The 71,278-nt window shown below is 38.1% G+C and overlaps 6 protein-coding genes and 1 long non-coding RNA gene across 11 annotated transcripts in view; 3 read left to right on the top strand and 4 right to left on the bottom strand.

Moving 5' to 3' along the window:
• LOC113531149 (keratin, type I cytoskeletal 13) overlaps positions 1-969 on the top strand; it is a 9,660-nt gene extending 8,691 nt beyond the window's left edge. For both annotated transcript variants that reach the window (XM_026921692.3, XM_026921686.3), the window contains exon 8: positions 1-969. This exon is cut by the window's left edge and continues 712 nt beyond it. The gene's annotated coding sequence lies outside the window, so the exon portion shown is untranslated.
• A 1,182-nt stretch (positions 970-2,151) lies between these two features.
• LOC113531141 (keratin, type I cytoskeletal 50 kDa) lies at positions 2,152-4,629 on the bottom strand. Its single transcript, XM_026921674.3, has 7 exons — positions 4,043-4,629; positions 3,783-3,865; positions 3,532-3,688; positions 3,239-3,400; positions 2,948-3,073; positions 2,592-2,812; positions 2,152-2,374 (listed from the first exon to the last, which is right to left on the bottom strand). The coding sequence occupies exons 1-7, from the start codon at positions 4,568-4,570 to the stop codon at positions 2,284-2,286; spliced, it is 1,368 nt and encodes a 455-aa protein (XP_026777475.3). The 5' UTR covers positions 4,571-4,629; the 3' UTR covers positions 2,152-2,283.
• A 12,495-nt stretch (positions 4,630-17,124) lies between these two features.
• Positions 17,125-24,595, bottom strand: krt99 (keratin 99). Its single transcript, XM_026936635.3, has 9 exons — positions 24,283-24,595; positions 24,011-24,139; positions 23,714-23,796; positions 23,380-23,536; positions 23,075-23,236; positions 19,906-20,031; positions 19,523-19,737; positions 19,239-19,351; positions 17,125-17,609 (listed from the first exon to the last, which is right to left on the bottom strand). Exons 1-9 carry the CDS (start codon positions 24,529-24,531, stop codon positions 17,503-17,505), a joined length of 1,341 nt encoding a protein of 446 aa, XP_026792436.3. The 5' UTR covers positions 24,532-24,595; the 3' UTR covers positions 17,125-17,502.
• Positions 24,596-27,823: 3,228 nt separating this feature from the next.
• LOC117598433 (uncharacterized) lies at positions 27,824-29,897 on the top strand. 3 transcript variants are annotated; one of them, XM_034308901.2, is made up of 3 exons: positions 27,824-28,113; positions 28,294-28,554; positions 28,641-29,897. In XM_034308901.2, exons 2-3 carry the CDS (start codon positions 28,314-28,316, stop codon positions 28,712-28,714), a joined length of 315 nt encoding a protein of 104 aa, XP_034164792.1. In that variant the 5' UTR covers positions 27,824-28,113; positions 28,294-28,313; the 3' UTR covers positions 28,715-29,897. The 3 variants fall into 3 exon arrangements, with proteins under 3 accessions (XP_034164792.1, XP_034164791.1, XP_034164790.1); XM_034308900.2 differs by having other exon boundaries at positions 27,827-28,113; positions 28,312-28,554; XM_034308899.2 differs by lacking the exon at positions 27,824-28,113 and having other exon boundaries at positions 28,134-28,554.
• Positions 29,898-29,975: 78 nt separating this feature from the next.
• hap1 (huntingtin associated protein 1) lies at positions 29,976-46,108 on the bottom strand. 2 transcript variants are annotated; one of them, XM_053238245.1, is made up of 15 exons: positions 42,428-46,108; positions 39,413-39,489; positions 38,798-38,914; positions 38,402-38,499; positions 38,176-38,284; positions 36,525-36,603; positions 36,272-36,402; positions 35,776-35,850; positions 35,399-35,610; positions 35,086-35,301; positions 34,468-34,778; positions 34,179-34,373; positions 33,353-33,455; positions 32,974-33,032; positions 32,421-32,560 (listed from the first exon to the last, which is right to left on the bottom strand). In XM_053238245.1, exons 1-14 carry the CDS (start codon positions 42,549-42,551, stop codon positions 32,993-32,995), a joined length of 1,887 nt encoding a protein of 628 aa, XP_053094220.1. In that variant the 5' UTR covers positions 42,552-46,108; the 3' UTR covers positions 32,421-32,560; positions 32,974-32,992. The 2 variants fall into 2 exon arrangements, with proteins under 2 accessions (XP_026773127.3, XP_053094220.1); XM_026917326.3 differs by lacking the exon at positions 32,974-33,032 and having other exon boundaries at positions 29,976-32,560; positions 42,428-46,107.
• A 718-nt stretch (positions 46,109-46,826) lies between these two features.
• Positions 46,827-57,026, bottom strand: LOC113528706 (uncharacterized). The gene is made up of 3 exons (XR_003402980.3): positions 56,906-57,026; positions 52,907-53,109; positions 46,827-47,058 (listed from the first exon to the last, which is right to left on the bottom strand). It is a non-coding gene; the product is annotated as an uncharacterized LOC113528706 (long non-coding RNA).
• A 6,964-nt stretch (positions 57,027-63,990) lies between these two features.
• jupa (junction plakoglobin a) overlaps positions 63,991-71,278 on the top strand; it is a 23,718-nt gene continuing 16,430 nt past the window's right edge. Inside the window, exon 1 of the mRNA XM_026915896.3 lies at positions 63,991-64,146. The gene's annotated coding sequence lies outside the window, so the exon portion shown is untranslated. The remainder of the gene's footprint in view (positions 64,147-71,278) is intronic.

Below are 71,278 nucleotides of genomic sequence, written 5' to 3'. Positions count from 1 at the left end.
ACAACAATGTTGGTATTTTGCCCCTGTGTTCCAAATATATTGTTTTTATGCCTACATTGGGTGAACTATGTATACATAGTCCACAATTTTGAAACCCTTCAGAATTCAAAGCACTTATTCTCAAAGCACTCTTCATTATATTATACTTTAAATCAACTCCATTTCTCTCCATTTCAATTCCTTTTCTGTCACTATGGTACAAGTTAGTATTTGACTCATTTCTCTATAAGTATTTATCCCAGAAATGTGCTTTTTTTTTTTTTTTTTTTTTTAGCAAATTGTAATCTGACCTTTCTATTTCTGAGGCTTGTCAGGGGTTTGTATATTGGTGGTAAGACCTATGTAGTTACATTGTTATAAAATTCTCTTCATGTGACTCTTCAGCACTTTTACAAGTACGTCCTGGAGTTTTCATCTTCATTGTTCTTACTTCTTAACCATCATATTCATTTAAAAACCGGGACACACTCGTCCCTCTTTAACAGCTCAAAGAACACACCTAACACTTTCTTCATATATATATGTGTGTGTGTATATAATTTGTTTACACTTATTTGTTCCTCATTTTAACCAAAAGAGATGCAAATGTACATCTGCATATATTCAGCTATCCCTCATGTTTTCTGTACGAACATTGTGATACACATAAGACTAATCCTATGTTCATTATGTTATTTTTATGAATGCCATTTTAAAACTGCAACCCGTTTATCCACAGATGTATATTATCAATATACTCAATAGTTGAAATTATTATTAACAAGAAATTAATTAAATATAAATCCTAAAGAGCAATAAAACTATTGCACCAAATTAACTTCCTCCACTGGCACTATTTCTTTGCCAAACTAGCAGTTCAAACTGTTATGGCCGTTGGTGAGTAATTAAGCAATTACTGAATGGATATTGAGAAATAATGAGATTGATAATGAGAAACAACTAACAATAAAGCATGGTCATCAACAACCATTACTATGCCACATGTTGTCTGTTTTCCTGCAGCCTCTGGAGACTCACCCTGCTGACTGTTCTCTGGTATTGCACAATATTGCACTGAAAACAACACAAACCAGCAACACTCCTAAACTCTTGTGGTCCATACAGCCAAATACAAACTTACTAAAATTTGAGAGTATTGGAGAATATTGTAACTTGAAAATTAGCTTTTTTAAAAATGCTGCAGGTTAACAATTTTAGGCCATCGCCACATCACCACATGCTGGCCTAAAAAAATACTAAAATCCTGAGTCATAAAAGAAAAGAAAGATGTAGTTTGGTGATAGATCATGTAAGAAAATATTAAAATAATATAATATTCGTTCATTCATTCATTATCCTGGTCAGGGTGGCTGTGGAACCAGAGCCCATCCGGGAAACACTGGGCACAAGGCTAGAGAATTCACCCTGGATGGGATCCATCACAGTGCCCCATGCACACACACACACACATTCACAGCTATGGGCACTTTTGCATAGCTAGTCCAGCTACCTGCATGTTTTTGGACAGTGGGAAGAAACTGGAGAACCTGACAGAAACCCACACGAACATGTGAAACTCCTTACAGAGAGCTGAGCTCAGGACCCTGGAGCTGTGGGGAGACACCACTACCTACTTTGCACCATGCCATACTATAATATAACATAATATAATATAATATAATATAATATAATATAATATAATATAATATAATATAATATAATATAATATGGTGATGTGCAAAATGATCCTGATTTATTGCATTATTGCATCTTCTTATGACTTGAAATTGGTAAAGAGCCTTCCACAATGCACAAAGAGGATTAATCAGACCAAAGGTAAATCTACATGGTTTTAAATCATGCAACAAAATCATGTTTTCATGGGATTAATACTTCTTATAAGGTAGTGCAACAGTAGGGTAGTTTACCTCAATCACATAGTGAAAATGCATGTGTCATAATCCGCAATTTTTACAGAAAATTTTTCAAAATATATATGGCATCTTTTTTTGTAGTAATTTTTTGTCATTGTACCTTATAACACCTGTAGTAGTTCTGCAATAGGACATTACCAAATGGGACAAATTTAATTTGTGATTAGTATTCCTAAACAATGTGATTCTTATTCCGCTTGGAAATGTGGCATAATGAAAAGCAGGAGTCATTGTGTCGTTGTGTCCATGAGTCATTTTATTTTCTCATTTCACATGAATCATGCATCTCTTGCTGTGAATGTTGAAATTAACATTGTATTTTGGTTGAAATTAAGGTTGTATCATGGTGTTGAATGTAGGCACAGTGGATTTAACTAGTTGTGGAGGACACCACTTTCCCATCTACCATCTCTTCCACAATGGTCTTCACCATCAAATTTTTACTGATGTTTGTTTTGAGACTGCAATGATGAAAAACACAATTATATTAATGAAACAGGGTGTTTTAACTTGCTTTAGGTCTCTGCAGGAGGTACAGAAAAATATTTTTCACAAATATGAACAGGTTTTTCATGGATGAAAACAGCAATGATTTACAATACTTCATTTGATTAAAACATTTTGTAAAAATCAAAATAATTTAAAAAGCCATGTTTTGTGTTTTCATGCTGCTCTCACCTGTCAGCCTCTCCATCCAGCAGCCTCCTGTACTCAGCAATCTCCATCTCCAGCCGGGTCTTGATGTCCAGCAGAAGCTTGTAGTCCTGAGCTTGCCTCTCTATATCAGCTCTGAGCTCCATCAGCTGCTGCTCCAATCCTGTTACCTGAGCTTGCAGTCCAGTTAGTTTCATGGAGTAGCGCCCCTCTGTATCTGCTAGAGCGCCCTCCAGAGATGCTTTCTGTGGGAGGATTGGGTTTAAAGGAGAGGAGGGAATGGCATTGGAAAAATGATGGATATAGAGAAAGGTTAAGTTAAAAATTAAAAATTAAAACTGACATACTCTAGTCTGCCAATAGAATATACTATGACTTACCATGCTGAGTTGGGATTGTAGCTCAATCTCCAGGCCTTGTAAAGTGCGTCTGACTTCAGTGACCTCTGACTTGGACGTTTCAAGATTCGCTGAGCTGGCGGTCACCTCCTTGTTCAGATTATCGATCTGCAAACAAGCAGTAGTTGAAGATTAGCAGTTTTTTATAGTCATAGTTTTTTCTTTAGCTTAAAATAAATAAGATCATGCTGAAAAAAAATAGTAATTAGTGAGAAACAGGAGTACCATGAACACTTGGTACCAAACATTACATAATTGTAATAATTTCTTCACCTTGGCCTGGAACCAGCCCTCTAGTTCACGCCGGTTCTTGGCAGCCACAGCTTCATACTGCTCACGAATCTCATCCAGGACACGGTTCAGGTCTTCCCCAGGTGCTGCCTCCACTTCCACGTTCACACTACCTGACATTGTATTACGCATTGCTTCCAGTTCCTAGTTAGAAAGTATGTATGCAGGTGTGAGAAATGGTCTCTGGAAAAATGATGTATTTAAATAAGAAATACATGTACTTGCTTCTGACAGCTCAAAACATCTGTGAGTTATTGTCCCGTCATAGGGCTCACCTCCTCGTGGTTTTTCTTGAGGAAGATCAACTCATCCTTAAGGCCTTCAATCTGCATCTCCAGGTCTGACCTTGTCAGTGTCAGCTCATCCAGGAGTCTCCTAAGCCCAGCAATGTCTGCCTCCACTGACTGACGCATGGCCAACTCATTCTCATACCTGAGCAGGAACAGAGAGTCTCTCAGAAACCAATTAGTGGTACACCTGACCTATGTATTTGAGTGGGAAGAGCATGTAAAACCCTAATACCTACTTGGTTCTGAAGTCATCTGCTGCCAGTTTAGCATTATCAATGCTCAGGTAGATGCTTCCATTATCTCTGGCAGCATCCTGTATCTGTGGAAGCATTTAAAAAATGTTATTGCACAAAATCTAAAATCTAGTCAAAAACTCATCGCCTCCATTTTTTGCTGTAGGTCAATCTCTCTGCAATAACATTTATAATACTTTCATAGAATTATATTTGTTCCATAGCCAAATCTATGTACCAAGCTAAATTATGATAAATGGTACCTTATCCTGCAGGTCCTTTATGGTGGCCTCATAAGCAGAGTAGTCTCTGGCAGCAGGGGAGGCCTTGTTTTCCATAAACTGTCTGATCTTCAGTTCCAAGTCAGCATTGGCCTTCTCCAGGGTGCGTACCTTGTCCAGGTAGGATGCCAGACGGTCATTCAGGTTCTGCATGGTGGCCTTCTCATTGGCTGTCACAATGCCCAGATCTTCACCACCAAAACCCCCACCCAAGCCAAACCCGGCTCCTCCACCAGCTCCTCCACCAGCTCCAAAGCCAAAGCCTGCTCCACTACCAAAACCTAGGCCTGCAGCACCTCCACCACCACGTATGGAGCTGGAGACAGTGGAGATGCGCACACCAGATCCTCCAGAACCACCATACATACTGGGGGCACGTCCAACCATCAAGCGGTGGCTACCACCACTGCTTATCGTGGAAAGCCGAGATGATCCACCTATACCGGGACCCCGAAAGGAGCCCCCGCTGAAGGAACCACCTGAGGAGGTAAAACTGCTGAAGCTGGTCATGGTTGTGCTGTAGAGCAAGGAGTGGCTCTTTCCTGAGAGAGGGAGAGAGACTGCAGGACTAAGACAGAGGTTGGAACTTTATATGTTGCCCTGCTGAGGGGAGGGTGAGTGGGCTTCTAGAAAAAAGCACCTTTTTACACTCCACCCAGAATATGGCCAGGGGCAGAAGACCTGGCAGCTGAAGGTGTACTTGCAGGAGGATGCACTCAAATTTGTGCAATTAACATTCAGATGACAATCATATTTCATTATAATATTGTGGTGCATGAAAAGACTAGCACTAACAGGAGACATGCACGGATATGAACATAGGCCAACATTCCTGTCATCGCAAATATATCCACCCCTAAGGCACGTTTCTAGATGTGAATTGATATATATCATGATACAAATCATGATGTGCATGCAAGTATATGACAACATATAATTTATTGACCTACTCTTCCTATATGTAGTACTGTGCAAAAGTCTTAGGCACATGCAAAGAAATGCTATAGAGCAAACATGCCTTCAAAAATAATGAAATTAAATATTTCTACTGTAAAAAATTTACTATAAAGAGCAGTAAACAGTAATAAATGAAACAAAGTCAATATTTGATGTGACAACCCTTTGCTTTAAAAATAAAATTAGTAGTCTCAGGTACAATGTGTGCAGTTTTATAAGGAAATTAGCTGTAAGTTCTACTGAACATTTCACAGAACCAGCCACAGTTCTTCTGGAGACTTGTGTTCAGCAAAACCCAGCAGACTTTATTATGTTTTTTGTCTGAGAAGTGGTCTCTTACATAATATGCTGCTTTCTTTACTGACATACAAACATTTTTCTGTAACATTAAAGTTTGTGCTGGAAAACTGATGTTTGGAAATCTAAAATGTTTTTGCACCAACTCGATAATGTAGAAGACATAAAATAAAAATCTATAACAAAGTTTGTACTAAAAAAGGGTGCCTAGGGTGCATTGTCCTGTATTATGGCATAGTATGTCTATAAAATGCCTTATAGACTATTGCTTAGCAGTTATATTCCCAAGACAGCTAAGAGCTGGAGCAGATCAACACTCATAAGCTGTAAAGTAAAACCTCTTTACAAAGTTGGCTGTTTTGCCTGGAACCAAGTCAGCATCCTCAGAACAGACGTCTTTTTGTCTTTATGCTTTGTTCACCACTTTCCACAGTGACATTCTGGCCCACAGCATTGCTTCAGATATATATATATATATATATATATATATATATATATATATATATATATATATATATATATATATATATATATATGGGTTTCATTTATTAGCTGGGTTACAGAGCATTTCATCTATAATCCCTTTTTCTACAAGCTAAAGAAATTACCCATTTTTTACCATTTAGTGGCAATAAAACACTGTCATGTTTAAGATCCAGATATATTTACTATACACTAACAAAATGTAAATGTGTTTTTTTTTTATTACAAAGCTCCTTTTTACTACTAACATTCAGTTAATATTGCCATATTAGTACATTCTTGCTACTTATGTAAATGTGATAATCATACTGTGCGTGTACTATCATGTTTGCACAGTGTAGAACTTGGGCAGAGAATATATGAGTCAGATTGCGTGAGGCTGCAAAAGCCTTGTCAGAACAGCATGGGCATCCTGCCCTGGTGAATTTCCACACATAAATTGTGTAGTGATGTGATCACCACATGTGCTGTCTCTATGAACATGCCATAGCCTGTTGCTTCTTTTTCTATTTCTTCTTTTACTTCTCCCTGCACACAAAGAATGATTTTTCGTGCATTTTTATAAAGAAATAAGGAGAAACTTTGAGATAGCAGATAATAATCACTTAACAAAGGTAATGCTTCTGTGACAGAGGTATTGTAAAATTATGATAAGTTACATATATCGTCTCCTCCATAAGTATTGGAACGGCAAGGCCAATTCTTTTGTTTTTGCCATACACTGAAGACATTTGGGTTTGAGATCAAAAGATGAATATGAGACGATAGATCAGAATTTCAGCTTTCATTTCCTGATATTTACATCTAGATGTGTTAAAAAAAAAAGCTTAGAACATGGCACCTTTTTTTGAACCCACACATTTTTTAAGTGATTAAATATTTTGGAACATGTGACTGACAGGTGTTTCTTGTCGCCCAGGTGTGCCCTGTTAGATTGATTTGCTCTGAATGTCTACTCTTGGTTTGAACCCTGGGTTTCACCTGTAAAGACTGCATTTGTTGTTAAAAAGGTTTACCCAGACACCAGAAAGCTTATGGGAGAAAAGCAAACAACTGTGAAGCTGAGAAAAGAGGGAAAATCAATTGGAGCCATTGCACAAGCACTGGGTATAGCCAATAGAAAAAGAAAAAAAACCACTGGTGTACTAGCAACCAGACATGAAGCAGGTTGGCCAAGGAAAACAACAGCAGCTGATGACAGAAACATTGTGAAAGCTGTGAAGAAAAAAACAAAAAAACAGTCAGTGACATCACCAACAACCTCCACAGGGCAAGAGTGAAGGTATCATCTACCGTTCAAAGAAGACTTTGAGAGCAGAAATATAGAGGCCATACCACACGATGCAAACCACCAGGTTGGAATTCACAACGAATTACAGAGATGAGAAATACAGAGATGAGCCACAAAAGTTCTGGAACCAACATTAACCTCTACTGAAGTGATGGAAAAGCCAAAGTGCGGAGAAAGAAAGGATCTGTTTATGATCCAAAACATATGAGTTAACAAACATCAGTCAAGCATGGTGGAGGTAGTGTCATGGCTTGGGCTTACATGGCTGCTTCTGGAACAGGCTCACTAATCTTTACTGATGATGTAACTCATGATGGTAGCAGCAGAATGAACTCAGAAGTCTACAGAAACATTCTGTCTACCAATTTCCAGAGAAATGCATATAATCTAATTCATCATGAAGCAGCACAATGACCCAAAACACACTGCCAGCACAATAAAGGACTTCATCAGGGGAAAAAGTGGAAGGTCTTGGACTAGCCAAGTGAATCACCAGACTGTAACCCAATTGAGCATGTATTTCACCTCCTGAAGAGGAGACTGAAGGGAGAAACCCCCAAAACAAACAACAGCTGAAACAAGCTACAGTACAAGCCTGGAAAATCATCACAAAAGAACAATGCAAGAGTTTGGTGATGTCAGTGGGTCACCAGCTTGATGCAGTTATTGCAAACAAGGGATATGCAACCAAATATTAAGTGTTATTTACTTTAATTTACTTTAAGTCTATCTGTTGCAATACTTTTGCTCACCTAAAATTGTGTGGTCTGCCACCAAAAGTGCCATGTTTTATGTTGTTTGACACATCTAGCTGTACATACCAGGAAATGAAAGCTGAAATTCTGAACTATTGTCTCATGTTCATCTTTTGATCTCAAACCCAAATGTCTTCAGTGTATAGCAAAAACAAATAACTGGCCTTGTTGTTCCAGTACCTTCGCAGGGGACTGTATATTTGTAATATTCAGACAAACAGAAGCATAGCTGTATCTTCCTGACACCCATAGCTTATGTAATTAACACTCCGAGTGAATGTTAAGGTGAGTTATGCATGTGCCACTTTCTGGTTTTACAGTTTACCCTAGCTGCTAATGCAGAAATGTCAGCACTATACACACCAGCATTACAAAATACAACTGACACAACCTGCACTACAAAACACAATTGACACTGCCTGTGCTGCAAAATACAACGATTCTTAAACACACACCAGAAAAAAATAGCACAATGGCTGAAAAACTAGGCACAGCTCTCAAAAACCAACTGTAACATCTGAGTGCCACACATTTGTACCCTCACAAAGCACTTGTAAAACACTGGTCAAAAAGGGAAAGCAAATCATCTGAACTGAACTACACCAGGTACACAGTGGATACAAAAAGTCTACACACCCCTGTTAAAATGACAGGTTTTTGTGATGTATAAAAATGAAACCAAGATAACTCATGTCAGAACTTTTTCCACCCTCAATGTGAAATTACAACATATAAAAATTAAATGAAAAACAATCAGAAACATTTTAGGGAAAAATAGGAAAAATAAAAAACTTACAATAACCTGGTTGCATAAGTATGCACACCCCTAAACTACTACTTTATTGAAGCACCTTTTAATTTTATTACACCACTCAGTCTTTTTGGCTAAGAGTCTATCAGCGTGCCACATCTTGACTTATTTTATAAGACTTATTCGATATTTCTCACTCTTTCTTGCAAAAACATTCTAGATCCGTCAAATTGTAAGGGCGTCTCCTGTGCACAGCCCGCTTCAGGTCACCCCACAGATTTTTAGCTGGATTCAGGTCTAGGCTCTGGCTCGGCCATTCAAAAACATTGATCTTTTGGTTAAGTCGTTCCTTTGTTGATTTGGATGTATGCTTTGGGTCATTGTTGTGCTAAAAGGGGAAATTCCTTCATCTTCAGCTACAAGCAGACACTTGAAGGTTTTGCACTAAAATCGATTGGTATTTGTAGCTATTCATGATTCCCTCCACCTTGATAAAAGCCCCAGTTCTGGCTGAAGAAAAGCAGCCCTAAAGCATGATGCTGCCACCACCATGCTTCACCTTGGGTATGGTGTTCTTTTGGTGATGTGCTTTTTTTGGACCAAATACACCTTTTGGAATTATGGAATTATTATATCTTTTGGAATTGGTCTTATCGGACCATAACACATTTTGCCACATGGTTTGGGGTGATTTAGTTGAGTTTGATCTTGGATGAAATGGAAAAAAGCTTCCATCTAGCCACCCTACCCCATAGCCCAGACATGTGAAGAATAAGAGAGATTGTTGTCAGTACTTGTCAGATATTCCTGCAGCTCCTTTAATATTGCTGCAGGTCTCTTGGCAGCCTCCCTGTTAAGTTTTTGTCTTGTTCTTTTATAAATTTTGGAAGGACATCCTGTTCTTGGTGATTTTCTCCACTTGCTGATGATGGCCTTCATGGTGTTCTATGGCACATCTAATGTTTTGAAAATTTTTTGTACCTCTCTCCTGATCGATACCTTTCAACAGTGAAATCCTGTACAGGCTTTGTCAGCTCTTTGTGGACCATGGCTTCAGCAGTCAGATGAAACCAAGAAGATGAAGAAAATCCTACAGAAACAGCTGGTCTTTATTTGGGGTTAATCAGAATAATTTCATTGATGAAAGCTGTATGATAATTACTTTTGAACATGAGATTATGTGAGAACATGTGACTATGATTGGTTCATTGTGAACACAGCTACATCCTCACTTATAAAAGGGTGTGCACGCTTATGTAATCAGGTTGTTGTAAGTTTTTTATTTTTCCTATTTTTTCCCTAAATGTTTCTGATTGTTTTTCCAAATAATTTTTATATGTTGTAATTTCACATTGAGGGTGGAAAAGGTTCTGACATGATTTATCTTGGTTTCATTTTTTTTACTTCACAAAAATCTGCCATTTTAACAGGGGTGCGTAGACTTTTTATATCCACTGTAGTACTACAGTGCAGTGTAACACTGATGTCTACAGCTGGAGAGGGCTGGCTGAAAACTAGATCCAAAACATATCCAGGGGTTTCACCTGTTTCACCATACTCCAATCAAGAAATGCCAGCATATGTGTAAAGTTATAAGGTCCAAGCATTGCATGCCTATGAACAACCAATTGCTGGTTGACATTTCTACCCCTTTGGCCCAAAACATCTAGCACTTTCTATTCCTGGTGTTGCTAGTGTAGCACTTGCATCAAGCTCCAGGGGTCTCATTTATCAAAGTGTGCATACAGCAAGTTCTACTTCTGTACATAAGACGCAAAAGTACACACTAGAAAATTGCCATTTAGCATATGTGCATACACATAACTGTATACAAGTAAACATTAATAAATGCTACATTTTCTAAACAGCTCTGTTTGTGCACAGCCACACATATTCACATAAAGAAATGCCCCCATATCAAAATATACGATAAACAACTTCCCTTTAAAGGGAAGTGCGAATTTTATGGCTATTAACCCACTGTGAGCAATATGAATGCATGTAAAACAGTGCCATTATTCAGATAGTTGGTTGGGAAATGCCAGATCTGACTCTCATTTCTTGTTGAAATGTGCCTGTAAATGCCTGTAAACTTGAGTAAATGTACTTGATTACTATACTTTTGTATTTTGGGGTATTTGTAGATTACTTGAGCATTAGTGAAACTGAATAATTGTACTTTTACTTAATTGTATTTTCATGAAAAAAATTCCTTTTTACTACTTACATTTTTTTAACACAAAGTACCTGTTACACATCTTAAAGGTCTCTTCTTCTCTCATCCAGCAAGTGACTTCTACACTATTTATATAAAATGGGCTTGCATTTAAGTTTAAAGCACACAATCAAGTTCATCAGTGTATAAAAAATATATACAATCATTGAACACTTTATTAGGAACACCTGTACACCTATTCGTTCATGCAACTATCTAATCAGCCAATCGTGTGGCAGAAGTCCAGTGCATAAAATCAAGCAGATACGGGCCAGCAGCTTCAGGTAATGTTCACATCAACCATCAAAATGGGGGAAAATGTGATCTCAGTGATTTTTGGCTGTGGGCTTGTTAATACCAATCAATCATCACTTGAATACCACAGCCTAGTTGAGTATTCTTGCTGATCATGTGCTTCCCTTCATGGCCATAATTTCCCCATCTTCTAGATTCAAGATTCAAGATCTTTATTGTCATATGTACTTTGGTACAATGAAATTCTTATTTTGTTTTTTCCTCATGAGAAAGATGGGGTAGAAGGGCAACAAACAATAGATTACAAAGACAATAAAAATAAAAATATATATACAATAAGGAACAATGCAGGAAGAATAATAGAAATAAACAACACACAATAGCAAAAGTCAATTTACAGTCTGAATAAGAGAACCTATATGCAATAAGAACAGTTAACAATAAAATGGAAAAACTTTTTGAACACTTCTAACGGCTACTTCCAGCATGATAATGCACCATGTCACAAAGCAAAAGTCATCTCACACTGGTTTCATGAACATGACAATGAGTTCAGTGTTCTTCAGTGGCCGGTCACCGGATCTGAATCCAGTAGCACACCTTTGGGATGTGGTAGAGCAGGAGATTCGCAGCAGGAAAGTGCATCTGAAAAATCTGCAGAAACTGCGTGATGCAATCATGTCAACATGGACCAGAATCTCAAAAGAATGTTTCTAACATCTTGTGGAATCCATGCCGTGGAGATTTGAGGCTGTTTTGCAAGCAAAGGGAGGCCCTAACCACTATTAGTGTAGTGTTCCTAATAAAGTGTTCTGTGACTGTATATATCAAGAATCGTGTCAGTTCGTCAGCTGCAGTGACCTGCTTGTGCTACACAATGTAATTAACCCTATCTGTGTGCACATCTGTGTGCATCTGAAGATGGATAAGCCACTGGACTGCAATGTCGACTTTGGGGATGAGCGTCCCTGGCCCTACCTCATATGTTTCAACATACTAGAGTAAAAAGACTCATATAAAATGAGGTACCTCCATTGCATCTGTAGAAGGCATGAACTCCATCTAATTTGAAAAAGCATGTTTAGATAAGTTGATACGTTCTGCTAATTTGCTAACATTTGCTAGCATTAGTCATGCATATACATTAGTAAACTACGTATCATTAGTCATATACATTCATTATTAAACCACATAGAGTTAGCCATGCATATTCATTATTAAGCAACATAGCATTAGTCATGCATATACATTAGTAAACTATGTCACGTTAGTCATGCATATTAATTAGATGTTTTAAGGGAAAAGGTTATAGTTTATAGTTTTAAAATGAAAATCTTCTAACAGTTTTAGATAAGTGATTAAAGTTACTGTTCACATGAAAATATAACATTAATTTAATTTCATCAGATATAAAAATATAAATATAAAAAGATTTAAAAAAAAGTAAATACTTGAGAACATTTAAAAGTTTTGACTTTCACTTGAGTACATTTTTGGCTGGATATTTTTATTTTTATCTAAGTAAGTACTTTTTCCTTGAAGTAAAAAGGACCTGAATGTACATGGGGATGCTATTGCTGAATTTTGCTGCAATCTTTAGATGTACGTTTTATATGATTTTACTTTACATTTTATCTGTCACATATCTGCACCTTGTTGTGAAAATGGTCAGCAAAAAGTCAGCAGTTTATCTTGTCAATTTTGCTAACATGATTGACAAGTAAAGGGGATGGGGGCTCCTCATCAGTTTAACTAAGATTACCCTTTTCTACCACTAGGAGGTTCTGTAAATGCATGGTCAGGATTACTACTAAGTACTGTAAAGTACATAGACACATCTTCACACACAAGACTAACTAGCTAAATCACATTCTAAGCGTAGAAACATGCATGCATACAGATCACGCACAAAACTATATGTATGCATGGTTGGTGAATGATATCCCCAGATCACTGTGTGTGTGCATAAATAAACTGTACAACACAATCCGAAAGCATTATAATGAAATAATAACACTAAACATACGTAGGTATAATTACTCCAGATCACTCTCAGGTGGTAGAGTTGGTCATACAGGTTTGAAAAATAAACACACTGATACATACAGATAAGTGATACATGCAGTATGTGACTTTTCGTGTCTGTGCCTCTAAAGAGACGTTAACTGGCGTGTCATGATAAACCTTTGATAATATACAGTCTCACAGTTTTAAGATATGTGTGCATGCAGATTAGTGTAGGAGTACAACAGCTGAACTCATTTAGCTTCATAGTATGATGATTAAAACTAATTAATATGAGTACATGTTTAGTCTTGAGAAATATTTACAGCTTATAATTTAGATCATTGTTCCTTGTAAAACATTCCTTCCAGATATCTTTTTTTTTTTTTTGCTGTCAGGACAATTCAATTTATGACAATCGCATTCAAACCACTCCATGGTGCCACACCATCGTCTGTTTCCTACCTATATAACAAATTCAGCAATTATCTCTCGTTTAAGTTTTTTTATGAACAGATTGTAGGTAAATTATAAACGTACTTAAGTGCATCTCGAGGCATTCTTAATTCCAGTAAGTTATTTGCAAGTAAAGTTGAAAACAAAAGAGGTATAAATCTAAACTGTATGAAAACTGTTAGTATAGTATCAGTATATTTTAGTTAAAGTGCAGATTCTGGATATACAACCAACAAGAACTTTCTGTTTTTGATTTTCAGTACAGTGCAACTGAAAAATTTAACCTAGGCAGGCTTGAAAATGCCAAGTCATTAAATCATAAATATAACACAAAAACAAGAAAACAAAAGAAACCAAAATGAAATGGTGGAAACTGTTTTTTGTGAGATAGCAAGCAGGAATTCTGCAAGGATGAAATGGTGTATGTTTCATCTGGGCACGCCCTGGCCTCCTTGAAGCTGGCACTGTATCACATGAATCACGCTGGGAACAGAATGACACGGTTTGATGAATAAAGCTGCATTGAGTTTTTAAAACCACTGAGGTCTTGTATTATCAGCCCTGTTCAGACCTGCAATATTATTAGCTTTATGACTCATGGTTAGCTATTCTCTTTTCCTCTTTGTTCTTTTAGGCAGCTTCTTGCTGATTCTTGTAAAAAACAGAATATGAGGGTTGCAAGTAGCTTGTGTGTTACTCATGCAAAGTTTATATGCTTTATCTGAAGTTCAGGAGTATAAATGGTGTTTTTATGAAACTGCAAGTTTTTCTTTCAGTGAAGTTTCAGCTTGTTTAGTTTGTTTTAAAAGGTGTGATTTGACTATGAATAATGAATCACCTTAGAAGGTGTCACTGGATTTGCATTTATTCAAAATAAATATAATAGCCTAAAAAACCACTAGCTGATGAAACTGAGCATTACAATCTATGAGTTGTAAAGCTACTGAAATATTTTAGTTAAATGCACATCTATTGAATTAACCTGATGTTCTGTGTGAGTAGGATAAAAAAAATGGCACCCTCCTCTGTTGCAGAGCTACTCAGAATCATACACATATACACACTCAGTCATTCAGTTAATATTTTATATTCATACTACTAATCATACTAATCCTAAACATAACTTAAGCTTATCTTGACCTCATGCCTTACTGACCTCAATGCAATCTGCAAGTAAATAAATAGTGAGACATTTTTCGTTGTTTTTGGTATTACCTCCAGCACATTGGATGTTTTGTCACTAAAAGTTGAAAGAAAGTCATATGTAATTTAGAGTTATTTACATATTTATCAAGTCAACCAGAGGAATCATAAATGTATTAGATATGGCCTTTCTTATGACCTCTTAGTACATAAATAAGTGAACTAAAAGTAGTTGAGGACTTTAGGTTGATCCGAATGATTAATCTTCTGTGCACTTCAGAGTTTATCTTGTTGTCCTGTCAGTAATCACATGATTGAAAAAGAAAAGCAAGTTGGTCCACTAGCAGTTAACATTTCCACCATGAATAAAATGGTATGTGTTAGATTATCATACTTTGTCCCAGGCACAGTTTGTATCGTGAGTTTTAGGGATTAGGTCCTTTTTAGCAAACTATGACATGACGTTTCTGTTTTTGACATTTACCAGTACTTTCTATCTTGTGGTAAACCCTCTGAGGTTCCATTTGACACACCTATGCCCAGACCTATATACCAGATAGTACACTTGATTTATGAAATTCTTTTTACATAAAATATATTATACAAAATATAAAGTATGTTCTATAGTTATCAACTTTATGTCTTCTATTTGCTATTGCTGAGTGTTGCCAGTGTCGTTATTTAGTAAATATATGGCATAAGTGGAAAAATTTTGGAATTATGGGACCACACTGCAATTAAGAATAGGACAATAGTATAATCAATTTGTAAATACCAAAACAAAGCAAAAATCTCAGCCCAGAGAGCATTATGCTGTAAATAAATGCTACGGCCCTATCTCATGATTTGTGGCATGGTTATGCTTAGCCCTTTTTGTGTCTGTGTGTTGTGTTCAGGTGTCCTGTGCCACGCTCACTTCCAGGATAGTGACATGTCCTCTCCTGCCATGTGCAAGTGCTCTTAAGTCATCATCGTGACGGCATGTAAGACACTGCTGGGGGGGAACGTCGGCAGCCTTGTTCACACTTTGTTGTTCATTCTGTGATTTTCTATTCATTATTTTGTGCTATTCATGATTGACTCCTTGGTATACGACCCTAAGTTTGCTTGCGTATCTTTGAGTTTTTGATTGCCTGATTTATATACACTATATGGCCAAAAGTATGTGGACACCTGACCATCACACCCAAATGTGGTTCTTCCCCAAACTGTTGCCACAAAGTTGGAAGCACACAATTGTATAAAATGTCTTTGTATGCTGTAGCACTACAATTTTCCTTCACTGGAACTAAGGACCCATGAAGACATGGATTGAACACCTTTGGAATGAACAGGAACACTGACTGCACCCCAGGCCTCCTCGCCTGACATCAGTGCCTGACCTCACAGCACACATCCCCACATCCATGCTCCAAAATCCAGTGGAAAGCCAGAAGAGTGGAGGTTATTATAACAGCAAAGGGGGACTAAATCTGGAATGGCATGTTCAAAAATCATATATGAGTGTGATGGATGTCCACAAACCTTTGGCCATATAGTGCTTATCTCTTTTTGTGACATTTGTGGCAAATGTTTTGTGTATATCATAGTCACCAGGTGTAGGGCTTCACTGCAATTATTGTTGGGTATGGGTGTTGGTCTGTGTTTTGGTTATTTAGGTAGAGAAGGAAGCAGATTGTCATTTGTTTATTTTCTTTATTTGGGCATAGGTAAATTATCTTCTCTTTGTGCAGTTAGTTTGGGTGTTTGTTTATTATTTTGGACTTGGCTGGCCTGATACAGTTTACCAGTGGCTCTGTACATTTACATTGTTTTTACAATATAGCTCATGCCTGAGAAATTCTTGCTAATGTCCTTTTTCAGCTACATTTTCCATTACACTTTTTTCTCTTATCATCCCAACCCTGGACTGGGGTGTAACAGGCATGCAGTTAAACAAGAAACAACTAAGCAGACAACTGCCCTTTACTACATAGACCCACACAGGGGCGTGACGTCAAGCCAAAACAACAAAAAATATGTTAGCGTTCCATTGTCTGCGGTCTACATTGTATTTAAGGCTATTTTAAGGATTTTACTACCTCAAAAGAAGGTAGTTTGTGAAGACTCATTCTTAAACATTTCACCTTCTGCACACATGCAGAGAGAGGTGGAATGATTGTAATGATTATAATGCATTAGCCCCAGAATGCAATACAAAAACGTGAATAAAAAGGTTTTATGTTCAGGTACTGTCACCATGTCAATATGTCAGAAAGCTGAAAGCTCCTGTAAGTGTTAACAATTGGCAGAGGAATGTGGCTGATAATTTTTCATTCTTAAGGGTGCATAACATCTATATTTACTCATCATGGGTGTATCCGGCAGTTTAAATCTCTGTATTGTTCTGAGTGCCTGCTCTCTCAACAAGTAAGTCCTCATTTGCAAACAAAAAAATAACAGCCCCATCTTAGCTTATTTGCACAATTCATTTTATTGTAACAGAATCATTTGAAAGCAAAGCAAATGTCTGTGAATATTATATTTTTCATTATAGTAGGCAGCACGCTCCACTTGATATGAATCGCTAACACAGATGAGTTTGATAAACATGACACCTAGTGGCTAAACAATGCGTATATCAATGCATATCATGAAAATATGTTACCTCATACCCCAAAGCCATTCACTCAACACCATTTATAATAAGCACCACCACACAAATGTTCAGCTGTCAATGAATCTCTGCTGTATTCCAAATGCCCCAAATGTTTGCATTAGTAGTTTGCTCAGTGACTGTAGATACATATTGTTATAATTAAATGCATGGCAACATTAGACTGTTGAATTTTCTGTTCAGTTGGACAAATCCTGCACTTCTTCATCTGTGGTACTGGACACAACTACTCCATTCACAAGCTCCTCCGTGATAACCTTCACCCGTCTCTGGTGGAGATGATGTTCTACACGTATTTAACACAAAGGAAAAACACACACAGTTACCAATTGAATTTAACTATTTTAGGTAGTTCTTGGGGTGTTTGACTGAGAGACAGGCAGGCAGAAGGGCAAATAGTGAAAAAAGTGAAATGACAGATTTTCAGCCATATATGTCTATTAGGAATGTAACAAAAATACTTATACTTATTTGGAATAAACAAATATATATTAAATACAGATATGAATGGGATTTTTTAGAAAGCATGCCAGAAAGGTTGGGCATCTGGTTAAGATTAGAGGTGTACATCAGGACTAGGATCCCATGGAAAACAACAAAAAAATTCCCAAGCTGGAGGTTTTTACTTTTATGCCACCATGAGCCAGCAGTCAGCTATGAAGCACATCTGTCAGATATAAATGCACATCTGTAATATTAAAAACCTTGTGTGAGTAGGCCAAAAATAATAGAAATTGCACCCTCCTCTGTTGGAAGCTACTCAGTGTCACACACGTTAAGTTATTACGCACATTTCTGACACCATGCCTTACTAACCTTAATTTAGCTGTAACAACAATTGCTTCCTAAGCCAATACAAAATCATATATATGAAGTTAAATCTGTAAGTAAATAAATAGTGAAACATTATTTTTGTTGTTGTTTTTGGCACTACCGCCAGCAAAATGGATTTTTTTGGTTACTAAAAGGTAAAAGCTGTAATTTATAGGTATTTGCTTCTGTATCGAGTCAACCATAGCAGTCATAAATGTTTTACATAAGGCCTCTGTTGTGACCTTTTAGTACATAAGTAAGTAGACCAAAAGTTGTTGAGGAATTTGGGTGGATCTGAATAATTAAGGCTTTCTGTGCACTTCGTAATTTATCTTGCTGTCCTGCTGGTCCACTGGCATGTAAAATAATTAAGCCCTGACACTATCTCCACCATGAATAAATAAAGCCTTTTTTTTCCCAGATAGATTTTATCATGAGTGAGCAGTCAGATATGAAGCTTGCTGGACACACGTAGTGCTGTGCAATGCATTTACAGGGTTCATTCATTCATCCTTAGTAACTGCCTGGTCAGGTTTGTGATGGTTTAAATTAGGCTAGTAGTTTGTTTAAGTTAGTTGTTTAAGTAGTTTGAAAAAGGCAGATACAAACAAAAATAAGAACTGCGTGAGCAGAATTTAAAAAATAAAATATAAAATATGAACTCGGGTGAAGTAGCTGCTGACAGTGCCAGCATTTGTGTTTTCCAGGGTTTCTGGGGTTATTGTGGTAGCGTCCATAGTTTTATCAGATTCAATGAGCATTTTAAAGAAACATCTTAAAACCCACTTTTATAATCTTGTTCTTAATAGCTCTTAGCAATAGATGTTTATTTTAATTGTACCTGTTTTATGTGTACTTTTATTGTTTAACGTGTCTTATTTTTAGTAGGTCATATACATTGTAATGTATTATATATTATTTTACTTACTAGGTACGGATATTTGGAGCACTAAACAGATAAGTAAAAATACAGATAGTATCATTAATGGATGTCACTATCTGTATTTGTATGTATCTGTTACATAACAGATAGTGTCATTACAAATAGTGTCTTAGTGTATATATGAATGTACGAAGTGAAATGTATGAAATTTTAGTTTACCCTCTTCCTTCACTTGCACCTCTTGCGTCTCTTGCTTCTCCTCCACAACTGTTTTGGTCACCGTCTTGGACTCAGTCGTTATCCTGGATGCTTCAAATTCTTGGTTGCAATATCTGTGAACAATACATGAAATTGCCTGGTCTTTCCTTACATGCATCAAAGTAAGAATAAATACAAGCTAAACCCTAGTCATCTCTACTCAGTATCAACAGTTGAAACCTAATCATCTTGAGCAGATTATCTGTCCAGCTTTATATCCATAAGACCTACACCTGAAGCCTCACCCTTCTCCCTCTAACAGCCTCCGGTATTCAGCGATCTCCAACTCCAGCCTCATCTTGATGTCCAGCAGCAGCTGGTACTCCATGGCCTGGTGTTGCATGTTGGCGGTGATCTGCTGCAGCTCCGTCTGTAGTCGGTCTATGTGCAACTGCAGCTGCGATAGCTGCTCACTGTATCGTGTCCCCACCTGAACCAGATCCTTCTGTAGGATTTGAATCTGTACCACAAAATGTTATGGAAGACTTACTGAAAGGTAATGCAATCCTGTTTGGCAGAGTAAAGTGTAGTTCTATAAATTTGAAAGATTTTGAAACCTTAAAGTACAGAAAGTTGAGTTGAGTTTTAGGAATAGTTTCCAGCAGTGCAAGACAAAGCCTAAAGGTACCTGTGCGTGAATCCCTTTTATTTCTATCTCCAGGGTCTGGTAGGTTTTCTTCAGGTCATTGAAGGTTGTTTGGGAACTTGTGATCTCAGTGTGGCTTTTAAGCACTTCACTGTTCAAATTCTTTACCTAGAAAAGAGCCAAACTCAATTAGCTAACAGGCAAACTGTACAGAAAGACTGGCAAATAAAGTTCAGAAACAATGAAAAACAAACTAAAACTCCAATTCTGTATATCATTACTTTCATAGTTATTACAGTTGAATTCTGTGAACTTCACTAAACTGTACAACAATAATGAAAAGCACTTGTATACATCAACAGAAACGCTTAAATCATTTAAAAAATTCAAAATATAAACTTTTGAAAGTTCACCTTATGTTACATGACTGGCAAGCTTCTTTTTACTAAAAGAACAGGAACACTTAACTATTGTTAAAAAGTAATAATTATCATTGTGGTAATCGACACATGCATGTTGTGTTACCACATTCCTTGTGACTGGCAAAGAATTATAATCATAGGTTTAAATCAAAGATAATTCCAAACTTTAAGTAAGTGAAAACTTAGTGAAAATTTAAACTCTTTAACCCCAAATGTTTAAAGTCTTTCAGTTACTAAATTAAATGTGGTCAAATAGCATACTGTATGTTAAAAGAGTATATACTGTATATATATATATATATATATATATATATATATATATATATATATATATATATATATATATATATATATATATATGTGTGTGTGTGTGTGTGTGTGTGTGTGTGTATGTGTATATATATATATATACACATATACATACATACATGTCACCTTTCAAGGTGTATGATATATTAGGCAGCAAGTCAACAGTCAGTTGACGAAGTTGATGTGTTGGAAGCAGGAAAAATGGGCAAACATAAGGATCTAAGCAACTTTGACAATGGCCGAATTGTGATGGCTAGAGGACTGTGTCAGTGCGTCTTCAAAACAGCAGGTCTTGTGGGGTGTTCCCAGTATGCACTGGTTAGTATCTAAGAAAAGTGATCCAAGGAAGGATAACTGGTGAACCGGTGACAGGGTCATGGGTGCCCAAAGCTCACTGATGTTCATGGGAAGTAAAGGCTAGCCCATCTGGTCCGATCCCACAGAAGAAGTACTGTAGCACGAATCGCTGAAAAAGTTAATGCTGGCTATGCTAGAAAGGTGTCAGAACACACAGTGCATCACAGCTTGCTACATACAGGGCCAAGTAGAAACAGACTGGTTAGAGTGCCCATGCTGACCCCCGTCCACCGCCAAATCACCTACAATGGGCGCGTGAGCATCAGAATTAGACCATGGAGCAATGGAATAAGACGGCCTGGTATGATGAATAACATTTTCTTTTACAGCATGTGGACGGCCGGGTGTGTGTGCGTTGCTTACGTGGGGAAGAGATGGCATCAGGATGCACTATGGAAAGAAGGCATGCTGGCGGAGGCAGTGTGATGCTCTGGGCAATGTTCTGCTGGGAAACTTTGGTCCTGGCATTCATGTGGGTGTTACTTTGATACGTACCACCTTGCTAAACATTGTTGCAGACCAAGTACACCCCTTCATGGCGACGGTATTCCCTAATGGCAGCGGCCTCTTTCATCAGGATAATGCGCCCTGCCTCACTGGAAAAATTGTTCATGAATGGTTTGAGGAACATGACACAGGGTTCAAGGTGTTGACTTGGCCTCCAAATTCCCCAGATCGTAATCCGATCGAGCATTTGTGGGATATATATATATGACTGACAGGTGTTTCTTGTTGCCCAGGTGTGCCCTGTTAGATCGATTATTTAAACAATTAATAGCTCTGAATGTCTACTCTTGGTGTGAGCCCTGAATTTCGCCAGTAAAAACTGCATTTGTTGTTAAAAAGGATAAACCAACATGAAGACCAGAGAGCTGTCTATGAGAAAAAAGGGCAAATCAATCAGAGCCAGGGCTGAAAGTATCACAAGCCTTCAAAGAAGACTTTGAGAGCAGAAATATAGAGGCCATACTGCAAGATGCAAACCACTCATCAGCAGTAAGAATTGGAAGGCCAGATTGGAATTCACAACAAAATACAAAGATAAGCCACAAATGTTCTGAAACCAAGATTAACCTCTACCAAAGTGATGGAAAGGCCAAAGTACAGAGAAGAAAGGATCTGCTCATGATCCAAAACATACGAGCTCAACGGTCAAGCACAGTGGAAGTAGTGTCATGGCTTGGGCTTGCATGGCTGCTTCTGGAACAAGCTGACTAATCTTTATTGATGATGTAACTCATGATGGTAGCAGCAGAATGGATTCAGAAGTCTCCAGAAATATTTGCCAATCTCTGCCAATTTACAGAGAAATGCATCCAGTCTCATTGGGAGGAACTTCAACATGCAGCAAGACAATGACCCAAAACACACGGACAACACAACAAAGAACTTCATCAGGAAAAAAGTGGAAGATTTCAGACTGGCCAAGTCAATCACTAGACCTTAAACTAATTGAACATGCATTTCATCTCCTGAAGAGGAGACTGAAGGGAGAAACCCCCAAAACAAACAACAACTGAAACAAGCTGCAGTACAAGCCTGGAAAAGCATCACAACAGAAGAATGCAACAGTTTGGTGATGTCAGTGGGTTGCTGGCTTGATGCAGTTATTGCAAGCAAGGGATATGCAACCAAATATTAAGGGTTGTTTTTTAATTTCTATAATTTTTAATTTCTATACTTTGCTTGCCTAAGGTGCCAAAGGTGCCATGTTTTAAGTTGATTAACACATCTAGAACATCAGGAAATGAAAGCTGAAATTCTTATCTATCATCATATATTCATCTTTTGATCTCAAACCCAAATGTTTTCAGTGGATAACAAAGAAACTAAAGAATTACCCTTGCCATTCCAATACTTTTGTTCAAATAGTTCACATATTTGTGTCTCCCTTTCCAATGTCATATAAATATTCTCTAATATTTGTGTAATAATCTGTCTATTCAACATTTGCTTTTATTCATGTCCTCTGAGCACCTTTTACATCCTCTCCCTCTCCCCTCACATTCTTCTTAGATATGACATATCTATCAGATGTCATATCTATCACACTGACTACTTCAAATCAGATCTTCCATCCATCCACCCAAGCATCCACTCAACCAACCAAACAACTGGTTCACCTTGCTCTGGAACCACTGCTCAAGTGTTTTGTGGTTCTTTAGGACGAGTGCCTCATATTGCTCTCGCATCTCCTCCAGCTCTTTATTGAGGTTTACTGCTGGAGCGCAGTCTACTTGCACATTCACTGCGCCGCTCTGTTGGGTGCGAACCATGTGCAGTTCCTGTGAACAGAGGAACAGGAATAGAAAGTGGACGTCCGGTGATTATTGGCATATGTAGGCAAAATTAGCAGAATGGTTTAATGGATGGTCACACACAAAACTACAAATGTTTGAATTCAACAAAGAATCAAAGCTGTTCTCACCTCCTCATGGTTCTTCTTGAGGAAGATCAGTTCTTCTTTTAGCCCAGACATCTGGAGTTGTAGGTCTTTGGTTGCCATCTCAGTCTCCCCTACAACCATGCGCAGACGAGTCAGGTCTGCTTCTACAGTCAAACGCAGGTTCTTCTCACACTCAAACCTGCATCATCAAATAATGAACAGAGACTGAGAGAGCTGCAATGAATAAAACACCCATTAGACCTAAAGAATTACTACATTTTAATATATTTTTAAATGTCTTGAATTCAGTACACCAGTGCTAGCTAAGTGTTTGTTGCAAACCTTGGTAATAACACAGAAAACAGCAGACACTTACTTCATCTTAAAGTCAGAAGCTGTTAGATTAGCATTGTCCAACTTTATGAAAACCTGGTGTTTTTCTTTGGCCCTAGAAGTAATCTTAAAAGAGAAATATATATAACATTCAATTAGATAAAGGAGACGAGACATGGGGAGAAACAAGAAACGCTCAATTTGACATGCACAGGATTAAATAGATGGATAAAAGAAATACAAAGCAATATAGAAAGCAAATTAGGCATAAGGTCTTATGAAGCCTAAATGGATTTGGAAGAATTTCAGGTTTGATGATGGTGGCTGGATGCTGCTTCACCTGTTTCTGGAGGTCTTCAATGATGCTGTAGTATTTACTCAGATCTTTCCTGCTACTGGGGGTTCTGCTTTCATAAAACTCCTTTATTTTCTGCTCAAGCTTTAGATTGGCAGTTTCCAAAGAGAGCACCTGACAGCACAGAACATTTATGTCAATAAATAAACAACAGTTTTTCCTTGGCATTTGGTCCTTGATTTGTGAAATGGAAAGATATTAATTAATAACATTTTTATAGATTAAAAAAGTGAAAAAAATTTTCGCTGCTACTTTACCTTCTCCAGGTACGATGCCAGACGGCTGTTAAGATTCTGCATAGCCAACTTTTCATTGCCAAATACTGAGAACTCATAAGAGGGAAAAGATGAGGATGAAAAATCTAAATTAGTACCATAGTCACCACAGATGGATTGACCCGAGCTAGCGACACCATTCAGCCCCATCCCAAAACCTGAAGTTTGGAAATTTGACCTAGCAATACTGCCAGTGCTATAGGAAGTACTACGACGGAGTGCGACCAGCATGCCTGGATGCTTCAGGTGCTTGTTAAATCCCCAATGTCCTTCACAACTGAGACTCTTGGAAACAGTCTGACCTGTTTCTCCTTTTATAGGCCTTCATGTGAAGGAATTCCTTTCTTTGGAAGGGTTGGTCTGACATCCCACACCATGTTACACCTTTCCAAAGAATTTATTAATCTTCATCAGTTCTTTAAAAAGAGGGATGGTACATACCTGTGTAAAAGGGAACAAAAATGCTTTGCGCTAAGCCAGTTTTTGAGCTTAAGAACAGTTCTAATGATTTTACAGCATGATTGCAGTACTGAAATACCGGCAGGGTTTCATTCTCATCCCTGTTTGATTACTGCTCAGTTATGCCAACTGTAGGGGAGGAAAAGACCTAATTATAAAATAATAGGTACCTGATTATTATATTTTTTTTCCTCATAGCTCAGTGTGATGCCTTGTGTTGCATTCTAATGAAGTACCAGAGATATAAATACCATGGTACTACCAAAATGTAAGGCTGATTAAAAGTGAAAGGTCAGTTTTCTTTTGCTGTCATCAGCTTTTATCCACAGATAATCTTTGGTTTATCTTCACCACTTGCTACAGTTTGGAATGCATAACTACCTGCTCAAGCACGACCTGACAGAGACTGTTCTAGCATGACCTGACAAACAGGTGAAGATTGTTCAAGAATTCTGTTTTTTACCCATAATATTCGATCACTCAGAAGAGTTATATTTGACAAATGGGCTCTTCTGTGTGACAAAACATTGAAGTGCATCTGTTTTTTTCCGTTGCAGAAAAATCTCGTGATCTTATGTTTTACACGTGGTATGCAGTTGCACCTGTGGTCACACAGGGGAAAACATGTGATGGTACATCTCACCATGTTATGGCCTGAAATTGCACAAGTGAACACAATGCATGTCACATCATGTGATAAATAAATAAATAAATAAAATGCTTTCATTAAGTGAAAATTAATTAAAAACACACGCATTTACATTTAAAAAAAAATTACATGTGAAAAAATGTGTGAAACACGTGTGAAGTTTTTAAAAAAAAAACGTGTGAATAAACGTGAACTATACGATTATTCACATGTGAGTTTCATATGACTTTTTGGTAAGGGATATTTCTTAAGTAGACTCATCCCTCAAAACCTGGCATTTGTGCTTTAATTGGCTGACATCTTTTTTGATACACTCCAAATAAAACAAGTGCTGATGGCATGAATAAATAGGTGTAATTTTCAGCTCAGTGAACAAAAGGCAGGTCTAAAGTTTTCATGCCATGTCTGAGACGACAAGCATGGAATCTTTTCTATTATGTAGAAGAATTTTCACATGCTTTGGTAGACAAATTCTTTTCCTGACTTTGTTTCATGTTCTTTTTTTTTTTTTTTTTTTTTAAAAAAGGGTGTGTGTGTGCATGCGTGTTTTTGGACTATTTACTGCTCAGTGTCTTATTTTCATGTCCCTATATCCTCATTCTCAATGAGAAGGTTCAGTTTTAATTATTTGAAAATTATTATAAAATTAATTTTTACACAGACAGGTGTGTGCACTTTTTTTTTAACAAATGATTTTTTTTAGCATTTTAAATTTGTTCATAAACAAAACCTGAAAAGAATGAAAATTCATTAATTTAGTTTTGGTAGTATTTCACTTAATGCTCTCACTGCCACCTGTGAAATGCATATTTCCTGATGTATTCTGTATTTGTTTCAGGGTACATGTGTTACAACTTCCAGCTTTCCAGTGCAAGCAATACTAAATAACCTCATATTAAATTGACTTAGACTACTGCGGCTGTTTTAGACTACTGCAGTTGTTTTCAATGGAAAATGTGCAGACTCTATTGAGCTGTTTGCTCTGAGTACACAGTGAGGCCTACAGTATTGCAGAGACTGACAACTACCGCTTTCTAAAATCTTTAGGTACATAAACCATGCTCTGTCTTTAGGACAGGACACTTAGTCCATTTTTGTGTTAAATAGGAGTTTTTGCGTCAGTGAAACCACTTAAGCCTTATTTCACCTTAAGCTAATCAATGTTCTTATCAAACTGAAACGTATGATAGGCCCCTATCTGCCATCACTGATATATGACCAGAATATTGGAGTAAATAAGAAATATGATCCGGTGCAGGTGTCTGTCTGCTTTGCCAATACTTAGGAAGTGTGAGACGTTGGTGTAACTTTAGATGTAAATTTGTATCAAAAAAAAAAAAATTATAAAATCTTACAGTAGTTCTACTCTGTCAGAAAAAAAGAGTATGAAACTGTACCTTTCCTTGTTGCTGGGGTGGTACCCAAAAGTATAGGGACAGAAGTATGTGGACACCTGACCATCACAGCCCTTTGTGCTTGTTGACCATCCCATTCCAACTATAAACTATAGGTATTAAAGGGTATTAATATGGATTTGGTTCCCCCTTTGCTGCTATAACAGTCTCCATTTTTCTGGGAAGGCTTTCCACTAGATTTTGGAACATGGCTGTGGGGATTTCTGATGATTCAGCATTACTGATGTTGGGCGAGAAGGTCTGGCATGCAATCTGAGTTCCAGTTCATCCCAAAAGTGTTCAGTGGGGTTGAGGTCAGGGCTCTATGCTGGCCACTTGAGTTTCACAGCAACTTTGACAAACTTTGTGTTTATGGAGCTTGTTTTGTGCACAGGAAAAACATTGTCATGCTGGAACAGGTATAAGCCTCTTAGTTCCAGTGAAGTGAAAGGCTAATACTACAGCACACAAAGACATTCTAAACAATCGCGTGCTTCCAAATTTGTGTCAACAGTTTGGGGAAGGCTGACATATGACGTATGATGGTCAAGTGTCTACATACTTTTAGCCATATAGTGTACAACTTTACCTTGGAAATTTAAATATATTGTACCTTTAAGAATATTTAAAGTGCATCACTGAACTGTACATTACCTTTTAGAGTAAAGTGTAGAAGCTACATATGCACCTAAAAGGTACATACTAAAGGTACAGAAGGTGTACACTTGAGGGTACCACCCCTATGAAAAGAAATACTACAGTTTAGTAACTTTTATACTACACTCTCAGGAGAAAGGTGTTAAACTAGCTACTAAACTGTACCATTTCACTACACCATTCAGGGGCGGATTAGCACCAGGTAAAGGTAGGCAACCGCTTTGGGCTCCCAGAAGCCAAGGGCCCCCTAAAAATGCAAATTATATATATTTTTAATTATTATTGCTAAATAACGGGCCCCATTCCTATATTTTGCCTAGGGCCACCAAATCACTAAATCCGCCCCTATACCATTATACCATTAGCAATAAAATTAAAGTTAATAACAATAAAAAAAAATTAAATCAACAAATAGCAAAAATAAAAAAAAGACAACGTTGTATATCAAAAACAAAATCAATGGATGCTGCAGGAGATCAACAGTCACGTGATCAGTTTACAGTAAGCGATGGTTTATTGCTTCCTTATTGCCAATGATGTTTTATTGATCCTGCTTGTCGATCATCAGTTGCCTTTATATATATAAACGAGCTGTTGATCAGATCCATCACATTAAATTTGGAATATTCGGCTAAGCAGCTCTGCGCTCTTCAGGTAAATGAGCCTACATTAAAGCCTAGAAATAAACTGTAGTGTTATTGTTTTAGGTGGTAACTGATACTGTTGTTAAACCCGTGTTTTATGCTGTAGGCTATACTAGCTGTAAATGATACACACATGCAGTATCTGTCTGTGTATGATGATGGATGTGTTATTTATTCCTGCTTACTAAAGAGCCGCGTTTCGCCGCAGGCATGACTGCGACTTTCAAAGTGCTCAGTTTTGTGGTGATTGCGGCGATGGCGTGCATGTGCACGGGCTCGCCGGGGTTTCCGACAGCGCACGAGGCACAGGAAGTGTCGGAATCTCGCGAGATCAGGGGGCTGCAGGTGCAGAGAGGCGCTCAGAGTCGCGGCGCGCGAGAGGAGCGTTTTGCGCCTTTACCAGAGGACCAGCGAAGGTTTACATCCAAACAGATACTGCAAGCTCTGTCGGGTAAGTGTTCGTGGATGGAGATTATCTTCACGCTTGTTTCGTCCCTCATTCATGTCTGAGTCTTGTCCTTTTTGATGTTTTGACAGAAATTATCCAGCGGGACGACTGCATTTCAGACTATCAGGGCTGGGTGGACTTCGGGCGTCGCAGTACAGACTGAAATTAATAGGACATGTAGGCTAACATTGTAATGACCAGCACCGCTCTGCATTTCATTAAATTTATTATATTTAACGCAAACTCAGACTTGTACTTCAGTTTTTGTGTTTTTTATGAACTGATATGTAGGGAATAACACATAACGGGGTGTGCTGTTATAGAAAAATAATCCGCGCCGGGTTGGTGTGAAGCGCCTGGCCTGGATTATTTGTATATGTTGAATGCTCGAATCTGATTGGTCAGAAGCTGTTCATTATTTTCATATAACAACAAGAAAGTAGTTCCGACTGTAACATGACCCATAGGTTAATATCAATGCGCTCGGTTTAGGACATATTTATTTATGGAGTCTCAAGTGTAAGCGCTTTGCAACAGTCACAGAGCTTTGCAAAGGTTCCTGGCTCAGGAAAGTCTGTGTTTTCACTTTCCGGTTTCTCTGTAAAATGACAATCCACTTTTTTTATTTTCTCCTGAGAGAGAGAGAGAGAGAGAGAGAGAGGGTGGTGATGGAATGACTTTTTTCTCAGCTATACCCGGAACTAACGTGTCTCTCAGACGTTCCCCAACATTAAATCTAACTAAAAACCAGTACAATGCAGTGTTTTGTACATTATTAGATTAGAAATTGTAATTTGGCAAATCACTGTGGCATGAGCGGAATAACACATGACAGACTGTGCTGTTGTACAAAAATAGTGCACTTCAGGGTGGTAGAGACACTCCACTTGCACGTCGTGCTGCATCACACCCCCCCTAGCATGCATTATTTTTGTATAACAGCACGGTCTATCATCTTATTCCTTACTTAAACAATGCTCATCAGGCTTATGTCTGATTCGTTAACTACAAATGATTTTAAGATCATAGGATGTAGAAAAAAGGTACTAAACTGTACCTTTCCTTTTCACTGGGATGGTACCCTCATGTGTACATCTTTTGTACCTTTAGTACCCTGTTACATGATAATGTGAATGCACTTTATGTTTAAAAATGATTTAAGGAATGTAATTTGACTTGAAGGACCACTCGTACCTTTAATCAGCTTTTAGAGTAATACGTTAACGGTCCACTACGTGCACCTTTTCAGGAAAAATATACACATTAAAGGTGCAAAAGGTACCCAAGTACCCTTAAAGTCACCATGCCATCGACAAAGAATGTACTGAGAATGAGAATGTACAACAAAGGAGCTGTAATGGGGATGAAATGTGTATTATTTAAAAATGTTCTGAAATCAAAATCTGCACAGATCTAGCCATTACTATGTCAAATTCCTGTATTTATTGGAACACTGCAAAACGCATTCACATATGCTGCAATGCTGTATACAGCTCTTACTCCAATTACATTTTATAATTACAGTGATCACAGGTGCAAATTAATGGCATCATATTTACAGACCAAATAACAGAAAAAAATACAATCATTAGGTGCAACATATTTGTAATCAATAAGTCTACAGTACACTCAGTGATTGTGTTGATTTTTTGCGTTATCAATTTCCCATATTTTCCATACTACAAATGCAAACTATCATTATAATGCAGCTACCATTTCTACAGTAATGTAGCACTCAAGCATCACTCTGAATTCTCCCATGTCAAGGTTATAAACCTAAATCTCAGTTCTTATTTGGACGTTATTTATACTTATTTTTGACTGGATATGTGTAACATAAATCTATGTACATATATTACATCTTGCCAAAGGAAATGTTTTTAGGAAGATCAAAAGAGCAAAAACGGTGGAGTTCTTACGATATGTAGCTGAGTGATAGCTTAATGGCCAATGTTCCATTCAAGTTTAGAGCTACATGTAATAAAGCTGTACAGGTGCTTAGCTACATTAACAACAGGTACTTCTACAGAAACCTGCATTAAATTCAGAATCTACAAGTTGACTCTGGAAATCTGATCTGGACAGTGGAAAACACGTTAATGCAAAGTATAAGGCACAAGAACAAAACATGATCGTGATGTGATTGGTGATCAGTCAACCGTCTCATGAAGGAGCCTGGCTGATACTGTAATCAACATCTCAGGCAAGTTTAAACTCAGTCAGGTGCTGACAGTGGCCACAGTTCAGCAATATCATGAGATTATTCCAAAGAAGTCTGAAAAATCTGTTCCTACAGTGCCTGGTTCACTGTTAGTAACAATTACAGCAAACATGTTTTTCAGACCGAAAGAAAAACAAAGGCTGCATAACAAACTCTGTAGGTTAGCTGAGATTTGTATGTGACAACAAGCAATCTGGACAAACATTATACATATAAACATGTAAGTCTTAAGGTGTAAGTGGTCTTCTAACGCTGATTTTCCACTAGTCTGCTTTAGCCGAGCACTACTGATAAAAAATGTACTGAAACATATCAATTAGAGAGGATACAGTACATGATATAAGGTGCTATTTTAAAAGACCTTCTGTAATCAGTTTTGTGTTTACAAGAGGTAATACTAAAATCAGAAGAGCATGAAATACAAATCTACATCTGGAAATATGTCTGTTTAGCCATACAGTGATATGAGAAACTGTGCAGAATGCCATGCTTCAGATTTATGTCTACTAAAACTTTCAGTGTAAGTAAAACATACGAAGGCGATTGTGTTTGGAGGCTCCTCCATTTCTTACTGTCACAAATTTGCATGTGCAAATATTTGAATGTGCTAAATAGCCACTGTTCACCTAGTGTGTGTATGTGTGTGTGGAAACAACACAGTTACAAGTATCTGAAAAATTCTATATAATAGATTTAACTATAGACCTGTGACTATTAGGTGTCTGTATAAAGCATCAAGTTTGTGGATATTCACAACTAAGAGCCCCAGTGCATTTTGGGACATTTAAATAGGTTCTAAAACAACTAATCATAGAATATTATGTCCAACTAGACATCCTGAACAATATGCTCAGGTCATCTAGTATTTCTAATAGTAGAAATGTGCACATTGTCATAAAAACAACTAATGGTTAACCCATGAACAGTCACAATTCATCTAGTACACAGACAAATCAGAGGTCACTGGCCTTTAAATATATAAATAATATATAATGCTCATGTATGTCAAGACAAATGGTGAAACAGGATGGAGGTGACTGCAATATAATTAAAAAGTAAAAGCAGGACTTGTTCTTAAATCATAATGAAAGAACAGTTCATCCCTTTTGATAAGTGCTCAGAACACGTAAGACAGCAATATAAATACCTATCATACATTATGTACCGCAGACTGTTAAAATGTCTTGGAGTTCCAATCCTGAACCAGCCTATCAGGTTGTTAGCAGGACATCCCATTCATTCATAACCAATATGAGATCTCACTACTACAAGGACCGCTCCACATGTATATGGCTTTCAAATGTTCAATGATAAATACGACACTTGATAAGAGGTTGGATCTGCTACGTACAAAATGGAAGACAGTACATAAAACAGCAGCCCTACTCAAAGCCAGTGTTCAGTTTTGGTGGAGGAGGATTGTGTGGATCTCCTTCCTTCTTCCCTGAGTCTATGAATCCTCTGGCTACCACTTTATGAAGACCAAGACTCTGAAGCTTTTCAACAAGGTTGAAGCTAAAAATATTCCTCCTCTGCTGTTTCTCTCCGCTGTGTCCCCCATCTGTTTCTTTATCGTTTAAAGCTGCTGAAGTGCTGATAGAAGGTCTGAGGTTGGGAGGCAAGCTGGGCTGAGTTGAAGCAGAGATACCTCGCTCTTGAAGCAGCTGAATAAGACCTAATGTGGGTGTCATATTCATGGCAGGGTTATTGAAGAAACCATGCTGGTGATCTGGTAAGGTTCTTACATGCTCACTGCTCCCAGAGGTGGACAGGTTATGAGGCTGAAAGCTTTAAAAACACACACCACAAATAAATGACATCAAAATATGACTGCAAAAATTTCAGTAAAAATAATAAAAACAATAGGTTAGTATTTCATCAGGCCAAATGCTGCAAACAGAAAAGCTGGTTATCACAAAAAAATGAGAAGTGAAACAAATGAGTTTAGCAAAATTCCATTCAGGAGATTTCAACAATGCTCGACAATGCTCGACAATGCTCAATTAAATAAATGCCTTTTATAAAGCCATGCAAAAATGCAGAACATTACTCCATGACTCTTGCATTTTAGAAAAACTTTCATGCCAATTAGTTTAGCCTGTTAAAAGAAGAGAAATCCTAACATGAGAGTGGTATTAAATTAGATAATTAGTGCATTAGGGAGCGTCTGGGTGCCTATTCAGCCATGACTATTGTCTCACTTCATGGAAGTAGGTGACATTAGAGCTGGAGGAAGAGCCTTGACCAACGCTTCCTGCGGCTGAAAGAGAACGTATTCAAAAGAAGAAAGAAAAGAATGAAAAGCTGCCATCTTTTCTAATCTGTTGGATCCCTGCAATGTACCAGGTACCATCAACAGTGTAGAAACTGAGCTTATATATTTGCTTATGTAAATTAAATTTTTCATAATGCCTTAACATTTCTAGAAATAGTATCTTGAGAGAATCACAATTTTAAGATCAACTGAAAAGTTATCATAAAATTAAGGTAAACTGGAAATGGGAATGATGAAAAAACAATGGACAAGCTGAATCTCAGTGATGCATGACCACAAAGCAGTGGGATAATGTGATCTCTTACCTAGTGGATAAAGAGGACAGCAGGACAGAGGGATGGAGGATCTGAGAGTTGGTGATGGTGTGGGTGGGGCAGGTGTGAGGGAAGTTGGATCCAGATGAAGTGACTATGATAGAGACACATGCACACTTACTAAAATCACTACTCATTATTGGTATGAAATTCACAGCACAAAATGGGAGTCAATGCAGATGACCAGAAGGAAGCAAAAAAAGTTCATGTAGGCTGATTTATATTCCATAATTATGTGTAATAGAATTTTTCTTCATAATGGCTGACAGTTGTATAGACTCAATCAGTGTTCAGTCCAGCCCGCAAATTTTATAAGCCAGACCTCTAGTTTCGCTAGACAGTCTGGTACATTTCATTAATAAACGCAGCCAAGAACCCTCTACTTTCACAGAGGAGGCAATTTGACTAAAACAACAGACAAACCTCAGACTTTTTTCCCATTTTCTCATTTACTTACTGCTAACTGCCTTAAACAAAACTCTTTAATGACTTTAAGCATGAACTATTACCAGGATACCATGAACTTTTGTCCATCCAGTGATGGAGTGTCTGGGTTGAAACTATTCTCCCACAGGAAATAAGTAAACACTAAAGGCTACAAAACACTTTCTGAAATCATTTACAGTACCATAATAAGTTATTAGGATTTATTACAAAATATGTGAATTATTACAACCTTATACCTTCATCCTAAGAGGCATAGTGTCCTGTGAACTTTCAGTCCAACTATGCCCCCTGGTGGGACTCTTAACTAACTAAGGTTTTAGTCTTAACTATTCCCACCAAACTCTAAATTGTGAGAATAATATATCCTTACCAATAGGGATGTGAATGGGGTTAGGGAGTTTGGACCAGTTAGGCTCATCCTCCTCAAGGTCATTGAGGCTATAAACTTGCTGAACGTCCACTTCCAGTTCCCTGAAGTCTTTGGTGAGGATGCCTGGCCGTGGATGAAGTATGCCGCCAAGGTTGGGTTTAGCCAGCTGCTGCCAGTGGTGCAGGGTGACTGAGCCTACATATATGTAGAAGAGATAGAAATCCCAAGATACAATCATATAACATGAAGTGACAATCTTTTGAAAGCGCACGTGTGTGTGTTTACTCACCCTCCAGTGGTTTGACTATCTGCAGGCGTTCAGGCAGGTAGGATCGAGAGCTGGATGAAGCAGATGAATGCTGGGAGCTGCCTGAATAGTTGGTTCCTGTGGATACCAAGCTGTCATTGGGTGTAAGGAAGCCACTAGAGCCGCCTGTGCTGCTGCCACCCAGTGCCCTGAACTTCCTCTCACGTTCTACATCGAAGAACGGCCGATCAGAAGAATGACGCTCCTGGCGTGCAGAGAGGGAACGCAGAGCTTCTTCCAGATCTTGACCACCTGGCATGCCTGGCTGACCCAGACGCTTTGATTCTACAAGGCTGTGGAGGCACACCAAGAAATGAAATGTGATCCTAACATTTCTAACCAGGTCTTCATATCATATATGAAGTACAAATAATAAAATATGCTGTCAAACCAAGAAATAAAACTAGTAAAATTATCCATAGCTATTGTTTTTATACCATTCATTAGTAAATCACACACATCTTATTATATTATGGGTTTGGTCAGTGGAAGTGAAGGCCAGAAAAGCGTTTACTGGTTCACTGCATCCACCCCAGCTCCATCTAAAGTACTGACACCTTGTCAGGAGAAAAGGGGTAACAGTCTCCTTTTCAAACTCACCTCTGATCCTGTAACGTTGTTATGGATTGGGATTTGTCCTCAAGGTTGAGGCTGACGGAGTCAGATCCGTAGTAGCTAGTGTGTGGTGTGCTGGTTCGACTGGACTGGGAGGAGGCGGGGCTAGAGCTGGGGACCTGCGGGGAGTGGCACCGAGAGCGCAGTCGTGCAGCTTGATTGGCCACTTTCACTGTCTCAAACACGCGCCATGGATGGTTCCTATTACAAATTCAGATTATAACTGAATGCTGCAGACAATAAGATGTTTATTAAGTTTGCTGTTATGAAGTATAGAGGTTACTATTTTTCTGCACACTTGTATTCTGACGGAGCAGGACTGTCCAGGCCTTTGCGGAAGGTTCCTTCAATTTCAGCAGCGAGTGAGTCCATGGGGAACACAGCAGCCAGCGAACTGTAGCGCTGCACTGTGCTGTTGGGCAGGCTCTTATTGCGCAGGTTCTTGATCTCCTCTCTGGCTTCCTGTAGCATGTCTTCACACTCTGAATACCTCTCTTGCAGGTCCTTCAGCTACAGACAGAGAGAGCAGAGAGTCAAGCATAATCACAGGTCACGCACTATGGTTTTTTGTCAAATATTTTTACAGAATTGTCATGGAATTGCATGAAATTCTGCTGATGTGTCGAAAAATAGTGATTAAAGGGGGTAAAATAGTGAGAGATGAGCAGGGCACACCTCTGTTTTGAGCTGTGACTGGCTTTCCCGTGAACTGTTTAGGTGCTGAGTGAGTTCCTCATTCTCCCTGATTAGCTGCAGCCAAAAAAAAAAAAAAAACAGTTAGGGGTAGGCAATAGGGCCAAGATATTATATAGCAGACAAGACATTTTAATGTATAATATAATAAATTATATGTATCATGATATTTAGTTCTGCTGATGATTGGCTATACAAACCTACAAAATGCACATTTCAAATGTTTTCTTTAAGATAAAATATTACAAAAATATGATATTTAATCAGCAACTATGTAAGTATATAATTTATTACTTTGAACAACCACAAAGTTGGACAAAGTGACAGAAATACTGCCAAACTATTGACAAAATTCAGTATTAATATCATATTGTCAACAGTATCAATATCATATTGATATTATATATATATCCCATATAACCCAAAGTACACAACAAGTTAGGAAGGTTTAGCAGATGTGCAGCATTGCCTCTCTCACCGCTTTACAACGCTGCTGCTGGTCGACCACCTGACCCAACAAAGAGCTAATCTCCTCCTGCTGGCGGAGAGAGTCCTCCACTTTACGAGCCAGCTCCTCCGACAGAGCCACCACCTGCTTATTCGCTGATGCTACACGCATAGAAGAAGGAATAAGAGTGTGTTAAAAGTGTCCAAGGATACATTCATTCTATTTACTACTGGAACATTATACAGCATGCAGGATCATTTTGAGGAAAATCAGGTTTACTTACAGAGTTCTTCAACACACACAATCATCAGCTGCTGCTCCTGCTCTTCATAGCTGCTGGTCTCTGATGTCAACTCATTGGCCTGTGAGTAGAAAACAATAAAAGTATTTGCATTACCATCATGGTATAAGTATATGCTATCATTATTCTTAATTCAGGGGTGTAAACAAAGGCTGTTTTTTATATATATATAGGTGACCTTTGTTAAATGAAATATATATATATATATATATATATATATATTTACAGCCTTCTTTAAAAACAACACTCTAGTTTTGCTGATGCATTCTATTACATAACGTCAAAGAAACTGAATATTATGACACTTTTCAGATATTGCAAAGTGTATTGAAATATCTTGTTATTAAATTTTTGCCATATTGCTCATAGCTACCTTAGGACTACGGGTTATACACTCCGGCCTGAATGTTATGAAATATTATGTCACGGATAGCTACTTTAAGAACACCAATATTTCTACCTCCTTTCGTTCCAGACCAGCAGGGGCGGTTTCCTTCGGGAACTAGTGGAATACTCCTTATGACTAACCCCACATGTATAGCCTATAAAGGGTCCCCGCTACATCATGCTTGTCCTGTTTCCCATTCTTATTGGATTCCTCTTGGTTTCCACTCTCTAAGTACAGCACTCTGCAGCTCTAAGTATTAGCTGCTTCTTGCTTTGTTATTGTTAATTTTGCAAAGAAGTCTGGGTGATGGTCATTCTGGTGTTTGCCTTATTATGATTATTGCCACAGTGGATTGTTTTGTTAGAACAGACACATGGTCTATTGTTTGTGTCAGGGTGTGAATAAAAGGTTACACATTTAACATGGTTATAGGATTGAGTGGATCATTTGTAGATTGAAGGGTTATTAAAAATACACAAATATGAGTACTTATAACTAAACATGATCTGTCTCAACTCTTAAAAAAGTTATGTTTATAGACAAAAAATATCCCCTAGCACTCTATAACATATTTGGTTGTTGTTTGCATCAGATTCATAAATGTGATTTTCCTGTACAACACTATTGACATGATTTCCACCTACACTCCCAGGATCAGGTTTGGGCACACTAGATTAAACATATGTTTTTCATTGTCTTAAATACATAAGTAAAGGATGAATGATAAAGACTTATGCTTGAACTATTTACAGATGTAAATAGTGAAGTTAATGCCTGTGTACAAATTTATTTTGGAATCAAAAAATATTTTTACTATGTTTTTTTTTCTTAAAACAAGATGTTTTTAGTTAAATTAAGTTGTTAACTAAGAAGAAGCAGCCAATACATGCTCCTCCTATTTACAAACTTTGAGCAAAGCCTCCTGGGTGAAGCTCCCTCATGAAGCTAGTTGAGAACATTCCAGGAGTGTGCAAAGCTTTATTACGAGGAATACTGTTAAGGATGTAACATATAACATAGTTTTGAATTGTTTAACATTTTTCTTAGTCACTGCATAATTTCATAAGTTATTTCCTAGTGTTAATGCCTTCATTATTATTCTTCAATAGTAGAAAAGAGTAAAAATGACAAAAAAAAAAAACATTAACCGCTGTGTCCAAACTTTTGGCCCGTAGTGTATAATTCAAGCTAATTATCCAGACTAACTCTGAGAAAGTACAAGCTAAGCTGTAGCTGTAAACTAACCACAGCACGCAGTTTGAGGTTCTCTTCCTCCAGACTCTTGAGCTTCTTTTGCAGGAAATCATAATGGACGTAGTTGCTGAGAGAAGAGTTCGACTCGTTTCGCCTGATCCTAACACAGCAACAATAACAAAAAACACAAGAATGATAATCACCAAAAATTTGTGAACATCTGAAACGGTTATCATCATCATCACGTCTAAGGATCATGTCTGTGTGTTGTACTCACGGTGAGCGTAATTCTGTAGCAGCTTCTATCTCCTCAGTGCTGGCGTACAGTTGCAGAAGATCATCTCGCATAGAGAGCTCATGACGCAGCTGAGCAATCTACAGTGTTACACACCTTCGTTACATTCCACTCAGTGTGCATTAGTATCATTTAATTTTTCCTGAAGTAAGGTATGATTCTAAACAATATTCAGAACATTAGATTGGTTTAAATTAATGATAATTATAATTCACATTACAATTTATTCTGGAAATTAATGTAAACAGCATGTTTTCATAGATCCTGTACATCTTTATGTTTGTTCTTTTACTGAACCATTTGCATTCAAATGAAAAACATGCATGTCTCCAAGGATTTCTCCATTTTCCACTGAGCTCCACAGTCCATACGACTGACCTCTTCTTTTGCGGCCTCCAGCTGTTCGTCCAGCAGCTCGTTACGTTCTGTTAAGGCCTTGTTCTGTTTCAGCAGTGACTGGCCAATTCGAGCTGCTAGCTCTAGATCACGTTCTTTCTGCGGGAAAAGGCATTTTGGCATTTAGTGCGGAATAATAAAAAATGTGCACATTGGTTTAGAAATAAACAGCATATTAACAATGTCATTATATTATTTCCAAAATCTTTTTAAAAGTGTATTTTAAGTTTTTGTACACTTATTTTTGTATTTTGAGTATATTTTGTAATGTTTAAAAGTGCTCCTAGACCTGTAGCAATCAAATAATTTCAAAATAAAAACATATTTTGCAATATTAATGTGCAAGGCATCTGGCTAGTTTGTTTATTTTAGGCTTCCAGTGAGATGAAATTAGCCCCTCCCCTTTTACTTAAAATGCAGTTTCAGTAGGAGTGGGGTCAGTTGGGAATAGGACAAAGACTTGTCCGTGTTTTCATTGCAGTTGCCCTTCTACTTGGAGGCAGCAGAAGCCTCAAAAAAAAAAAAAAAAAAAAAAAAAAAAAAAAAGACAAACTGCTCCTTTAATGAGTTGTATATTCAGCAGTCATTGTTTCTCACCTCCTCCAGAAGATGCGTGACAGCCTCAATGTCATGGTATGTCTTTGTAACCTGGCCAACCCTCTCTGAGCACAGCACTGTGGAGGCAGACAGAGTGACTCTCAGAGACAAAATGAGGGTTACGCATGGCCTACTTTCTCAAACAGGGTGAGGCATTCTTTGTTGTACTGCATAACCACTCATGTCCTAGTGCAGTTTATGCAGAATATGATTAATCATGTTAAATGACAAGCCTCACTGTAATAAGTCCTCATTATGTAATTTTATATATGCACATTATACTTAGAGAAGGAGTGGCACAGGTAAGCTATACGCATTCTAAGCACTGAGCTTCTTAGCTTGATCCTCTTTAGTTTCATTTACCCATTATGTGTCTGTGTGATAAATATATCTGTGTTGTAAGTTAACCGGAAGTCAACAAACAGACCATGAATGAAGATACAGGACATGATTTATAAAAAGAAAGAAAAAGTCCCTGTCCCAAAAATAGGCATACACACAATGGATTTGGTATTATATTACACCAGGGGGTGGTATTTCATTGTGTGTACTGTTTTTGTGTTTAGGTCTGTTTGTGTACATGCTACACACATTTCCAAAATCAATAGGACAGCAGATGTGAGTGATCATCGCTATGGAAAAAAATAATAAAACAACAACAATATACAACAGCAGCAGACAACTGACCATATTCACACCGGCCCTATTGCTGTGCTGTCACACTCAGGGCAAGAAGAGGGCAAGTAGTTATTCAGCAGATATGGAAACAGCAGATGTGGTCCAAAAACCTACCTTCTATTTCAAACATAGCTGTTGAAAACATGTGCAAAACACACAGCAGTGAAACCTATACGGAGATTGAAGATAAAACTTGTTGCACTTAAAAGACGGCAGTTGGTTTGATGTCTTCCATTTCTCATGAAGAAAACACCAAAAAAGCCAACAATCAAATCTACAGATAAACAGTTATAATCAGTTTGTGCTAAGTGTAATGTTTTAAAATGTAGATTACTAGTGCTTTAATGCTTATGGAAATCATTAAGAGATCGTCTATCGTCTTGTTGCCAGATACAACAGCACACCTTCAGAGGTCTTGTGGAGTTCATGCCTTGACATTTCAGAGCTGTCACAAGGTGGCACAAGGGGGACCTACACAATATTAGGCAGGTGGTTTTAATGTTATGGCTGATTGGTGTATAATTGTCTGCTGGACAAATGTACACAACTGAAATTTAGTGTGCAGGGGTTCTGTATTTTAGCCAGTTAAAGCATAAAACTGTGAGCTGACAAACCATATTAAGGTCACACATAGCAATGTTTATTTTTTTCATGCAGCACAAAAAGTAAATCTTGAATATTTACTCAGAATAGATATAGTTTTAAAGGAAGATGTTTCCATGAAATTACCAGTTTTATAATTGACTAAATGACAAAGTTACCTAAACAATTCTGTTGTAGCAACATGATTTGTCCTCCACTAACCCATCAGATGAACATTGTGCATTAGCGGTACTACACTGTATGCATACTCGTGCTCAAATGCAACAATTTCTCATGCTTAAATTATGCATATTCCTAGACAAAGTAGTTGGTGGAAATAGCACTGATTTTTTTTACACAAAGTTTGCTATATCACTGAGTATCTGATACAACAGTAAAGTCTAATGACTTCCCACATGACTTACACGAGTGAGCAAAATTGTCCAATGTTTACAGTACACAGATTAAGGTGAATGATTAACACACACAAAGGTGATAAAAACAGGCTTACATTTAACGCTGGCAGGATGATTTCCATTCTTTTATGTACTAAGTGAGATGCTGAATAAAATGTACTAGAAATTATGACTTGTCATTAGAAGTAGAAGATGAAATGCTCAACTATCATTGGTATGTTTTAGGTAGTTAAGGTACTAACTATAAGTACTGTAAAACACTGAATAGCATCTGTAGTGTGTAGTTTTGATTCTAGGAAGATCACAGGGGAACAATTGTGTTGTTGTGCTGCAGAGCTGTGTCTGCTAAGAAATGTCCTTGAGCTTGTGTAACCATCTACACATTAAAAATACACTCTCCATGCACATTTAATGGTAAATTCAACTAGTTGCTCTGAGGGTAATATTTAATCATTTGTATCTTCAAAGGTTTTAAACCAGTGTACTGATGAAAAGGAATGTTGGATGGACTTTTTGTGACTGTAGTCCAGCCTGTACCCTTGCCTTCAAGAGCTTATGTAAGTCTAGCCACAAGCCTGGCTCCTAATCTATAATTCAGAAAACCACACTGTTTAAACTTAAATGCTGACTAAGGAATGTGTTTCCTCAAGGTTAAACAAACTACACTTGTTCATAGAAAAAACAATCCTGTGGTGATTTTATTTGATGCTGACCGCATACATGTGAGGACAATGTGATTAGTTATCATAAAAGCCTGTTAGAGAGGACTGGTCTCTCGTGAGGTCCTTTAAACATTTCACAATAGGTCTCATAGGGTGAGTAGACATGTTCTGGGATGACTACTGTCAAATATTGCCTACAGCATCTCACAGTAGGTCAAATTACACAATAATAACAGCCAAGTAGAGACCCTCTAAACAAAACTCTGTGTGTATCAGTCAGTGTGTATGTTCAGTTCAGTAGCAACATATCTGCAAAAACACACACAAGTGCTTTTCCACTGTGATAAAAACTCACTGAGAATTTAGAGACACAAACAGACTCTGCATTTAATTTAAATCCCATGAGGCAGAGGCAAATTCTGATTTGAGTGATTTCATTCCAGAAACAGCACAAATACAACACACTTCAAGGGCAGCAGGACTCTTTCTGGCAGCTTTCTGTCGCCCTTCACTGATTACATTCTCCTACATGCAGGGTCTTTTGCATTTTTGCCAGCCTTAATCAACACCAACATTCTACATTCCTCTTTACAACGAACGCTTTCATTTCTCCTCTCTCTTAGTCATGCCCTTTTTCCTGTTCACGGCATCGTTACCCCAAATGGTTCTGTCATTACCTTTCACCAGCTCTCTGCACAGACCGCTAGTACTCTGCTCCTGTTCCTCCTCATCTTCCTCATCCTGACTGATGCTGCTCTCTCTCTCGCTCTCCTCTGTGCCCGAGCTGCTCCAAACCTCCATGTTAACCTTGCAAGTCGCCGCTCCTCTATTGCAATTTGTGTCCTTTTCTTCTTCGCCCTATTCCTTACAATCTGGCTTGACTTCGCTGGTGTCTGTCTGTACCAAGTGACAGTCCAGTGGAATACCTACAGTCTCTTGTACTAGCCACGCACACTGACTCACACACCTGTGAGCTCACAGGCTGTGTGCATAATGACGTTCATGATAAATCCTCTCAGTGCTTCAGCTGCAGTGTGTTTACTGACACTTACCTGGCTGCTCTAAGCCATGGGCAGAGATAAGACACGAAGTGGGAGGTGAAGGAGAAGTTAAAATGAGTGTGACTATCAAAAAGAAGGAAGGAAACTATTCATTTTGTCACTGATTTAATAATTCTTTAAGACAGAAATAATGATTGGAGGGAGTTGGTTTGTTGGAATCATGTTTTTAAAAGCTTTTAAGAGACTACAGAGAGTGAACACCCCCGTGCTAATGGTATGCTCCATTCTGGCACATTTATTATCCATCTGGAGATGCAATGCTGTTGCAGAAGGCCAGACTGTGTGTGTGTGTGTGTGTGTGTGTTTTCGTGAGATATTACTTCATGATATGATATTAGGCTTCATGGGTCACTGTCCTCAATCTAGCAAAAAAAAAACATTTTAACAGACAAATTCCTAAAGTGCATATTTGTTTGAAGAGCTTAATGTGATTTGAACCACAAAACAACTTATTTTTTTAATCATCACTTGGTGATTACTGACATATAGCATGTGTTCACTGGAAATTTATCATGTTGTCCTGAAGCCTTTTGTTTGTAATATGAATCTGAACCCAGATAACAGCTTCCCTGAAACCAGTGACCTTTTCCTTTCCTTAAATATCTGGGTCATACCCTAAAAATGCTACCTGACATCAAATATTTATGTCTAGCCACATCAATTTTTCAGCTCCAGACAGGTCAGATTTAACACTGGAAGCAATGATCAGAGCTGCAAATGCCCTACAGAGCCCTAAAATCTGACTAGGGAGAGATAAAACCTGTCATAGCACTCTATAGCCCTCCAAAATACAGTTCAACATTGCAGAAAGGAAACGAAAGGAAAGATAAAGAAGCAGGTTTGAGAATCTGAGGACTGAAAAGTCACCATTCCTTTACCCTATCGCACTTCTTAATGTTCAAGTCTACTTTATGAACTACTGAGTAAACAAAGGCATAATGCTTATTGTGTTTTTCATTAAATCTGGAGTATAGTGACTCCCCATAACAACATATTATAATTAGATTAACAACAAACAAAAAATGCTGTATTTGAGTTGCTGGTTTTTTGTATATACATTTGCACCAACTGACAGTCAGCATTTCTCAAGTACCCCTACGTCATTACACATTTAAGGTTTAATATTTAATACGAAGAAACCTTATCAGGCCACAGGCCAATCACTTTATGACAGATTTCCTGTTGTGTATAAAGGTTATACACCATCATCAAAGCTTGACCAACTGTATATATTGTAGGTCAAATTTATTTTATTGACATTTCAAATGAAAATGGCACCGAACTTCCTTGTTAAGCATTATTCCTATAGGCTTTGTCCATTTAAGGCAAAATTTCAGTAACGGATTGAACAGGATCCTTAGGTCCTGACTTCTAATTTTCAGAACCAATAAGACAACTAAGCTTCTAGTTTCAATCTAATCCGTACACAAAAAGAAAAAAGCAAGTAATTTTTTTTCATTGATCAACTCATCTATGTATTTCACAAAATGAACAAAAATACAAACTATTTAGGTTTTTTTAAATCTAAACTGCACCACTTATTAACAGTTTTTTAAAACTACAACACTTGCCCCTTTTACAAAGCTGCTAGAGCACAAGGCACAATGGCAGGAATACTCTATTGTTAGATAAACGTGTTTTCTTGGTATTCATTTCTTAAATTTATGAAATCTTTCCAGAAAAAAAAGAACACCTTAAAATGCTCACAAATCTCAAATATAGCTTGTAACGTTGGACCCAAGTCAAAGCCAAGTTCATCTCACCATAATAGACTAAGCTCTTCTGCATCCTATATGTTTAAGCCTCCTAAAGAGCTGTAACTGCACTGAGATGATGTGCTGACCTGACAGGACACCAACCCTGCCGAAACGAGGTCTGGGCAGGTTGCCAGCTGCCCAAACTACAGAGAGAGGCTGCTGGGAGCCAAAAGAGCTTAATTATACTGGCAAAGCAGGCAGCTAATCAGCTTGGTGGTATTTGGCATCTGTGGCCCATGCAGAGGGGATGTGTTCAAGATTATTAGAAGGACCAGGTGCAGACCTAGTACTGAACAGGAGGTAAAAACTTCCAGCACGGTTTTAGGGTCAATAGATGTCCAAGTTATTTCTGCATTAGAAGGCTGGAAAGAAATACAGATGGTGAGGTATAGGGAGGTGAAGACTTGTTTTTTCTGGGTCACTTATGTAAAAAAAAAATCTATAACATTATTCAGCATGCAACATACAGCAAGCCTCTTTTCTATCTAAAAACAACTACTGGGAACCAACCATCCATTGTTCCAAAAGTGACTACTAATATCAGAGGTATGGCTTTGGAATATCCCCCTATTTTAATAATAATAATAATAATAATAATAATAATAATAATAATGTTTGTTATGCTTAGTAAGACTTGTCATATATTTTGTGCCCACAAAGAGAATGACAAATACTGATTGCTGCAGTATAACATAGTTTCGATCTGGACAAAGGAGTAATACCTAAAAGATATGTAAAAAATAAATAAATAAATAAATTTTAAAATAAAAAATAAAAATTCTACCTAAAGCAAATTCATACTGTATATATTACCTTTGGATATCTATATAACATGAAAGTTTAACATGTAATAAATGAAAAATATTATAAAGATTAAATAAGAGATAACAAAAATTAAATAAAAAAATTTAAAATGAAGAAAACAGCCAGACAAACAAATAGCAACACAAAACAAAAATTACAACAAATGTGTCAGACTATAATCTATCGATCCTGCTTAAATGCCAGAGTGTACAGGTAGGTGGCTTTAAGATGAGATTTAAATACCGAAATGGAGGTATACAATATAGCTGCATCCAAAGGGAAGAGCATCAAAAAAAGCAGCAGCTTCTAATCATCTATACACAGCTTTCATGGTTCACCTGATGATAATTTAATGTAATGAGATTAAATATACTGGGGGGAAAAGGAGCTTACTGTATGCAACTAAATGCTGGTAGTTAAAAACACAGTTTATCAAACAGATGGTGTCGTCCATCCTGAAGAAATAAGGCCTACAAATGAGAGTTTAAAGGGGAAATGCCAAAGCAGACACTTAAGTGTAGAGTAAAACTGAGATTACTACTACCAAAAGAAATTCATACACATTTTATTGTGATTAACAAATGATCGTTCCCTAAACCCTCTAGTATTTTGTTCGTGCATACAGTACAACCACACAACATAAAGTTAATGGCCATTCCTCAGTCTGTCGATCACACTCTGAGGAGAATGTACTAAACACAACCAGCTCACACACCCTGAGAACTTGAACACTGAAGGAAGTAGGAAAGCGCAGACTTACAAAAGTATTTGAGGGTTTCATCTATCTGCTCATAGGTAAGTCCCAGAGTGGCCTCAGGTGGCAGCAGTGGAGTGTGCAGCCAGTCGTCATGCTCATACCCAAACACATGGTCTGCCCGCAGAGTGTATCTGGGTAACTCCTCTGCCAGCAAACTCACTATCTCCACCTCAGGCAAATCCACACCTGAACACACATCTGTGTGTGCCACAGACAAAGAGAATAGAAAAAGGAATTTTATATATATAGACCAAATATACCCTTAATATTTTGGACCTCAGGTTTCACTTGACGCTACATTTAGGTAACATATTTTATAGTGTAAGCTCAATAACAGTATTTTAATAATTGAGTGTTTCTTTTAAATACTACACAGCAATTAGTCAAAAATATAATTTAATGCCCATTATTAAGGACAGTAATGATAAATAATTTATAATAATATGTTTAGATCATTCCATCATGGAACCAAGCTTTGGACATATTTTAAAGCAATGTGCTTATACATTACTTAACATGTAAACGATCTATAAAGATAACCTAATGTGACCTCTGCAGTCATTTCTGCATCAATAGCTGGATAACACTCCTACCTGTGAGAGTGGACACGTCTTTGTGTGCTTTAACCAGGAGAGGGCCATGCCTCAGGTTCCCAGGAGAGAGGTGGAGGTCCTGGGTGAGGGGGCCACATCCCTCCTCCTGTTCCCCGTTCAGGGTGAAGGATGCCCGCGGCTCCAGCAGGGCCTGAAGGGGACCAGACAGAGGAGAGGGAACACAGGCTGGGGAGAGAGGAAGTCGGTACAGGCCACCAGAGTTCAGTGTGCTGAATCGCTGCTAAATCGCTGCTAAATGGCAGTGCTGCCCCCTAGTGGATCAAAGACTCCAAAGACTGAGAAGGAGGAATTTGGACATGCAGGTTCTCATCTGACCTAAAAGACAGAAAAGATACAAAAGATTAAAAAATCAGCATGAATCCCTAAATCCTTAATCAACGACTGATATAATGATCTGATACAACAGAGTCATTGTACATGTTAATATACTTTAATCAACTCATTGTGACACTATTAACGTTAGTACGTGTTAATAATTGAAATGAAATTTTCACAGTGCTTATATACAACAGTAGTGCTTTTGTACAACCCCATATCACTTTCCCTAAAAGCAGGCCAGCCTTCCCCGTGGCATTGATCTGTAATAGGATAGGCCTCATGGAGCTGCAGTAGAGAACAGGCCCTGGAAGTACAACTCTCAACTCACATCTCTGTATGTGTATGAATTATGAAGGTTTTCAGCTCATATAGCAAATCATCATGATGTTAATAATTCATGTAATACCACGTGATGTTACAGCTGTTCAAAACAGCACTTTCTTCAAAACAACAACAGACACTGCATGTCGTTTTAGCTTATCACCGGTAATATTTTATTCAATAATTTTTAAATAAAAATAATTTTTTTGCCAGAAAGAAAGAAAAAGGAAAGGGGAAGGCTCTCATTCATGTTAATTCATGTTAAAAACAGTACACTATGCTAAAGATTACGATCTCATACATAGTGTGTGATGGACATATATTTTCTTATGAATAGCAGAATCTCCTGAATGGCATCCACACAAATTGTCTTCGTTCAGAACAGCCTAATCTGTTTCCTGAAAAAAAAAATCTTCTAATAAGAATGGTCTATCATTTAAAGTAGACACATTTCAAGGTCTACAAAAGTAGATTCTGTTATGGCAAGAGTGCAAAATATAGGTCATTTGTGAAATGTTATAAAGTCCATAAGTCTTGCTCTGTAACAAAACATGGGATTCCTTTGAAAACAAAATGTTAATAAGGTCAAATATAAAAGCGTAGGAAATAATAATTTTAAAGCCATAAACCAAGGAGGCTGAAACAAGTAATAAAATTCATTTTGGCTATAAGTGTCTATTACACAGATATTTAGGGACAGACAGTTGGTTGTAAGCAATTATGATGTTGCATTTTTGGCAATACATGAACTCCCTCTAACTTTGGTCACATGGGGAGCAAAGTTGAAGTGTAGGATATCTCAAGGCCAGTCAGCACCCACTCAGCGGTGCTCAGTGCCAGGCGCACTAGAGCAAGAGGCTGCGTACGTGTGTGCTGTCACATAAGCTATAGCTCAGAAGCCAGGAGGAGGCGGGGTGGGGAGGTAAACAGAGAGAGAGAGAGAGAGAGAGAGAGAGAGAGTACAAAAAGAAGAAAGAAACAGAACAAAGAAGTACTTGAGATTATATAAAACAGCCTGTCAAAACCATTCTGAATAAAGTACTTTCATTAGAGAGTGTGGGGAAGGGGCTACCTGAACGTTCAAGTATATCTTGCCTTTGATTGGTTGGAAGGCATATGCACTCTGAATTGTCACCTAGGAGACCAGAGGACTCTGAACTGGCTTTATGGTCACGGAAACAAACAAGAAAACATAAAAAAAAAAAAAAATAGGATTATAAATTAAAAATAGCTGGTAATTTTTTTCACTACAAAGCTGAAAAAAATGTCTTGCAAGTATTTTACACCAGGTCAAGCAATCTTTATTGTCATCTCACCAGGCACATGTAGTGTAAGGAACAAAAAGTCTTAGTTCCTCATGAGCATGACCTCACATGTACAGCCTAGAAAATGCCCCAGAAAATGCCCAGTCACGCTCATCCTCTATCCTATTCACATTTTGTTTGTTGTTAGAGTTTCGCGTGTTTCCTCCCATTGTCCAGAAACACGCAGGTAGGCGGGTTGCCTACTCTAAATTGCCCATAGGTGTGAGCGAGAGTGTGAGTGTGTGTGTGTTTGTGTGTATGTATGGTGCCCTGCAATAGACTGGCGTCCTGTCTGAAGTGAATTCTCCCATCTTGCGCCCAGTGTTTCTGGGATTAGCTCGGGATTATACACTAGCAATGAATTAACACAGAGGGTTTTTTCGAGATCGGTGGCGCTGTGTGTGGAATTTGCATAAAGCTGTTCTCATAAAATGCACTAAGTACATGATGTGAATATTGAAAAATTATTAGAATCTTCACAAGCTAAATGGCATGAAAAGTCCATGTGGCCTTAAAAATAAGATAAACTGTAATGAAAGATGACTTGCAATGCTAATTCTCTAAATAATACACCAGCACACTTCCTTCATGAAAGGGACTGTATAAAGGAAAGTACAGAACAGTTCTTAATACCAGAAAATCTCTAGCCTCTGGTCCCTGGCACACACAACTGCAAAAGATACAATCTACTGTAGGTTTTAGGTCTACAGATTTAGTACACTTGCTCTCTTTTTTCACTCCCTCTCACTGCCTCCACATTTCCATAGCTTTTGTTCCTGTATCTAGGTCTGCTTTCATCATTGGTGTAATTAACCTTTAACACATTCAGTGATTTCCAATATACAAGCGATTAGCGCCATTAGAGAGCCTCATTGGAGAGCCTCATTGTTCCAGTCTCTTAAATAACGATCACGTGAAAGATAGCGATAATGTTCTGTCTTTTGGATCAGTGTGTAAATAGATACAGAATACCAGGCAAGCTCCTATAAAAAAGCTAAACAGCCTCTCACAGCCAGCTCTCTGCCCCCACTCAGGAAAATAATATGCTATAATAAGGAAGGCAATGGTAACAGGTAATGTTACATTTCCAGCTAGGAACTGGCTTTTCCTATTGTCTGTAAGTCCCTGACAGCTTGCACAGTCCTGTAAAGGTGTGGTGCAATTTAGATAAGGAGTTACAGTAAATGTAACTCTGTTTTATAACCATTACAACATTAGTTTTGATTAATAGTGTTGATTTGAAAACTAACTGTATTGACACACACACACACACAAGCGCAACTTTTTATTCATTTATTTTAAATTTCTTCATATCAAACTTTCTTATCAAATTCATATCCATCTTGTTGGGCCCACATTCACTGTGTTACAGTTTATGGACAAGCCTCACCTATCACTTATCACATATCACTTCATCGGTATTGGCAATAAACAGTGCCTACATGCTGTCCTCTATGCTGTCACAATTTGTGCCAAAGGCTTTCAAGGACAAATAACTGAACAAAGAGCTAAAAACACACACACAAAAGGGATGTAATTTATCCTATTTTGATTGAATAGGATTATTCTTCCAAATTCTGTTTACAAACTCATTCTAACTGGTTGTGATCTCATTAAAGGCTTTTGCTATGTCCACTTTAACAATGTCTGAAAAGAAGGGCTTAATACCAGATTATTTCCCAAAAAGACTAAAAGAAGTAACTTTCACTCACAAGATGCCTCATGATCCTAACCTCTCACTCAGGGACTCACATGTAAAGATAAGTTAAGAGCAGTCATTCCTGAAGTGATGTGAAAACTCATTTCAACTACATAGCTCAAAAGCATGAGATGAAACAATATGCAAAACAGATGTGTTAGATCAATCCAACGTCCAAAGTAGACAATTCGTGGCTTTGTTTTTATTTTTCATACACAATTTAGTGAATTTAAACTGCTTAACCCTTGTGTATACCCAACTAGCTTGGATTCAAGATAAAATGACAAATATGAGGCAGCAGTGCACAATGAGCAGCTTGTATTTCTTAACATGTCCAGGCATTTGTGGATTTGAATGCAATTAATCTTGGCCACATTCAATTTACTTCCTAGAAACATTGCACAATTTCATTATCCCTTTATCCTATTTGCCTGAAAGGAAAACAAATAACCTCTTTGAGTTCTGTGAAAGGATCATACATCCAGCGATTTCGGTTTGTCTTTAATTCATTACAAACTGTTTAAATTAAAGGACTTGCAACCACAGTGCACTTTGTTTTCAAATGTGAGTTACTGCTTTATAACAGCATTGAGATTTGAATTCACAGTGAATTAAAAAGGGCACAATAATTTCAACAAAATATTTTTCTTCTTGGCGATCTTGAGTTAGCGTGCCTCACTCTTTTTTCTTTTTTTTTTGAACAGCCCCAGAAGCACCAGCCTAACAAGGCTAACTAACAATGAAAAACTGTGTGCAGGTCTGCATGGAGTCAAAGAGAAAAGGTGTACAGGACACCAAGAGGATTACATAAAAGAAGTCATTTCAACTGTGTCCTAATTTGTGCACTGGCATAACCAGCATATTGTTGACTTCTAAGCAAACAGCGGGTGCCTGACAATCCCAAAACATGACATCATTACTGTCTCCAAATCAGCACACCAAATCAAACACATGCTCATCGTACCGACTCGGAGTGGTAGTTACACATTAACCTACAGTGCCTCTGACTTAAACCTTTCCAGTTTTCCATTCCACCTGTCACTTCAGTTCAGTTTCACAGAGTGACAAGTTACTGAGAAAGAGTAACAAGGTAGCAGGAAAAGTCATATGTTAGTAGCAGATGCTTAAAACTTCTGAGAATAAATCAAACTCGTCTCACACTGAAAAACTTCTCAGACTTCTCAGATTTTTATCATATAGGTCTGCTGGTGAGGGAGGTCTTGGACTTTTTAGAAGGCCTTGGATATAAGAAAGCATTAGTAATATTGATATGCATATAATAGCTTTCTAGAAAAAAAAAAAAAAAAAAGATGGCAAAATACAGTCTGAAGCAAACCAGTCAAGCTGAACCGGGTCAGTGAGTGCATGGAATATGTGTGAGGTGGAGTAGAGTAGGTGAGAGAGAAACAAATCCGTGATTTAAAAAAAAACAAAAAAAAAAAACAATTTGGTAATGGTATTGCAATGTTTTGGAGAAGATGCTTTTCATCAAGGACTCTTTAACCAGTACCATGAAACAAACACACAACCTACTTCAATTATATACATTACACTGTGAGTATACTGAAAGATCAAAGCATCATATCAAGCACTGGCTTTGTCTTCAAAGCCTGTTAGCTGGTTATCTTCAGATAACAGAATAGTAAGAATGCTAATTCAATTATAATTTGTCACACAGTGGATATATTGACAGAAATAGAAAAGAGAATCAACACGGAAGCGCCTATCACCATAAAATACAGTCAGTTATCTTGTGTTATCTTCACATAACAGAATGATCAAATGTGACACAAGTCATTTAAATGTCTAAATGCCCAGGGGGTGAAAATTTTATAAAATGCTATAAAATAGGAGAGATTAACACCGCTGCTATTCAAAAGTAGCATTTGCTCAGAGGGTATTCTGAGTTGTTTTACAAGCTGCTATTTCTCCTTCACTACAGGAGCTGCCACAGCCAGACAGTATGAATGCTGATTTAAACTTTTTTCAACATTTACTCCTACCTGAGCCTGGATCTCACTATACATATGCAGAGGGACTTATTAACCAGAACAGTGTGAGACATGGGGACAGGTAACATTCATAGTACTACTTCTTTCTATAGTGTTCACAGAACAAGGTAATTGAACCCATGTCATGGTGTCACCTTTTTTCCACTTCAATGAGGCAATTTTGTGTCACGATGCTTTTAATGTTTACTTTGTGCCGTTGCCAACTTGGGAATTGATGAATGCACCACCTGTCCCGAGCAGGAGATGGCATTTTGCATAAAGCTAATTTAAGCACTGTCTACATATCCCGATGAAATGATATATGGAGAGAAATTGGGTGTAGGTAGACAGAAAGTCGATTCCACATCACCTGAAAGAAGTAATCATTAAATAAAAAAGCCTTCATTTGCAGATCTTTGCTCTATGAATCCACAATTATCTAATGAACAAACTGCAGCAGGAGTGCCATACAGATCCTGTTGGTGTATTAGACTACAGAGAAAGTGTGAATTTAATCTGGGTTTACTTACTGAAGTTGCTGAGTGATTCCTGCACTGGGTTAAAGGACAGCCTGGAAGTCACGTTCAAAAGCTTCTTCGGGTCTGGTGTCCTTGGCACTTTCGTTGTGCTACTTTCTGTTTCTCATGTCTCGTTCAGTGAAAGCACCTCCTGTTTAGTGAAAGAGAGTGAAGGGGAGGAGGAGGGGAGGAGAAATGGACGGAGATAACAGCAACTGGGGGAAATGGGCGGAGCATACAAAGTGGGGGAGGGAATGGATGTATAAGAGGTGGAGAGAGACAGGCAATGAATGGAAGAGCAAAGCAGAGAAAGGGTGAGGCAGATGGATATGAATAAACCTGAAAACTCAAGCATAGGGAGACAGATATAGATGGGGGGACGGGAGTGTGAGTCAGCACTGGGGTGCTTATATGCAAGTCCAGCTGCTGACTTGGGTTTCCTCCACTCCACTAAATCACTCCCTTTATTCAGGCAGCCTTCATTCAGCTCCAGTTCTATAATCCAAAAAATCAGGAATACTGTATATCCTTCAACATATCAGATCACTGACTGTCTGTGGGGCCAAGTGTGTTTAGTTTCCTTGCTCTTTGACAATCTTAACTAATCAACAAAGATACACATCGACCCAGTGTCGGTCTGTTTCCTAAAGAAATCTCAGCAAACAACAAAGACACACATGCAAAACACAGGGGACTGTGCTTTGCATTGGTAAGCAGAGGCTCTATTTAAGCGTGCAAAGACCAACCCTACAGCAAATAAAAAAAACAGCTCATACAGAGCATATCTCATCCAACCACTTATATTCTGCATGCATTCAGAGTATCGCTTAGGAGTATAGGTTGCTAGACCAGACGGTTAGCTCTAGTCACACAAGCCAGACTTCTAGGTTTCACTAGAGAGTCTACTATTTTTGTCACTAAATACGGCTGACTAAAAGAGGCCATTGGACTGGCACTGCCAATGGCCAACCATTTGTACTCGTCACTGTTTAAAACAAAGCTTTCTTATAACTTTTTAAAAACAAGATGCTGTGAACTGATTTTCAATCATGCTCTGAAATGCCTGCTCTGTCAAAGTGTTCAAAAGTTTCTTTTCCTGATGTGAATTAGTGTACATTAATGCATATTTGTAGAAGTGCAAAGAAACAATCAGATTGCGAGCCACAGATTTTGGCTATAGTGTATATATAAGAAATATATAAAAAGATTGATGTTTAAAAAAATGATTTAATAGAGCATATCAGAAGACTGGAAACAGACTTTAAAACACAGTAATACCAGTGGTATATAGTAAAGTAGTGTTCAGAATGGCTGCTAGCACGTAAAGGCGATAACACCACTATTTATAATAATGAATTAAGTGTGAATGCTAATAATATCAAAATAGTTTTAAATTTGTTTAAGGGCCTGTGGTTTTATAGGTGATATAATAAGGAACTGAGGAGGATCCAGTCTTATTTTAATTTTTTTTATGTTAAGTGAAAAGGTTTACTGTGACACTGGTTTTAAAGTATTTCAAAATGGGTTGCATCCATTTTCAGGGGAAATCAGCTGAGGTGCATGAATTAGGCAGAATGGCCAGCTACTTTCAGGTGAATGTTTTTGCAAATAAATTAATTTGTTAATTTTTCTTCTCATTAAATTTTCTTCTGATTTTTCTGATGGGTGTTGCGACGGCAACAGACTGAGGATAGAGAAGTCTGGGCTGACCTTCTCATCCTGTTGAGAAGCTCCTCCAGCTCCTATTGGAGGAAAGCCCCGACATTCCCAAGCTAACTGTCAGATATCTCTCCGGTGGGTCCACGGAGTCTCCGTCCAGTGGGACGTGCCTGATAAAGCTCTAGCAGGAGCCAATCAGTGGGAATCCTTGTAAGATGCCCAAACCATCTCAAATGGCCGCTCTCAATTCGGAGGAGCAGGGGATCTGGTGTGAGGCTCTGCAAGATTCTTGAGTAAGAATCACTGAGTAAATCCGGCTATGTCTCTAGAACTGACGAAGTAGAGATCAGACAAAGTGTTATTATATTACTGTTATTACTGTGTACCACATTCAGCAGTGAACCACAAAAAATCTTACATGCAGACCATATCTATGGGCTTTTTTAACTAAACAGGAAGGCATTCAGACAATAATTTTTAAATCGTCATGTAGAATTTTCTGGCAATACGTTTTTGGAAAACGTGATGGGTTGCGTAAGGTGTGACAGATAACCAAATAATGACTAATCTTTAAAAAAAAAAAAAAAAAAACAATTTTCAGAACATATTTGTGGAAACTTTTGTACACCCAGACATGTGCTAGTTTGAATTCATCAAACATTACATCAAACATTTTAATCATTATCATTTTACCTTTGCGTACAACAAGACTATATAAGTGAGATATAAGTGAATTTCCCTGTTTCTAGCTTTTCCCTAAACAGCAAAAGTAAACCAGCAAATGGAGGCACAGGAGCTCTCAGGAGTGCATTTGTTTCATTCTTTTTTGCCCCTTCTCAGAAGTAAAGATAGTCTACTAAACTCGACCTATCCTTGTCAATAAAGTGCTTTATTTTTTTGCACCTTTAGTATGTATCTGATTAAAGGTACAGAATTGGACCTTACAGGTCACTGTTACAACTTTAAATACAGTAGGTTTTCGGGCAAATCAATTAAGAGGTAAAATATACTGTATAGGCAGAGCAGGCAGTTGCCTAGGGCCTCGGGCTTGGAGGCGGGGCCTCGGGCTTGGAGGCGGGGCCTCCATAACCGTAACAAACCTATACTCAAAAGAAACAAAGAAAGCGCAGCTCGTGATGCAGGTGTGTGAGCTGTCATCATGTGTTTTTGATTGTAAATGAGAGCCTCATTCTGCCGATTGGCGTCAGCGCCATTTGAAGATGGATCATTATTTACAGCCGGTTTATTCTGAGCTCAAAACAGCGCGAGCGCCGTGACGCGTTAAATTCACGTATGACGTGAGCTGATCGACAGTGAATCAGCAGCAGCTGATTTTCAAAATACTAAAGAAAATGTAAAAGTTTAATAAAAACAGCAATCGCAGCTAGGCTAGACCATTGTTTATTATTTCAAAAATGTACCTCAACTGTCTGTATAAATTCCGGTGATGTTTACATTATTATAATAACCTACTTCATGCTTTTTTTAGTTTTCAAATAAATTGTGCTATTTTATTTACTGAATAAATACAATTTAAGCATACAAATACAACTGATGAAGTTATTCTTTCTGCTTAGTAGTTTGTCTTCTTCACTTCCACTGTTGATTTGGTTATAGTGCATATTTAGGGTTTATAAATGCAGTAGATAATATGACAATCTAGCCTATATTGCTTCAGTAGGAGGGGAAATTGTGTCCATCTCCAGCTAGAAAAATGACATCTTACCCCCATTTTACTGTATAGACTAGGCAAAAATGTTTGTTATCCCAAATAGTGGGTTAGTGTGTTACTGTAAATAAATTACTGAACAAGAAGAAAAAGAAGAGCTGGTCCAGATGACCTTTCATATTTTTTTAGTGTTGACCTTAGCTAAAGTTTAATTAATATGCACATTTAAGTAAATATATACAAGTAATGATAACAGGTTTTGTATAAATAAAAAGGTTAGAAGCTGAATTGTGACAGGACATAGAACATAAATATAGATTTATAAAAACAAACAACAACAAAAAATAAGCCAATGACTCCAATGACTCAAATTGACCTTAGTTAAAAAAAAAAAAAAAAAAAAGGGCAGGAGGTAGTGGAGCCAACAAGAAAACTTAACAAATAAAGTGCTAATATGCTTATTATGATTATTATTATGATTATTATGATTATTATTATGATTATTATTGTCCTGAACTGTTATTTTTGTTCAGTGGGTTGTGATCACTTGGTGTGTATAGCTGTCCCACCCTCCCAAGCCAAACCCGACAGCAGAAGTAGCTCGCTTTGTTTAAACAGATATAAACAAACAATAAATCATGATACTGTGTTTACAGTATGACTATGAAACAGTGGAAACCTACCTTTAACCCGGTTTTGTGGTGTCACCCGACGCTTCTCCTTCTGTCGGAACTTTTTCGCCTGAGGAAACTTTTTCCACACAGCTTTGGGCTGTCAAAGGTTTGGCTTCGTCCTCGTCTACTGCCCTACTACGTAGTGTGTCCAACCAGCGGTGGCGCACTATTCAGACGTACTATTTAGTACGGTAGTATGCGGATTTGAGCATGGCCATTTATTGGTTAGCCTGGTGAGCTTAGAACAATGGACCACGTGATCCGACAGAGGGCGTCCTCTCACTGAGACAGGACACACTTCCTGATTTGTATGCCTGTGTTAGTACAGTTTTACTCAATTCTCCGTCTCCTATCAATTCAATTCAATTCAGTCCAGTTTTATTTGTATAACGTTTTTAACAATGGACATTGTCACAAAGCAGCTTTACAGAAATATATAAATCCAGTATATACTTTTTAAATATATGAATTTTCCCTAATGAGTAAGCCAGAGGCCATAGTGACAAAGAAAAACTCCCTGAGACCATGTGAGGAAGGAACCTTGAGAGGAACCAGATTCAAAAGGAAACCCATCCTCATCTGGGTGACACCGGATAATACGGTTATAAATAATTCCCTTCTATAACTGTGTGCTACATGGTCATTAGATGCAATTGTGTAAACAGGAAAATTCCTTATACACTATATTGCCAAAAGTTTTGGGACACCCCTCCAAATCATTGAATTCAGGTGTTCCAACCACAGGTGTATAAAATCAAGCACCTAGGCATGCAGACTGCTTCTACAAACATTTGTGAAAGAATGGGTCGCTCTCAGGAGCTCAGTGAATTCAAGCGTGGTACCGTAATAGGCTGCCACCTGTACAATAAGTCCATTCGTGAAATTTCCTCACTACTAAATATTCCAAGGTCAACTGCTAGTGGTATTATAAAAAAGTGGAAGCAATTGGGAACAACAGCAACTCAGTCACGAAGAGGTAGGCCACGTAAAATCACGGAGCGGGGTCAGTGCATGCTGAGGCGCACAGTGCACAGAAGTCGTCAACTTTCTGCAGAGTCAATAGCTACAGACCTCCAGAACTCTGTGTGGCCTTCAGATTAGCTCAAGAACAGTGCGTAGAGAGCTTCACGGAATGGGTTTCCATGGCCGAGCAGCTGCATCCAAGCCTTACATCGCCAATTGCAATGCAAAGCGTCAGACGCAGTGGTGTAAAGCACGCCACCACTGGACTCTAGAGCAGTGGAGACATGTTCTCTGGAGTGACGAATCACGCTTCTCTGTCTGGCAATCCGATGGACGAGTCTGGGGTTGGCGGTTGCCAGGAGAACGGTATGTGCTTGACTGCATTGTGCCAAGTGTAAAGTTTGGTGGAGGGGGGATTATGGTGTGGGGTTGTTTTTCAGGGGGGGGGGCTTGGCCCCTTAGTTCCAGTGAAAGGAACTCTTAATGCTTCAGCATACCAAGACATTTTGGACAATTTCATGCTCCCAACTTTATGGGAACAGTTTAGGGATGGCCCCTTCCTGTTCCAACATGACTGTGCACCAGTGCACAAAGCAAGGTCCATAAGCGAGTGTGGTGTGGAGGAACTTGACTGGCCTGCACAGAGTCCTGACCTCAACCCGATAGAACACCTTTGGGATGAATTAGAGCGGAGACTGCGAGCCAGGCCTTCTCGACCAACATCAGTGCCTGACCTGACAAATGTGCTTCTAGAAGAATGATCAAAAATTCCCATAAACACACTCCTAAACCTTGTGGAAAGCCTTCTCAGAAGAGTTGAAGCTGTTATAGCTGCAAAGGGTGGGCCAACTCCATATCAAACCCTACGGATTAAGAATGGGATGTCATTAAAGTTCATGTGCATGTAAAGGCAGACGTCCCAAAACTTTTGGCAATATAGTGTAGTTTTCACGTGAAGTCTGTTTTGTTGAAGTTATCAACTATTCACTGATGGAGACTTGAGTGCAAAACTGTTTGTGGGAACTGCAGTCCTAAAGCTATCATAGCAATAGTAGTCCTAAACCATCGTAGCAAAACTGTTCATATAAATTGAAGTCCAAAGCCATCTTTGTGGTTTCTAAGTGGTACCATCCACAGTAATCTCAGATATTTTTAGGATATCCATGTGGGGCCATCCTCAGCAGCTGCGATTGGTTTAGTAGTGATGAGAACATTTCAATTATTTGAATATATATTTTATATATATATAAGTTTCTCGAACAAAAACAATTGATAACACTGTATACTATACTAGCCTCATGTTAAACTTTTTTAAATTGAATATCAGATTCCTTTCAGTGAAAGCTTTGTGATTCTTCTCTACTGATGGATAGCTTTACAAATTTGATATTTTTTTACAACAAACATACAGATGGATGACAAATATAAGGAAAAGCCAGCATAAAGGTGCTACCAGAACAGCTTCAATAGACCTTGGCATAGATTGTACAAGAGTCTGGAACTGTACTGGAAACCATTCTTTCAAAAAAAATATATTCACTCAATTAGTATTTTGATGATGGTGTTGGAGTGTGAGGTCTAACATGTTGGACCAAAAAGTATTCAGATGGGTTGAGATCTGGTGACTGTGAAAGCCTTAGCATATAATTTGCATCATTTTCATACTCGTAAAACCATTCGGTGAGCCTTCGTGCCTTGTGGATGGGAGCGTTGACATTCTGAAAGAGAGCAGTCCCATCAGTATGGAAATTTTTCCTAGGATAAAGTTGATCAGTCAGAATAGCCTAGTATTAGATAGATTAGTATAGATTTGCAGTGACTCTTCCCTAAGGGGACAAGTTGACTCAAACCATGCCAGGAAAATTCCCCCACAGGGTAACAGAGCCGCCAGTTGTTGTTGTTGTTGTTTTTTGCAGTATATTTCCATTACATTAACTCAATCCATTTAACCTAATAGGCCAAGTAAGTATACCCACCAAAGTAACTGGGTTTTTTTAATGACAAATGAGCTATAGGTATTTTTCCATAGTTAAGTTACTAGCTGGGGAATTATTAACCCAACTGCCTTTTTGTTTTTTTTCTCAACATTTTCCAAGGGAAATGTTCAACATTAAAATATGCTTTCATTTCTTTTTCTTTTCTTTTCTTTTCTTTTTTAAAGAATGATGTTGTTTAATTTAGTAAGATCAGTGACATGAATGTGTGACCAGATTCCTCTGTCAATGTCATTAAGCAGAATGAACAAAGTCCACTTTGGAAAACAATTGGGGTTCTGTATACTGTTTCCTGTTGAGTAGGATGTCAGGCTGTTAAGTGTTTGTGCAGCTAAATGTAGCCTCACAGATGCTGAAAAAGACCCTGCTGCAGCACATGGTGTGCTATTTTGGCTCCTTTAGACAACCCTGGAAGCCTGACATGTCCCTCCTAATGTTTAGCTCAACATAATTCAATTCAATTCAATTCATTGCTGACCTATACATCTTGCTCATTACTAGTTCGGTATTTCAGAGCATGTCATTTTTTACATATTTGAGTATGCATTCAATACTAACAAACATCTCAGCATTCAGTGCGATAACAGTACAGAAGCTGATAGAGAAATCACGTTTCAGACATCAGATTTGACCATACAATCTCTAGCACCCTTACCACGGTGCTCTGAAACCTTCCACCAATAGCCAGTCAGCAAGAAGCTGGGGCTTGTGTACTGATGTAGATTATGCAAAGAGATGTTTGCTGAGATGTGAGGACACTTAGCTGGAGATCCATGGCTCAGATTATAAGATCCTGCAATGGATTATGTGAAATGTTGCAAACATCTCAGCCAAGACACTTTTCATAAATGCTGCATTCTGCAAAACCTCAAGCATATGCAAATACATCAACACGAAATATATATTAATACAGAACCACTTATATATATATTCACACACACACACACACACACACACACACACATATATATATATATATATATATATATATATATATATATATATATATATATATATATATATATATGTATATATAGGTGGTTCTGTATTTTTTTGACCAGTTGGTGGCGACTTCCTACTAAATTGCCGTTTATTACCACCCACTTGCTACGTTAGTGTACTGCATCCACATTAAGGACAAACATTCGGGTCAGGTGGAGCCATACAGGCGCACCTTGTAGGTACACAATTACTGTATTCAACTGTCCATCAGTTGAAACCAACATAGGACCACCACTGAATAGATATTATTTGAGTGGCGGGCCATTGACATTGACATGGTAGTGTGTGTGGTACTGGTTCAAGTGTGCTAGGTTTAGAGGTTTTTAAACAGCTCTGTGTCACTGAACATGATAAAGGACCTGAAAATGATGAAAGGCTAGAGGATAATAAACACAAATCAGTGGAAAAAGATCAGCTATGGTGTCCAGTTGTACACCCCAAATATGGATGAACAAGGTTATATCTATTATGTTTAAAAAAGTGACCAGTAAGAATACACCTTATTTAAAAAAAACTCAGAAGTGCAGCAGAGTCTGATACACCGATCCATCATGGATGGAATGATCCATCACCCAAATAATAGCTGGTCAGAGGTGATCCTATGATAGTATATTTTTACTGGTGGACAGGTTAGTGTATATACAACACTTTGTATATACAACAGGAATACAGTCAGTAACTGTAGAACTGCAATGTGTATATATGTGGATATAAAAAGTCTACATGCCCCTGTTAAAATTGCAGTTTTTTTGTGATGTAAAAAAAATTAAACCAACGCAAATCATGTTAGATCTTTTTACACCTGTAATGTGATATAGCAACAAGCAAAATTCAGGAAAAAAACAAATAGAAATCGTTTAGAGGAAAAAGGAAAAACCTACAATAACACCCTTTTATAACTGGACATGTGGCTTTGATCAGTATTAATTAATCGCATTCAAACTCGTGTTCAAAAGTAGTTATCATATACCTGTCATCAATGATTCTGATTAATCCCAAATAAAGTGGTTCTGATTAATCCCAAATAAAGGTCAGCTGTTTCTGTATGATTTTTTTGACATCATGGTTTCATCAGACTGGTCCGCAAAGAGCTCCTAAAGCATGTACAGAATCTTTCTCACTGTTGAAAGGTATTGATCAGGAGAAGGGTACAAAAGAATTTCCAAAACATTAGTGGTACCATGGAACACCATAAAGGCCATCATCAAGAAATGGAGAAAATGGAGCACCACAGTGACAAGGTGTCCCATGAACAGGGTGTTCCTTCAAAATTGACAAAAGCACAAGACGAAAACCTATCAGAGAGGCTGCCAAGAGACCTATAGCAACATTAAACATTGTGTGGCCCTCACCTTTTGCTCACATTGGGGGTCTTCACTGGATCAAATTGATCCAGGACATAACTGGGGGTTTAAAAGGTTAACTGAGGGTTAAAAGAGCTGCAGGAATATCTAGCAAGTACTGGTTACTCCCTGCATGTGTCAGCAATCTTTCATATTCTTCACATGTCTGGGCTATGGTGTAGGGTGGCTAGACAGAAGCCTTTTCTCATTAAAAAAAAATAAAAAATCCAAGCCTGCCTATCACTGAAAAAAAAGCTCACTGAATTTACTTAATTCAAACGTGTAGATCGGTTCCATGTGATTGAACTGAGTTACATTAACATGATTTATTTTTGTACACCAATGTGATTTGATCATGTATTTTCAAAGCCCTGAATAAAATCAAACTCCTGCAACAACAGGATCCTGCAACAGCCATATTACCATTGCACTATTCTATCACACATAATTTAATTGTGTTCATTTAATATTATACTTATAGTTCCCATCAGTGCCAACAATACACAATACAATCTAGTAATTAGAAACTTTTTCTTAAAGCTCACTGACCACATATTCCATATTTTTCAATGTACATCACCCCAAACTATGTGGCAAAATATGTTATGGTCTGACGAGGCCTAGGTAGAACTTTTTGGGCATAATTCTAAAAAAAATAAATAAATACACCATACCCACAAAGCATGGTGGTGGCAGCATCATGCTACATGGCTGAGCTGGGACTGGGGCTCTGATTAAGATGGAAGGAATCATGGATCACTCCAAATACAATCTATTTTGGCACAAAACTTGCAGGCCTCACCTTCCACAACTATAGCGACCCAAAGCATAAATCCAAGTCAACAAAAGAATGGCTTCAGAGGAAGAAGGTCAACATTTTGGAACGGCCCAGTCAGAGCTCAGATCTAAATCCTATCGAAAATCTGAGGAAAGACATTCGCTTTCGTTTTGATAATAAAGAAGAGAGAGATAAAATTGCTAGATCAAGATGTGATAAGTTGGTAGACTTTTAAAAGGCTTTTAAAAGTACTGTCTTGCATGAGAAGCAAAAGCTGCTTAGAGTATTAGTTAAGGGGGTGAACAACTATTCAACCAGGTTGTTGTAAGTTTTTTCTTTTTCTTTTCCCTAAAATGTTTCTCTATGTTTTTCACTTGAATTTTGTTGGCATCACATTAAATGTGGTAAAAAAAAAAAAAAAAGAAAAAAAAAAAAAAAAAGAAGATCTGGCATTATTTATCTTGGTTGTTATTTTTGCACAACAAAACCCTGCAGTTTTCACAGAATTGTGTGAAATTCTTTTTATATCCACTCCACTAGGTATACCCCCAAATTCCCCACCAAATATAGCTACAACTCAGGTGAAACTAGGAGGTGGTATCTGAAACGCCCTCTTTTTTTAAAAAACAAAACATTATTTCTGCTGTTCGTGCAGCAATCTTTCTGATTCCCGTATGTCTAGCTTTCCTGTGAGTCATGAATGAGCCTGATAACGTATGACGCCATTACAGGTGTGTCTGCTAGTGGCGACATGTTCTCACATACCAAATAAACCAGTTTATCTCTAGCTGAATAAAGCAAGTAAATAAGATATATAAGAGTGATATAGGTTTTCAGACTACTTCACTAGAAACATTTCATTTCATGCAATCTCTTTTACTTAACAACACACAGGCAGTTATAAATGCATTGATTAATTTTTATGTGCTGTATAGAAAGTGTGTGTGTGTGTTAGTGTGTGTGTGTGTGTGTGTTGGGTGTGGCACGAGCGCTTTCACTCGCGGGGGCGGAGCTTTGGCTCGAGCTCTCCCTGTATCTTTCGGGTCTGCTCGGAATTCAGGGAAAGAGAGAGAGAGAGAGAGAGAGAGAGAGCTGGACACAAACTGCTCTTTAGACGGAAGTTTCGGCTAGAAGTCTGTTTTTTTTGTTTTCAGACACGTCTATAAAGAGGTAAGGTAAATCACAAAAGTGTGAACAAAGGCTCTGTTTTTGTATTTGAGTGTGTAACTGAGAATATGTAGTTACTCCGGCTATATTGTTGGTAAGGTTTGAATTTCCTGTGGTAGCTTAGCTCTTAAACAGAGCTACCTTTTTTTTTTTAAAAAAATAGTCTGGTTTTATACGCTATGTGAACTGGTTTGTTTTAAATTAAGCTTTCTGTGTAGGTTTCCACACCTGCGGCTGGCATTCGTTCCCACTTCCGTGTGTCGGGTTTCGTTTTATTTTTTCCCAACTTTTTTTTTTTCCTCCAGCGGTTTAACTCTCTCACACTCATCACCCTGTAACAGTTTGTTGTTGTTTGTTGTTGTGGTGCTCGCGCGCTCCATGTTATTTAAAGCTAATCAAAAAAGGAAGCAACTGTTTTTTTGTCCTTTTGATGAATAAGCAAAGCACAACAATAATGCATTGTCTAAGTCTAAATGTCAGCCTTGAATGTCGGAAGGTTGGATCCTGTTTTGGATTAGAACTTGAAACTTGTGGCATATTTGTGATATTTTAAGAGCTCCAGTTAAGTACAACTTTATTTGACACTAACATGTAATGAGTAATGTCAGTTTCTGATTTCTGTTTCGTTTAGTTTAAGCTGATTGGATACAATAGGAGTGTTTTTAATTTTTTTTTTTTTCATTGGACGCAAGGTTAATGCTCTGAAACCACACCTTGGAAACCACCTTTGATAGGGAAGGGAGCGCGCAATGCATTGTGGGGGTTACTACGAGTGTGAAAGGTTGCCATTTAACCTGTAAGGTTACTGAAATTGACAAGGAATAAAAGTAGGCTACATGAATACAAATCACTAACGACATTTTCTTCCCCATATTGTTGAACCTTCCTTATTTTTTGGTTTGTGACGTAGTTTGTGTGTGTGTGTGTGTGTGTGTGTGTGTTGTGTGTTTATATCTTGGTGTGGACCAAATGGCCACAATGATAGGAATGTATGACAGTTTTGACATTCTGCTTTTTTTCAGATTTTATTTAACAAAACAAACAAACATGAAAAGCTAAAAGGGCTAATAGGTTTCCTTTTTGTTACTTAGATTAAGGTTTATGCTTAGGCTTATATTAAGGTGTAGGCATGGCATTATTTGGGTGCATTAATAATTATGTCAGTGGCAGGTGTTTAGAAGGTTATTAAGGTGTGTGTGTGTGTGTGTGTGTGTGTTGTGAAAGCACCTGGGTGGAGCTTTTGCATGTTTGATTCTCACTGTAATTAATTGTGCAAGACCAAGCACCTGTCATCGTTCACCAGTAACACCCTTATGCCATTAACTTCACATGAGATAATGTCGATATTGTTTTAGCGTCCAATGCACTCTCCATTTACCCATGTGTCTGGGGAAGTTTTTATTAATACCCCTCATAGGCAGTCATACTCCTTAACATCCACCCTGACTGTTTTTCCCTGAGTGGTTATAATTTGCCACAAAAATTCCTGCTCTCAGTCAAATTAGTCTTGCGCACTAAAATGCCATAAATGGTGCATAAGAGTTGTGAGGGTGGGTGTTGGGGGGTCTTGGCTTTTGTGTGCCGTGGTGTTTAGAAGTGCATTCAGGACACAGTTGCTGTCGAGCTGTACATTTTAAGCTGAGATTTATTGTATTTGGGCACAAACATACAGAATTGCCTCTTAAAACCCCCAGCCAAGTTAAATCCATGATCCTGCCCTACATTAGGAAAGACAGAATGTGGGATATCCCTGTTGGTAAACGCACAGCTAGACAGGAGAAACGGGGATTACTGAGTTGTATTATTTGTTTAGAAAGCCATCAAGCCCGTGCTTACTATGACCTCACCGATGTTCTTGCATTTTGTATGTGGGAATTTAATTGAATGTCTTTGTCTGATGTTAATAGTATGAACAGATTCAATTTAAAAAAAAAAAAAAAAAAGTCTGTATATTATATACAGTTAATAAGGTGTGTCTGTACTGATGGGCTAATGCTTCTGTAATTTGTCATCAAGTATGTTCCCATGTCATGAAGTGATTAAAACCTTTCACTTTTCTCCTTTCTCCAAATAGTCATTGATAGTTAACAATGAGCCCAATTCATTCGAATCATTTTCAGCTTGAATACTACGCATTCTATAATTAAGAACATCTTAATAGTTATCAGCCTGTATTCATGTTTTGTGCCATCTTATGGATATCCCAGTCTCTCTTTATGTTATCTAAGTCTGTTTTTAATGGCAAAGGAAGGTGAGCTGCCCAAGCCATCATAACCAACAGAACAGATCAAGGCCGATTTGTGTTTGTAAACCTTAATTATGAATAATTTAATGAAAGAACATTTTGGACTCCATCAAGTGCTATTCTGAATTGAATCCCATAATATTGGTAAATTTTGAAGGATGTTGTTGAGCGAGTGATAAAGAAAGATGTCTCACAAAGAAAGCACTGTCCAAACAATTGTCTTCCATATTGTTTGTCTTATTTGGTCAGTGATGTAAAAGCGGTTAGGCGTGTGTCATCCAGGAAGCAGACAAGGGTGGGGAAACAAATAAAGCCATTCACACACAGTTCACACACCGGAGTCACAGCAGTGATTAAGCATTCTAAATAAAGCTGCCTATATTTTATCCCAACGTCTCAGGGTCACATCTAGATGGATTTGGTTCTCTTTTGGATTTCTTAATGCGTGAATTAAATTCAGCCATTTTCTTTATGGTGTAACAGGACCACATCGACTGAGTGTGGTGACAGGTTTTTACTCTTGCAGTGTTGATGAACATGTGCTTGTACTGAGAGGACAATGCTAAGCACTCATTTCTACTGCACATCAATACGCACATCCGACTGGCTGTGCCATACTTCCTCCCTAATGAGAACAAAGTCAATTAAATCCTCAGGGACCAGACAGAAAGGGCACAGATGGGACTCAAACTTGATCGAATCCTGGAGGGTGTATCGCTGGATTGCTTTGCATCGTGTGGGAGTTCTTTTATTTTTCTGGAAATTTGAGGAAGAAGAAAACCTTAAATATCCCTGTATAGGCCTACATCGTGTGTATCTTTGTTCTTAATTCACACTGATTTTTTTTAACCTTTGAAACACTGATCACATTTTTCTTTCTCTTTTTATAGAGACTGTTGTATTGTTATACTTTTCATTGTCTCGTCAGCTTTTTGCTCTGGCTGCACAGCTTCCCATAGTGCTCCTCAAGCCAATGAAATATTCACCAGCTGTCACTTTCCCTCACCTGTGATGCATACCTATCCCTGCTAACCCCCAAATATACCAGAATAGCAGGCTTAATAAAAGACTAAAAACCTTTTACTGTGCCATTTAAAATGACATTTTTTTTTTATCTTGAACTGCTTATTGAGAGAGATGTAGCAGTAGATAAAGAATACGACAGCATCCTGCTAAAATTGCAATCCTTACACCATGTAATTCTCTCAGAAGGCCTTTTTCTGACCAATTTTGGAGTCCAGGTTATTATTCATAAAAATCTGCAATATCTAGATCAAAATAGGCATCCTGTTGTTTTCCTGTTTAGTGGACAGAAGGCTGTAGGGGGTAGTGGATATAATCTGCACAGTTGTTCAGTGCCAGGGCTTATTCTTGGTAAACTGAACTTGGCCTCGTTCTCATATCTCTCTCTTTTCATGCTTCTGTGAAGTGAATCCATCATCCAGAACAGGCTCTGATTCACTCCACTGTCCATCAAGGCACTTTTCTTGCCCTCTTGAACCCCCCCCCCCCCTTCTCTCACACTCTCTCTCTCTCTCTCTCTCTCTCTCTCCCCCCCCCCTTTCTCAGGAATGCAGGGAGAACATGTTTTTATGCTTTCATGTCCTCTGCATGAAAAATGCAACTTCCAAGTCCAGCTTAAAACTGCTCATCTTAGTGAGCTCTTTAGAAATGTTATTGCACACTGGGATTTTGCAACACATTTGTGTTAATGAGAATCATGTGTGCTCACAAAGAAGGATTTTTACGCAGTGATATTGTTCATAGATGTCACAACTTCTCAAGCCCATTTCTGTTCTCTGACTGGTACGACTAGTTTACAACAATTGAGTTAAAACATGCTCTTACAGATCCAGTGCCTTGTTTTTGTGTGTATTTTTTATGGTTCTGATGGTTTGAGTTTTCCATTCAAATAATTGTCCTTTATAGGAAAGAATGATGCAGTTTGTCAAAGCATGCAGAAAGTGGGTGTTGGAGTAGGACCATAATGATAGATACTTCTGGCATTCCTGAGTAGTATCACTTGCCACCAGACTGCGTTGCCTCCTGACTGCCTTATAAAGCTTCATGATTTATTTCAGTTACCTCTGGGGAAAAAAAATGCAGTGCCAACATAATGAGCCTGTGCCATGCGATTTGTATTGACATTATTTCAATTTAAGGACCCGAAGAAAAGCAAATATATTTTTCAAAAGACGTGAGACATTTAATTTGTGTCTCTGAAGATGCTACAGATGCTTGTTTCTTTATTGGATGAGTTAACGGATGGAGAGAGGCAATTAAGATGCTGCTGGAGCATCATCATCATTTGTGATTAATGGAAGAAAGCAACACCGCAGCAGATATCACACATTTCATTTGGGACTTTTTCCAAAACAAAGTCCCCAAAAGGGTTTTTATTAGTAGTATTTAAATTACAGCAGTAGAGCTCCATAATTTTTCTAGGCTGCTATAATACCAGTGGAATGGACTGAGCTGGCTGATGTAGATGTATTGCAAAAACGTACGTATTTTGCCTGAGGTTAAGTTCACCAGTCTAGCGCCGGCCACCTGCTCACTCGCATATCGCTCCTTTTTCAGCGGAAACTAGCCTATGTCTGGGGAGTACTCCCTGACCACAGGCTCTTAACAGTATGGACTCAGCTGGTTGCTCTGTCTGCTTCTAGAGCCATTAACTCCGCAATGGTGTGTGTGTGTGAGTGTGTGTTCATGTGTGTCTGTGCACGCATTTGAGCTCCTAGCATATCACAGAAGGAAGAATTTGTGTCTGTATGTACCACAAACAAACCCGGCTAATTGGATGGCAGACTCCTCATTTCTGTAGCAATTTTTCTCATTGCACCTGGCCGTTTGTGGGAAATTTTTGTGAGGGCTTTATGTAGGTGAAGGACAGAACTACACCTCAGTTTGCCAATTATTTTACGTAAATGATCAATATGTTGTTAAAATCAAGATTATGACTATTGCTCAAGATCTGTCGAAGTGGTGGCTCAAACCTCACACTGTGCTATCAAGATGAGTAAAAAGCAAACACACCCAAGCCACACCTAAATGCCATGGCCCTCCTCAACCCTGGGGGAAAGGAGGAGAGTCACAGAAACAACAAATGTTTATTAGAATCGCAACTCTGTCAACCATCTGATTTTCTTGCTTCATTTCTCTTTTTTCCCCTTTGGGTGTGGCTGTGAGTGAGAGAGTCTGGGAGAGAGATCTTTAAGGGTGATAATGGGAGACACAGTCAGTGCCAATGAAGGACAAGTACAGTGAGTGAGCAACTGAGGGAAGGGGTGGAGAGAATGTGAGAGAATGCTCTGAGTGAGGAATGTCACACCAGGATTAGAGAGCTGAAGTGCTGGGCTTGGTCAGGCCTGGTATGACTGTACCATGTTACACTGTGGCCTGATCTCCAACTTTGTCTGTGGCTAATCCACAACAACACACTGAGTATGCCCCGGGGAGCAGGGAGGGGGTTCATAGTAGAGACGAGTAAGAATTAAGATGTAAAAATCTTCCAGGTAAACTGAGTTAAAAGTTATTCATTAACTCACCCATGGACTGAAGTCCAAAGTCTGCAGCAATGTCTTATCTGTATATGAGCATTATATCAGCACTGTACTGTAAATCTAAGCATATTTAGGCTGTCTGTTTCCAGACCTGCCTAGGAAAAGGGGTGCATTGGAGTGTGTAGCTGTAATAGGAAAGCCTGTGCAGTCAATTTACGCTTATCACAGTACAAAACTCGAAGGTTTTGTTTGGTTTATACTTAAACTGTTTACTGCTGTGAACTGATTAATGAATAAGATATGATGATTGTGAGCGACTAGTCTGAAAGAGTGGGAGGATCACATGGGAAAATCAGAATTCTTAGAGCTAAGCAGAAATCAAATCACAGTGTTGTTTATAGTTTTGCAGCTCTGGACATAATGGACCTCATTTATCAAACTGGATAGGAACCAATTTATTCATAAATCGTTTGCAGCACCATTTAAACAAGAAATGTGGTATTATACAAGAGCTCCTGAGTTTGTGGAAATGTGTATATATATGGGGATTCACTAATGTGAAACAGTTGATTTTTTTCAAACAGTATAATTGACACAAGTTACTGCAGTTTTATATACAGATTATGTTGTCAGGTTTAAATAACTTACTTTTTCCATTGCACATAAACTTTGTCAGACTTTCAATATTGTCAGACTCCCTTATTCCGTTAAGAAAAAGGAAAAAATAAATATAAATGGAGGAAGAGTTAGCATGTGACAGTAGCCAACTTGCTTCAACCTGTGCCACACTTAGGAGGCACGCTTCATTTTTGTTTTCATCTCTCTGTGATTGTTGCCCTTTATGTACACTATATGGCCAAAAGTATGTGATCACCTGACCAATCACTCCCATATGTGTTTGTTGAACATCCCATTCCAGATTTAGTCCCCCTTTTGCTGTTATAATAAGCTCCACTCTTCTGGGAAGGCTTTCCACTAGATGTTGGAGCGTGGCTGTGGGGATTTGTGATCATTCAGCTACAAGAGCATTAGTGACGTCAGGCGCTGATGTTGGTGAGGAGGTCTGGGGCTCAGTCGGTGTTACAGTTCATCCCAAAGGTGTTCAGTGGGGTTGAGGTCAGGGCTCTGTGCAGGACACTCGAGTTCTTCCACTCCAACCTTCACACACCACGTCTTCATGGAGCTCGCTTTGTACACAGGGTCATTGTCATGCTGGAACAGGTTTAGGCTTCTTAGTTATAATGAAAATAAATCTTAATGCTACAGCATACACAGACATTCTATACAATTATGTGCTTCAAACCTTGGGGAAAAACCACATACGGGTGTAATGGTCAGGTGTCCACATACTTTTGGCCATATAGTGTAGTTTTTTGGGTGTCACGAA

The sequence above is a fragment of the Pangasianodon hypophthalmus genome, chromosome 11 (genome assembly GCF_027358585.1).
Source record: "Pangasianodon hypophthalmus isolate fPanHyp1 chromosome 11, fPanHyp1.pri, whole genome shotgun sequence".
Classification (NCBI taxonomy): domain Eukaryota; kingdom Metazoa; phylum Chordata; class Actinopteri; order Siluriformes; family Pangasiidae; genus Pangasianodon; species Pangasianodon hypophthalmus.
This window is presented reverse-complemented; position numbering and strand designations above follow the sequence as displayed.

Coding starts and splice junctions, on each gene's coding strand:
- LOC113531141 (XM_026921674.3), bottom strand. CDS start 4,570: ATGACCAGCTTCAGCAGTTTTACCTCCTCAGGTGGTTCCTTCAGCGGG. Junction 3,074..3,238: donor AGGGCTGGTTCCAGGCCAAG/GTGAAGAAATTA, acceptor GCTTGTTTGCAG/ATCGATAATCTGAACAAGGA. Junction 2,813..2,947: donor TACAATCCCAACTCAGCATG/GTAAGTCATAGT, acceptor ATCCTCCCACAG/AAAGCATCTCTGGAGGGCGC.
- krt99 (XM_026936635.3), bottom strand. CDS start 24,531: ATGCTGGTCGCACTCCGTCGTAGTACTTCCTATAGCACTGGCAGTATT. Junction 23,537..23,713: donor GCTTCTGACTTTAAGATGAA/GTAAGTGTCTGC, acceptor TTGATGATGCAG/GTTTGAGTGTGAGAAGAACC. Junction 20,032..23,074: donor AGCAGTGGTTCCAGAGCAAG/GTGAACCAGTTG, acceptor GCTCTTTTCTAG/GTAAAGAATTTGAACAGTGA.
- LOC117598433 (XM_034308899.2), top strand. CDS start 28,266: ATGTGTTATTTATTCCTGCTTACTAAAGAGCCGCGTTTCGCCGCAGGC. Junction 28,555..28,640: donor GATACTGCAAGCTCTGTCGG/GTAAGTGTTCGT, acceptor ATGTTTTGACAG/AAATTATCCAGCGGGACGAC.
- hap1 (XM_026917326.3), bottom strand. CDS start 42,551: ATGGAGGTTTGGAGCAGCTCGGGCACAGAGGAGAGCGAGAGAGAGAGC. Junction 35,302..35,398: donor CCTGCTCCGTCAGAATACAA/GTGTGCAGAAAA, acceptor AATTTGTAATAG/GAACCATCCATGGCGCGTGT. Junction 34,779..35,085: donor ACAACGTTACAGGATCAGAG/GTGAGTTTGAAA, acceptor GTGCCTCCACAG/CCTTGTAGAATCAAAGCGTC.